The following is a 72,089-nucleotide window of genomic DNA, read 5'->3' as shown; positions in this document are numbered from 1 at the left end:
TTTCTTAGGTGATGTAGGACATTTTGTATATTTTTTTTATTCATCAGTTGCGCAATATATGTCTATTTAAAAAAATTTAAATTACATCATATGCAGAAAAAATCATAAATTTTATTAACTAAATATATTAGATAAAAAATTAAAATAATTTAAATATAAAATAAAATAAATGTGAAAGAAGAATCACATATTTTTGTTTTAATTAGGTTGAGAGATTTCCTTACTTTTAAATATTACCTATAATTGATTTATATGTTACTATAATTAACTAAATACATACTATCCTTACTTACCAAAAATCAGACTAACCCATATATTATGAGACACCTATATCACAAGTTTATAACCAAAAAATCATAAATATATCTATTATATAATCTAAAAAAATGTCGTGTACTTCTATTTTATTATATAGAGAATTTTTAAGATATATTATTCTATTTTCAAATATTATAATTAACAGTCTCATTGACAAGCGCGACCATGCATAAATAATAAAGCACTATAATGGGTAATTTTATTTTATTTATGGAAAATAAAAACATGCATGCGGGTATTATCTCAACCCATTATTTCTTGCCATGGACGAGTCTCAGGCTTTTTTTTTACATGATTTTGACCAGTTGACTAGTAGCTAGAACGGGAACATTCTTAGACCTAACTTCTCAACCAGAGAAGTAGAAGTAGTAATAGTCGCTTCATCAACCTTTTTGAATTTGACGAGTAAGGTTTTAGCCTTATCATTGGTGAGAACTAGTTGTGGTACCCCAAAAGCTCCTAGCTTAGTTCCAATAGGTCCAGAAACGCTGGTCAGCTTGTAGGTGTTTGCTCCGGCTTTCTCAATCTTGAACCAGCTATTCTGTTCCTGCTTTGTACCACCAACGAGAATGGAAGGCTCTTCGGTAGCTGATGAGGATTCATCGACTTTCCAAAACTTGGAAAGCTTATCGCAGAGCCAGAATTTGGACTTAAACTCAATATTTACATAATCATCTGTAGAAATGGTTGTTTTCGTGGTTGAGTTTGTAAATGAGAAGGTAACTGGTACGCCTGGTATGAACGTAATGGCTGTTTGGACAATGCCAAGTGGACATAAGGAACCTAGTGTAGGGGGGGCTGGGACAAGACCACCTCCGGGGAAGTTGGTATTGACTGGCTGGATGTAGTATTGTTGATCGATTTTAAGATCAGTTTCAACAGTTACCTTCACCGGTTCGCCTGCTTGGATGCAGACAGCTGCAGCTAACAGGAGAGTGATGAGAAAAGAGACCACTGAAGGTTTATTCATTTTGATGGTTTTGTGTTTTTAAAGATTTAATGTTTACTTTTCTGAGGGGTTTGAGTTGTGGAACACAAGAACATTTTGTATCGGTATTTATAGGAATTCTCATGCAGTTAAATCGAGCATGGCAGTAAAAAAGAGATAACAAACTACCATGTGGTTGAGTAAAACCTAAAATTGTCAGCTATAAATGCTTGGCTTTTTTCGGCACTGTCACATTCTGATCATTTTTGTGATGGGTCCTTCTACTATAGTGAGGGTTGAAAAGAAGGGATTAGACTATGGTAATCGATTCAAAATTAGAATTTCAACACGAGGAACATGCACAATGTCCATGCTAACAAATTTATATAGCAAAACAAGGATGATCAAATAATTCACGGGAAGAAGACAATATTTCAGAGGATGAGTGATTCAACGTATAGAATGATTACCAACATCTCTAGACACAAGTTGGCCTGCTAATTTTCTTTTTATTTTCTTTTGTTATTTATTACATCATCATCGAATCTAAGTACCAACGTCACATTTGAATATGACAAACGGCTCCACGGATAACCAAAGAATGTGTATTTTTGGTAATTTGAACAAGCTGCTAAATCATGAATCAAAATTATCTCCACTTTTTCCTGACAAAATAATAAATATGTGATGATAGTTCACTACTAAAGAAATTCGCTATAATGAAAATTCAGTTTTTGTATAATCAGAAAGCGATATGAATCAAGAGATGGAAGAAAAGGGCAGATCGTAAAACTTGCCAATATATGCATAATCTTCCAGTAGTAGACTTCTTGATCCAACGCTGCGGACAACACGTACGTAATCACTTGTGCGTTTTATTCCTAAATTGAATATTATCCCATCGTGACGTTTAATTTGTAAGTCATAACATGTTTTTAATTCGTAAGTCATAACATGTTTTTTATTTCGTAAGTCTCTTAAGTCATAACATGGTTTTTTCTTTGTCTAAAAAAAAAAATTGACTCTGTATTTTTGTTTTCTTTTTGTTTCCAAGAGTTTTTTTACATATATAAAAGATGCCTGCAATTAAACAAAACAACAACTCCTTTTGTAGTCGAATTTGAGAATTAAAAAGATATAACCTTCCAACAAAAAAGTTATTAAGGACCACCATATTTAAGCCTAATATTAGAGAGCACTAATTAAATATGGTTAGTAAGTTTATCAGAATTAAGTTCACTGTAATTAAACACGACTACTCCGGTTATCTTAGACTCTTTGGTTATCGATTCGAACTTCGATTTAAGCACGAGGAAAATGCACAATGGTCCATGGTAAAAAAAAAACAATATGAAGAAAGAGAGTTTATAGGCTTTATCAAAATAGATCAAATAATTTAAGGGAAAAAGACAAGATTTCAAAGAGTGAGAGATAGGAATGATTCTCAACTATCTTTGTATCCGTTCATATTTTTCTTTCTTATTCATTTAAACAATGTACTGAAAACAAGGACAATGCCTGATTTCACAACCAGTCTAAAATTAGGAAAAAAAAAACTCAAAACTTAGTAATCTAATTTAATTACCAGAAAGCGATAAGAATCAAGAAGTGGAAAAAAAAAAAAAAAAAAGAGTAAATCATGCCATGCATTCAGAAGAATTGAGAGGAAAATGCATGTAGAACACTCTACCTTATGTATGGTCTACAAGTGTATCCTAATTTATTAACACTTAGACATCCCCTAACCACATAGACGTGTGATATAGCTCCAGTGACATATTCACAAAGGGACACCTAACGACTTAAGCGATTTAATTATTCCTGAAATGGATGTTTATTCCTATTTCTAAAAAATATAGGATGTGCTTTACTTGGATATAACGATCGATGTAATTATACAACACAACAACTCCGTTTGTAATCGAATTGGAGGATTCAAATACAATAACCCTTCCAACAAAAAAGTCTCAATTGTGAAGTTGAATCTTTCTCTCAACTGAAAAAAATAAATAGAAATTTGGGAGTTCGTAGAGAGAACATACACTACTGTATATGGGTAATTGCACTGAATAATCAACTTAACTAGGATTTAATCACTGGTATACACATAATTACTTTGTATATATTTTTATGATTTTATATTGTTATTAATTAAGTTTCATTGATTTTTAATATAGATGATACAATGTTATATATATTTTTAAAAAAGTTGTGTTATTAAATTTCATTTTGTATAGGTATTTTCAATACAAAAATTGTAATTAAGTTAATATTGTGGTTAACATTCTAGATTCAGCTCATGATTTTTTTTACAAATGTTATATCCAAGTTTTAAAATTTATTCAAATGGTGAATGATTAATTTTGCAAATCTTATAAAATGTTAGAACTTAAAATGTACTTTCAAAAATGTTAACATAAAATTTTCTGTAAATTAAGCGTCATATATATATATATATATATTGGACAAAGGGGTGATATTTCTATTTTATGCATTTATGACAGCTTTGCTTCTCTCCTCTTCCTCTTCTTTCTCATCCTCACGATTCTTTCTTCCATGGCCACCATCAAACGACACTACCGGTACCCTCATCAATACCATCCGCCGTCACCACGGGACTTCAGCCGCTATTCTATCTCTTGGGCCTCCAAACGCCAACTCGCTGCGGCAACATAGATCCAAATCTCTGCCCGTTCATCTACGTACCTTTCGAGCCTCCAATCGCCAAGCCATTGAAAAAGAAGAAACCATTCAAGGAAATATCATTTTTACAATGAGTGGAGGTATTACTTTAACCCTCTTTATAATTGTATTATGTGATTAATATAGATGTTTAAGATCTTGGAGTTCATGTTAAAAGAATGTTTAACATTCTCAACTATATTTGTATCCGTTCATATTTTCTTTCTTATTCATTTAAACAATGTACTGAAAACAAGGACCATGCATGATTTCACAACCAGTCTAAAATTAGGAAAAAAAAACTCAAAATTTAGTAATCCAATTTAATTACCAGAAAGCGATAAGAATCAAGAAGTGGAAAAAAAAAAAAAAAAAAGTAAATCATGCCATGCATTCAGAAGAATTGAGAGGAAAATGCATGTAGAATACTCTACCTTATATATGTATGGTCTACAAGTGTATCCTAATTTATTAACACTTAGACATCCCCTAACCACATAGACGTGTGATATAGCTCCAGTGACATATTCACAAAGGGACACCTAACGACTTGAGCGATTTAATTATTCCTGAAATGGATGTTTATTCATATTTCTAAAAAATATAGGATGTGCTTTACTTGGATATAACTATCGGTGTAATTTTTTTTTGTCAACCATTAAATTACAATTGGCCAAATCCCTATATTCGTAAGGAGCGGGACTCAATCCCGGATATGATGGTGTATTTTGCATTAAGGACTTACCATTTGCTACTACACTAAAGTCACTTCACCGATTGATGTAATTATACAACACAACAACTTTGTTTGTAATCGAATTGGAGGATTCAAATACAATAACCCTTCCAACAAAAAAAAGTCTCAATTGTGAAGTTGATTCTTTCTCTCAACAGAAAAAAATTAAATAAAAGAAATTTGGGAATTCGTAGAGAGAACATACAGTACTGTATATGGGTAATTGCACTGAATAATCAACTTAACTAGAATTTAATCACTGGTATACCACGGAATAACTTTTTATTTTTTATATATATATATTTATGATTTTATATTGTTATTTATAAGTTTCATTGATTTTTAATATAGATGATACAATGTTATATATATTTTTTAAAATAGTTGTGTTATTAAATTTCATTTTGTATAGGTATTTTCAATAAAAAATTATAATTAAGTTAATATTGTGGTTAACATTCTTGATTAGGCTCATGATTTTTTTACAAATGTTATATCCAAGTTTTAATATTTATTTAAATGGTGAATGATTAATTTTGCAAATCTTATAAAAGGTTAGAACTCAAAATTTTCTGTAAATTAAGCGTTATATATATATATATAGGACAAAGGGGTGATATTTCTATTTTATGCATTTATGAAAGCTTTGCTTCTCTCCTCTTCCTCTTCTTTCTCATCCTCACGATTCTTTCTTCCATGGCCACCATCAAACGACACTACCGGTACCCTCATCAATACCATCCGCCGTCACCACGGGACTTCAGCCGCTATTCTATCTCTTGAGCCTCCAAACGCCAACTCGCTGCGGCAACATAGATCCAAATCTCTGCCCGTTCATCTACCTTTCGAGCCTCCAATCGTCAATCTCTCTCCTGGCTCTTTTTACAAGAACATTTTGTATCGGTGTTAATAGGAGTCCTCATGCAGTTAAATGGAGCATGCACAATAAAAAGATATAATGAACTACTACCATTTGCGTTGAGTAAAATTGTCAGCTATATAAATGTTTGGCTTTTTTTCGGCACAGCCAGTCACTTTCTAATCTTTCTTGTGATGGGTCCTTAATGTCTATCTTTTTACTATAGTGGAGGGGTTTAGACTATGGTAATCGATTCAAACTTAGATTTTCAGCAAGAGGAACATGCACAATGTCAATATTAACAAATTTATATAGAGCAAAACAAGGATGATCAAATAATTTTAGTTAGGGTTGAAAAGAGGGGATTAGACTATGGTAATCGATTCAAACTTAGAATTTTAACACGAGGAACATACACAATGTCCATGTTAACACGAGGAACATTCACAATGTCCATGTTAACAAATTTATATACCAAAACAAGAATAATCAAATAATTCAAGGGAATAAGACAAGATTTCAGACAAATAGAAAAGGATGAGTAAATCAACGTATAAAATGATTTACCAGCATCTCAGTTACTTTTATTTCTAGGCACAAATTGTCCTGTTAATTTTTTGTTTTTGTTGTTTGTTACATCATCATTATAAAATACTAGGACTCAGATCCCCATGGGGGAAGTATTTCAAAAATTTTTAAATTAAATTGTAACTTAAAAATTATATAAATAATAAAATTATATAGACAGTTCCTGTTTGATAAGCGTTGGCTGGGTCGAGAGGGTATTACCGATGCGGTCGAGTCAGGGTAGAATCGATCAAGAAATTTTCGGACTCCAGGTTTTGTGGATAAGATCAGGAAATGTCGGAATTCGATTTCCTAGTGGCGCAAAAATAATGTCACCTACAGTCCCTCGGCTATTTCTAACTTGAAGGTAGCTTTGCAAGCGGCGAAAATGGATGATTCGATTTCTCAGGACGAAATTCGGGGGATTGAGAGGAAATTAAAAAAGGCATACCGTGATGAGGAAATTTATTGGCAACAAAAAAGTAGGAAATTCTGGCTAAGGGCTGGGGACAAGAACACTCAATATTTTCATGCATCTACTAAACAGAGGCGGGTGCGAAATAGGATCATTGGATTATTTGATACGGATAATATCTGGAATGAAACTCCATCGGGTATGGAGCATATTGCTACTAAATATTTTGAGGATCTTTTCACGAAGTCGGATGGTCGGGGTATCTCTGAGATGCTTCAAGAAATTCAGCCACTTATTACGGACAGAATAAATAGAAATCTTACTAGGGATATTACGGAAGTAGAAGTCCGCAAGGCCTTATTTGCTATGCATCCAGAGAAGGCTCCGGGCCCTGATGGCATGACGGCTTTGTTTTTTCAGTGATTTTGGTCTTCCCTAAAAGGGGATTTGGTGGCTCTGATAAGAGAGTTTTTTCGAACGGGCAGTTTTGATCCTCGTTTGAACGAGACTAATATTTGTCTCATTCCTAAAGTGGATGGACCACAGCAAATGACGGAATTTAGGCCGATTAGTCTTTGTAATGTAAGTTACAAAATTATTTCTAAAGTTATGTGCTTCTGGCTTCGTCGGGTTCTGCCTCTCTTGGTTTTAGAGACTCAGTCGACATTTGTTTTTGGGCGTCTCATTACGAATAATATTCTTGTCGCCCAGGAAATTTTTCATGGGCTGAATACTAATCGAAGGTGTAATTCGGAGTTCCTAGCCTTTAAAACAGATATGAGTAAGGCTTATGATCGGGTTGAATGAGATTTCTTAGAGGCAGTTTTGGTAAAATTAGGATTTGATTGGAGATGGATTTTGTGGATTATGTGGTGTGTTTCTTCTGTGTCATATCAAGTGCTTATGAATGGCCAACCTAGGGGTTCTAGTATTCCACAGAGGGGGTTACGTCAAGGGGATCCTTTGTCGCCGTATTTGTTCATACTTTGCACAGAGGTGCTGATGGCAAATATTAAAAAGGCTGAACGAGAGGAGAAGTTGACGGGTATCACAATTGCTCGTGATAGCCCCACTATTTCCCATTTGTTATTCGCTGATGATAGTCTCTTTTTCTGTAAGGCTGAAGTGTCTGAATGTCGGACAGTGATGAATATCATAGGTGATTATGGTAAATCTTCAGGGCAGGAGTTTAACCTAGAGAAATCTTCAATTATGTTCGGTAAGAAGGTTCTACCTGAGACAAGATCTCAGATAAAATCAGTTATTGGCATTTCCAAGGAGGGCGGTATGGGCTCTTACCTGGGTATTCCTGAAAGTCTTTAGGCTTCGAATAACCTTTTTAGCTACGTGAAGGATCGGTTGGATGATCGAGTTAATGGTTGGTCTTCGAAGCTGTTATCGAAAGGGGGCAAGGAAGTTATGATTAAATCGGTGGCATTGGCACTTCCTACCCATGTTATGTCATGTTACAAACTGCCGCAGGAGCTGACGTCTAAACTAACGAGTGCTATTTCTACCTTCTGGTGGAAATCTAACGATAAGGCTCGTGGTATGCACTGGGTTGCTTGGGATAAATTATGTAAAGACAAGGGCGAAGGGGGTCTAGGATTCCGAGCCCTAGACCAATTTAATGATGCTATGTTGACGAAACATTTTTGGCGTCTAATTCAACATCCCACTTACTTGATGGCTCGGGTGATGAGAGGCCGTTATTTTAGGAATAAACATCCTCTTTTGGCAAAAAAACCAAATAATCCTTCCTTTGCATGGAGGAGCATTTACTCCACTAAGGATCTGGTGGGACAAGGAGCGAGGTGGGCGGTGGGTTCTGGCTGCTCTATCTCTTTTTGGCGGGATCCGTGGTTACCGTATTTCCGACCTAGACCAGCTAATGGCTGGGGGCGTTTTTTGCTCCCGAGTTTGATGGTTAATCACTTAATTAATCCACTTACGACAGACTGGCATTTACCCATTTTACATGAATTTTTTGATCCAGTGGATATTCCGATTATTCGGAGCATGTCGGTGAGCAAATACTATAAACCGGATCGTTTAATATGGCACTTTACCAAATCGGGGAAGTACTCGGTGAAATCGGGTTGTCGGTTAGCCCGTGATTTAATTACGGCAGTTGAATATGGGCCTACGTGTATGGCTCTTCGGGCTCAATCGTGGAAACTTGAGGTTCCCCCGAAGGTGCAACATTTCTTTTGGCAGGTTGCTTCCGGTACCCTTCCTATGATGGAACGGCTTGCGTATCGGGGGGTACGATGTGATATCATATGCAAACGATGTGATTCCACGGCAGAGTCTATAAATCACACACTTTTTGCGTGCCCTCACTCGCGAAGTATATGGGAATTATCGCAAATCTCTTTCGATCCTGAAGGATTTCCATATGACTCTATTTATGCGAGTTTAGATTTTATTTTTGGCGGGCATTGACCCAATCCGGAGTTCCGGATATATCTTTCCGTCTTCCTTGGATTCTTTGGTCAGTTTGGAAAGATATGAATAGGAAAGTTTTTCAGGGCATACAGGGTGACCCAAGTGATATTATAAACCAGGCGAATAATGAAAGGCTATTGTGGGAGGAGGCCAAATCTTTCCCGGGGAGTTATGTACATCCTCCGCCGTCTCAGGAGGTGAGGGAGCCCATTCCACGATGTCAAGTTGATGGTTCATGGAAAGGTTCAGACCCTTTCCAGGGTATGGGTTGGTGGTACTGTAATGGTGAAGATTTGACGCTTCTTTTGGAAGCACGAAGTCATAGACGTGGTCGAAACCCATTACACGCGGAGTTACAAGCTCTAATATGGGCTATGGAACCTTTGACTGCGGCGGGGGTTGACTGTCAAGCCTTCGAGATGGATTGTGCATAATTGATTGCGATGGTGGAGCTGCCCGAAGATTGGCCGGCTTTCTCGAACCTGCTGGAAGATTTCTCCTTGCTACGATCTTTTTTCCCTTTCTTTACCTTGACCAGGATCCCTCGTGAGTCCAACGTCAGGGCAGATTGTCTTGCTCGAGCTTGGGCAACCAATCTGTGAGTAATCTTTTAATTTATTTAATTGTTGGTTTAAAAAACAAAATATATATTCAAAAGTAATAAATAGTTTGAAAATATATGCTAAGAATAAAATTAAATATTACCCCAAAATAAGAAAAATAATAACTACGGCTAATAATAATAATAACTTATGGCAAAAAAACTCAACTCTAAGTTAAAATTTATTAAATATAAAGTCATAATAAAAATTATAAGTATAAGATATATTATGAAAAATATAGTAAAGAGTAACAAGCATCATCATATTTATTGATATTTATATTAATAAACAACTATAATGATGAAGTGATCCTAAGTAGGAATATCAAACGAAAGATTATAATAAGTAAATACAATTTTCTGATGATATAATTAAAAAAAAAAAAAAATTTCATGTAGAATGAAAATTATCAACCATTAATTATAATAAAAATACGAAAGTTCCTAAAAATAAAAGATTAAATAATTAAATCTTAAAAACACATATTATACGATGAGTTACGATTAATAAATGCAACCGTAAGTTGCATAGTTAAAGTTGATTAGATTATAAAATGATGTTGGATATTAAATAATAAAATTTATATTATTTAAATTCATTATGAAACAGAAAATTTGTGTTAGCGAACAATGATTTGTTAGTTATCTAAGAAGAGATAATGAACATACGCAACCACATGATTTTTTTTATGGCAAAAGATACAACTTTACAATGAACAGCCGTAACAATAATTTTTAAATAATAATAAAAAATTATTTCACCAAAAGATACGATGAAAAATCGCAACTGTTATCTCCATCTATTTTAATTGTTATTATTATATAGATTTGATCTAATCCGACAAATGATGCTCAATCCATTGAATCTAACTACCAACATCACATTTGAATATAAAGAACGGCTCCACGAATGTGTATTTTTGTTAATTTAAACAAGCTGCTAGAAGAGAAATATCTATCTTCGTTTAATTCCAGCACGAGGAACATGCACAGTAGTAGTCAGTAGTGGTCCATGTTTACTAACATACAAGCATATACTAATGACAGATCAGTAAATTGGAGGAATGCAAGGTTTCAAAAGCTGAGAGATAAGGCTGAGTGCAACAACGTAAGAACTAATCCTCCACATCTCTATTAAATTCTGGCCATAATTTGTTTTTTTCGTATTATTTTAAATGAACTTGCTAAAAATAATAACTAAAAATGAAACCAGATAATTTCCTCCTTGGATGCAGATAGCTGCAGCTAACATGAGAGTGATGAGAAGACCACTTGAAGGTTTATTCATTTTTAAAGAACTTTCTAAAAATAATAACCAAAAATGAAACCAGATCTTTTCCACCCCCATTTGAAATCTCTCTTAATACAAGAATCAAGAAGAGGAGTAAAACTTGCCTCAGTGAATATAAGAGATGGATGCATTACGATGCAGAAGTTAACACTTTACTTAGGTTTATATAGAATTAATGGATTAGCTAGATCATATGTCTATATTTTTCTGGAAATTAAACTCCATATACTAATACATACATCAAGATTTCTATTGACAAAACGTGTGTCGCCTACTATATATTGTATAATCTTTCATTGCTCCAGTGACATTCACAAAGAACCACGTAACTCTTCACTTTTGCCTATAAATCTCCATCTATCGGGATATAAGAGATGTATATGCTCAAAAGCTGAAAAGTAGAGCAACACAACTTATTTTTTGGTTCTGACTATTTGAAATTAAATACTTATTATATATAAGAGACGTGGAACGTTGTACGTAGTTTTTTTTATAGATTTAAATTTTATTTTTTTCTAAAAAATCTTAATAATATAGAAAACTAACATATTTTAATAAAATGTTAATTAGCTAGATATCGAATTTCTATTAGTTGTTTTAAATTCTAGATGGATAATAATTCTTAATTTTATTTAGTATAGATTTAAAATTTATGATTAATTTATTATGTTTGCTCATCAATGGTTCATGTCAACTAACATATTACTACTATAAAGGAGGATCGATCAAATAATTCACGGGAAGAAAATGCCAAATGGTCCCTATATATCTCTATCTGATTTGAACCCACGCGAGAATTATTATCAACATCTCTGCTTCTACGCACATCCTTTTTTAGTACTGTGTTTTATTGATACAAGAACAAAAATTATTGTTAGAAAACGAATGAGCAACGACAATTCAACTTTTATTTTAAAAATATCTTCAAGTCATGTTATATAAGAAAAATTAAATAAACTTCCAGATCCAGAAATAGTATAACGTACCATATACCTTAATTACTTCCCCATATTTACAAGTCATGTTTTTAACGAGGTAGCATATTCAACTTGATTTATGTATGTCATATGAATATTTAAGTATCTTACAAAAGTATGACCGGCCGAAGAAAATGTCAATCTTGTGACCGGAACAGTGATTGAAATCCTCGATATAACGTCTATTCTCAAACACTGTGAAGCAAGTATTACGCATCCTAAAAACCTGAGTTGTGGAGAGCAAAGACATTGTGAAATTTTGACCTTCTAGTTTCTACTACAAAGGGTTTAGAGTATTGTATGGATATCAATTCTCACTTCGGTTTTAAACACGAGGAAAATGCCCAATGGTTCATGTCGACTAAGATATACTACAAAGGATGATCACATAATTCACGGGAAGAAAATGCCCAATAGTCCCTATCTACGTACGATATCTTCTACATATCTGTTTCTGCCCACATCCTTTCTTTCTACTAAAGTTTATTGAAACAACAAAAATGATTTCCAAATAAAGAAATAATTCCCACCACGTTCTTACAAGAAAACAAATGAGCGAGAACGACGACAATTCAATTTTTTTTTTTTTAAATCCCTTCAAATCATGTTATATAATATAAGCACAATTAGACAGCTAGACTTTCAGATCCAGAATTAGTATAACATACCATAACAGTGCCCCACTGATTCCCCATATTTCACTACAGTAGCTAGCATGTTACTTGAATTACGTAGACTTCCATCGAATGTATTATGTATAGCAGATGAATACTTATGTATAGTTCAATGTAAAATTAATTATGAATATGTCATTTGTTTAGTTGCATTTAAATTTTTTGTCATTCCATCTTATGAATATGTCATTTGTTTAGTTGCATTTAAATTTTTTGTCATTCCATCTAAAATCTTATAAATTTATTATTTTCATGATACAAAAATATATTAGATGCGTGTTATTTGTTATATTTACGTTTAGTCGATTCTATTCGTTCTTAGAATTTAATATTTGTTATAAAGTATGTATTTCAACAAAAAAAATATTAATATAGACATTTTTAAATGTTTGAAAATGAAATATTCATAAGATTTTTGCGAAACAGGCATATACGTAAAATTTGCCTAAAAATAACATTTTCTATAAGAATTCCTGCAATTTATCTGAATTTGATTTTTGGAATTCAGGAAGGACCATACGCTTAGTATTAGAGCGCATACAACATATATGGTTAGTTTTACTAATTAAAGTGATCATTATCAATTTATCAACTAATTGTAAACTACTGCTCGGATTGATTACAATATTCTCTAAAAATTTATGTGTGATTTGCCTTGTTTTAAATCCTCTTCATATCTAATCAAAGAAAACATTGTATTGAATCGAAAAGATAATATATCTATGTAAATTTTCGTTATTGAATTTATATATCTTGATTTTATAAGGCGTATTATTCTATTTCCCAAATATTATAATTAGCAGTCTCATTGATGACAAGCCCGACAGTTTCATGATAAAGCACTAGAAAACATAAATTTTAGTTAATTTATGGATATATAATAAAATGCGTGACGGTATTACCTCAACCCATTATTTTTGGCCATGGACGAGGCTTATGATTTACAGTAGTTTGACTGGCTTTTTGTTATTGTGATTGTTTTGTGTTTTTAGGGTTTGAGTGAGCGGAGTCGAGAGAGACCAACACATTTTGTATCGGTGATAAAAATACTCAACGGTTAAAACAGGGGCATGAATTTACCGTAGTTAATTTACTTATAGTACTTTTTTTTTGGTTAATATAAAGTTGTATTATTTTTTTTCTTGACAATTAAGAAAGTATGAGTATTCATCTAAATCACCCAACATATATTAATTAATTAACTCTTACCTGATATGTTGAATATTCACTATTAAATTTATATGGTATTTAATTTTCTTAAAATTTATTTTTTGTTAATATTTTCTTGAAGTTGTATAATTCTTTAATTATTTTTCTTGTTAGAATGCTCATTGACAATCACGGCCATGCATAATTTTATTTATTTATGGAAAATAAAAACTTGCATGCGGGTATTATCTCAACCCATTATTTCTTGCCATGGACGAGTCTCAGGCTTTTTACATAATTTTGACCAGTTGACTAGTAGCTAGAACGAGAACATCTTAGACCTAACTTCTCAACCAGATAAGTACGTAGAAGTAGTAATAGTCGCTTCATCAAACTTTTTTAATATGACGAGTAAGGTTTTAGCATTATCATTGGTAAGAACTAGTCGTGGTATCCCTAAAGCTCCTGGCTTAGTTAGAATAAGTCCGGCAAAGCTGGTCAGCTTCCAATCCAAAAACTCACCAAGAACACTCAAGAACACCAAGAACTCTTTTTCCTCTAAACACGCCCAATGAGACAAAACTCGAGTTTAAGGGTTTTTCCTAACCCAAAACGCAGCGTTTAACTTAAGTGAAACCGCAGAAAGCTGAACCTGCATCGACCGATGCACCTACTGCATCGACCGATGCAATCTCTAAACCGGGATTTCGGTTCGCGGATGTTACAATTCTTCCCCACCAACATAGATTCGTCCTCGAATCTCGAACAACCATTAGCCAAGGACTCCCGTGCGTCCGTCTCCACGGCCCGCACTCCTCCGACCGATCTCCGGAAAGTCACCTCTAGGCGATAGACTCACGATCCAGGTATTATTTGCTCTCGACTTTTGGTCTTTCCTTTACTCTTAGGCCTAAACCTTGAGTTGTTATTGGCTCCTCATCAGGTCTAAGCCTGCATGCCATAATGTTGGCTCCTCATCGGGCCTAAACCCGCATGCCATAATATATAAGAAAAATCCAATACTCGTCTCTCGGGTTGCCACCCTATAGCGCCCCCCCCGGATCGTCATCCGAAGTCGATATACCAACCATACTCCCAAGCCACAAAGTCTCTGAATATGGCAGTACTAGGAGAACCTAAGTCCCCCAAGAGTCGCGAGCAAACAATTCTGAATACGTCTGAGTCCTATCCCTATCCAGGCTTCCTTCCCGTGGCTCGCGTAAGACATCGCAATGTCCTACCAACCACATATCCCCCTCACTAGGAGACCTCCTGACCACACATGGATCATCTCACTGCCACTAGGGCCGCAAAGACCAAACAAATGTCCTAAACAGGACCGCCACCAAGGCCAAACAAATGTCCTAAACAGGACCGCCACCAAGGCCAAACAAATGTCCTAAACAGGACTGTCACAAAGACCATCTGTCCCGAAGGACCGTCACAAAGACCATCTGTCCCCGAAGGACCGTCATAAAGACCGTCTGTCCTGAAGGACCGTCACAAAGACTATCTATCCCGAAGGACCGTCACAAAGACCATCTGTCCCGAAGGACCGCCTAAACAGGTACTCTGGCTAAACAGCCTGCCAAAAAGGCCAAACATCTGGCTAAACAACCCGCCACAAATGCCACACAATTGGCTAAACAGCCCGCCACAAAGACAACACAATGTCACAAAAGACCGCCACACATAGGCACAATGACTCAAAAGTCCGCCACTAAGGCCACACAAGCTCCTCCAAGGCTCTCAACCACTAAAATGGACAAATTCTAACTCACATAAAACTTTCCATTTTCCACGGAAATTTTGTACCCCGAGCACCACCTCATCTTCTTACTTAGTCGCACAACCAACCACCCCAAGCGACCAAGTAAACAAGAGAGATGGGCTGGAATACTCCATTCCCGCTTCAGCCACAGATTACAGATGGGACCATGCTAGACAAGCTCAAGTCACGACTTGCTTCTCGAACCACTTCTTAAACCTTGCCTTCGTCCTCTCGCCTCTGGCTCCCAAGTCAGCTCCTTAACACCATCACAGTCCCAAAAGACTCTCATCAAAGGAATCTTCTTCTTCCGAAGTTCCTTGATCCTCCTCTCGAGAACCCTCACTAGTCTCGCCTCCAAAGTCAAGTTAGGCTGAAGATCCTCAGGGATCTTAGCTAACAACTGATCATCCTCACGGAGACACTTTCGCAACATAGACACATGGAAAACCTTATGGAAAACACGCATAACCTCAGGTAACTCCAGTCTATATGCCACTGGTCCAACCCGCTCAATCACTCTGAACGGACCCATATACCTCGGACTCAACTTAGTCTCAGTCAATGACCTGTTCGGACCCGCAACATGGCCATCTTGAGGTACACTCTGTCTCCTACCTGAAACTCAAGATCTCTCCTCCTCCTTTCGGCATAACTCCTCTTTCGATCCTGAGCTTCCTTCATGTTCAGCTTGAGAACCCGAATCTTCTCTGAGGTCTCCTGAACAAAATCTGCCCCGTAAATGCTCCTCTCCCCCACCTGAGTCCAGCATAACGGTGTACGACACGACCTCCCATACAAAGCCTCATAAGGAGCCATCTTAATACTTGCCTGATAGTTGTTGTTGTAAGCAAACTCTACCAAGCTCAAGTGATCTGCCCAATGGCCTCCCCAATCCAACACACACATCCTCAACAAATCCTCCAGCGTCTGGATCGTCCTCTCCGACTGTACATCTGTCTGGGGATGATAAGTTGTACTCATATGCACCTTAGTGCCTATCTCTGCCTGAAACGCTCTCTAGAACACCGAAGTGAACTTGGAATCCCTATCAGACACAATGCTCGCAGGCACCCCATGCAACTTGACTATCTCCCTCATATAATTTTTACCCAAGACCGTTGCTCCATCAGTCTTCTTAATGGCCAGAAAATGTGCTGACTTAGTTAACTGGTCCACAATGACCGAAATAGCATCCAAAGTCCGAGACACTGGTACTCCCACCACGAAATCCATCGTGATCATATCCCACTTCCACTTAGGAATGGGTAGACTCTTCAGTAACCCGCCTGGAACCTGATGCTCAGTCTTTACTAGCTGACACACATCGCACCTCGCGACCAAACTAGTTACATCCTTCTTCATCCCGACCCAGTGATAGTACCTCTTGAGATCACGGTACCTCTTAGTCACTTCTGGATGAATAGAAAACTTGCTCGCATGAGCCTCTCCCAGGATCTCCTGTCTCAACTCCTCATCCTTGGGAACACAAATCCGACCGTGCACCAGGATAGTACCATTATCTAAGACCTGATACTCTGAGTCAACATCCTTTGAGGCATTCACCAGCCCCAAATCCTTCTCCAGTGCCAACAGCACCCTGCTCAGAAGATCTGCTCTACCAACTGCTTCCAAACACAACGGTTCCTGAAACACCGCACATAACCTCAAACCACTGATCTCTCCTATTAGAGACTCCATCTCCTGCTCCTGAGCCGAAGCTACTCTCTTCCGACTCAGAGCATCTGCAACCGAGTTAGCCTTACCAGGGTGATAAGCTATCTCTAAATCATAATTTGCCACAAGCTCCATCCACCACCTCTGCCTCAAGTTCAGCTCGGGCTGAGTGAATATATACTTCAGGCTCTTATGATCTGTAAACGCCTGCACCTTTTCACCATAAAGATAAGATCTCCAAATATTCAGGGTAAAACCTACAACAACCATCTCCAAATCATGAGTAGGATAGTTGCCCTCATGCTTCCACAACTGCCGCGAAGCATAGGCAATCACCTTCCCATGCTGCATCAACACACACCCTAAACCAACTCTGGATGCATCAATGTAAACCACATAGGGTTCCCCCTGCTCAGGCAAAGCCAACACTAGCGTAGTAGTCAACATCTCCTTCAGGCTTGCAAAGCCTTCCTCACACTCCTTTGACTAAATGAACATCCTTCCCTGTCAACTTAGTCATAGGACGTGCCCTGCTCGCAAAACCCTGCAAAAATCTCCTGTAGGAACTTGCCAGACCAAGGAAACTCCTGATCTTTGTGGCATTCTGCGGTCTAGCCCAATCCCTGATAGCCTGAATCTTCTCCGGATCCACAGAAATCCCATCTGCCTACACAATGTGACCCAGAAAACCCATCTCACGCTGCCAAAAAATACACTTGCTCAACTTAGCAAACAACTTCTGCTCCCGCAGCTTCTCCAGAACTGCCCTCAAATGCCCTGCATGTTCCTCAGGACTCTTGGAATAAACCTGGATATCGTCGATGAAAATGATGACAGACACGTCCAGAAACTCCTGAAACACGCTGTTCATCAATCTCATAAACGTTGCTGGTGCGTTAGTCAACCAAAACAGCATCACCATAAACTCATAATGCCCATACCTCGTCCTGAATGCAGTCTTCCTCACATATGCCTCATCTATCGGTATTTTGATGATAACCCGACGCTAGATCTACCTTGGAGAACCAAATAGCACCTCTTAACTGATCCAACAACTCATCGATCCTAGGAAGAGGGTACTTGTTCTTCACAGTGACCCAGTTCAAACCTCTGTAGTCAATACACAGCTGGAAACTCCCATCCTTCTTCTTGACAAATAACACCGGCGCTCCCCACGGTGATACACTAGGATGGATGAATCCCTTACTCAACAAATCCTCTAGCTGCTTCTTCAGCTCTGCCATCTCTGCTGGAGCCATTCTGTAAGGAGCCTGGATAATGGCATCGTCCCCGGCTCCAGTTCAACTGTGAAAGGATCAGACCGAGATGGTGGTAATCCCTGCAATGACTGAAACACATTCTCAAATTCCTCAACAACGGGAATACCGCTAACTGTAGACTTCCCCACTGACTCTGGCATTGATATAGTAACCAAATAAGCCTCACGGCCCTTCTCGATCATCTTCCCAGCCTGAATGGCTGAGATCACGAGACTCCCCGAAGTCGGTCTGATACCCTGAAAAACCAACTTCCCTCCTGGAAGCTCAAACTCCACTTTACCCTGATAGCAATCCAAAAGCACCATATGCCGATGCAACCAATCCATCCCGAGAATAACATCATACAACTCCACTGGACTAATAAGCAAATCCGCTGGCCACGACTCTCCCGCGATCTGAATATCAATTCCTCTAGCTCGTCCAATAACCCTCAGGAACTTGCCTACCGCAACTATGACAGCTCCTGTACGCTTCCCGGTGATGAGGACATCCCAACTGAACCGGATGGTCTAACAAAACCGGACAAAGAATCTAAACCGGAAGCACCACAAGTCTTTGATGGAGCCATAACAAGACAACGAGCTAAAGTGCTTCAACACAAGTTCAACAAGTACGTGGAAAAACTCATGGAACAAGTCAGCTCATCACCACCTCCACATGAGCCATCGGGTCGAGCTATTTTCTCTACAATTCAAGACCAACATGAAGAAGACGTTGCACCTCCTTCCACCGTGAGTCGTGACCTGGATTCAGTTCGGAGTGACTTTTGGCCACTGGTGGGCTCGCAGGCCCAAGCCCACAACTTCCTTGTGATCAACATAGAGGATGCATGAAGACTAGGAGAACGTCTAGAACCAAGGCTTGGTGAACAAGCTCAAGACTTTCCTTCATTACCGATCTGTGAAGGTAAGTTTTTGAATTATTTCCATTTTTTTACTTTAATGAGTTTATTGCTTTGATTTTGCAGGATTAAATTAGCCATATTTAGTTATTTCAATTAAGACTGTTGCACAATAAACTCTAGAATCTAGAGTATTTTTTTATTTTTTTTTATTTTTTTATTTTCTTCTTTTTTGTAATTGCCTATAAAAGCCACAGCGGGTATCATTATTTTTCACGATGAAATAAAAATAAGAACTTTCTTTTAAGCTTGCCCTAGTTTGTGCAACCGCTTCGTTCTCAGCTTTGTCGAGACCCGATACTCCATAGCTAGAGAACCTTTGTGTTTTATCACGAGAATCTCGTAGCTCGTGTGGTGCACCTCGTCTTCCCCAGGTTACATGTTTGTTCGTGGTTTGGAGGCTTGAGCAGCTTGTCCCTTAACCACTCCTTCCTTGGTTCGAGAAGTTTGGCGATGAAACCGGATCGTACCAGCCGAGTTAGCTCGAGCTTGTATCATTTTTGGTATCAGAGCTGAAGTTCCTCACAACACAGGTTGTATCTCTTCATCTCTTCAATTCTTAATTTTTTAAAAAGTAAATTCAGTTGTGTTCTGCCTTGTTAGCTTGGAAGAACCGTAGAATCTAGTTTCATCTTTTACAGTTAGTTTAAAAAAAAATTAAATCAGTCTTGTTTCAATTATTTTCATTCTCGTTTTGGGTTGCCTTCGTTTCAAAGCCCTTAAAAAAAAGTTATATTTGTGTTTCGTTAGTCATAGTTTGTTTTTTTTTTTTTTTTAAAAATTATATTTGAGTTCACTTGTCTCTGAAACTTTTGTAGACGATCATGGGTGAAGCAGACGAACAACCAAACTTGACCGCAATGATGAACATCCTCACCAACTTGCAGAATCAGTTCAACACATTTGGAGACTGACTGGAACGAGTGGAACGAGTGGAGCAAGAACCGAGGGGCATGAGAGCAAACAACGCCGGTGGTCGATCACCACGAAACCCTGTACCCGACGACACCATGCTCAACGATGACCCCAACATACAACAAGACGAACGAAATCAGAGGCAAAGGAGAGCTCAACAATGGGGTTACGAGGAGGATGACGAGGCTCCACCAGTTCGACACCGTCAAGACGCACGTCCGCAACAACCTTACAACGATGTTAAGCTAACTGCTCCTACCTTTGCTGGGAGGATTGATCTCGAGGCGTACCTTGAGTGGGAGAAACGGATGGACCACATCTTCGAGTATTACAACCACCCCGGACCCAAGCGAGTAGCTCTAGCTATAGCCCAATTCACTGACACGGCTCTTACGTGGTGGGACAGGACTACGTCCGAACGAAGGAGATATAGACTCCGTGCTATTGACTCATGGGTCGACATGAAGGATGTCATGAGGCAAAGGTTTGTACCCCCTACTTTTCATAGGAAACTACAACGACGTTTTCGAGGTCTTAGACAGGGAAACTAATCGGTGGAGGAGTATTTCGAAGATTTCGAGCGCTTAAGGAACCGCTTGGAGCTACACGAGGATGAGGAGTCACACATGGCGCAGTTTCTCGAAGGATTACAAGATCGCATAGGCCGCAAGGTGGAGATGCAAGTGTACCAAGATCTGCAAGGACTCTTCCATTTAGCTCTTCAAGCGGAAGGTCAAGTCAAACGAAAATCTACTACTACACGTAACAAACCCCAACTTCCTTGGGCCGCAAGTAACAACAAACCTACAGACAAAGGCAAAGCGGTGGAAGTAGACTCTCGTTCTAAACGCAAATCGTACGAGACTAGCAAGGAACCACTGAAAGTTGAATCAAGTAAGTCAGTTAACCCAACACGTTCTAGAGACATTACGTGTTTTAAGTGCAGGGGGAGAGGTCACATGGCTAGCGAGTGCCCAAACCAAAGGGTGATGCTCATCACCGACACCGGAGACTATAAGTCCCAAGATAAGGAGGACACGGAACCCTACGGTGAATATGGAGACATTGAATACCCGGACGTCGGAGAGCTCCTAGTGACACGACGAGTCTTAAGTGCAATGGTGGACCCTACTGAAACCATGCAACGTGAAAATATTTTTCACACCTGTTGTACTATCAAGGGAAAGGTATGTAATTTAATTATTGATAGTGGATCTTGTACCAACGTGGCAAGTGCCTATTTGGTAGAAAAGCTAAACCTTGAGAGAACTAAGCATCCTCGGCCCTATAGGCTAAGATGGCTCGATGATAAGGTGGAGCTTAAGATCGATGATCAAGTAACTTTCCCTTTTAGTGTGGGACGTTACCAAGATCAGGTCATATGCGATGTCGTCCCTATGCAAGCTGGACATCTACTTTTGGGTAGACCATGGCAGTTTGACCGGGAAACTAAGCATGATGGCCGCACCAATTTTTATACCTTTATGCATGATAAAAGGAAAGTTAGTTTAACGCCACTTACACCTAGTCAAGTTCATGAATTGCAATTGCAAATGGTTAAGGAGAAGCGTGTTAGCACACAATCTAATTTCCTGGTTCAACCTAGTTATGTCCGAAAAACTTTAGCTTCTAAACACACAATGCTACTAATGGTCTTTAAGGAAGTTTTAAGTGCAGATTTCGGCGAACTAAGCTTACCACCTGAGGTGAATGAGCTATTGAATAACTTCAAGGATGTTTTTCCCGAGGAAATTCCGGACAGCCTACCTCCACTCCGAGAAATCGAACACCAAATTGAACCGGATGGTCCAACAAAACCGGATAAAGAATCTAAACCAGAAGCACCACAAGTCTTTGATGGAGCCATAACAAGACAACGAGCTAAAGTGCTTCAACACAAGTTCAACAAGTACGTGGAAAAACTCATGGAACAAGTCAGCTCATCATCACCTCCACATGAGCCATTGGGTCGAGCTATTTTCTCTACAATGCAAGACCAACATGAAGAAGACGTTGCACCTCCTTCCACCGTGAGTCGTGACCTGGATTGAGTTCGGAGTGACTTTTGGCCACTGGTGGGCTCGCAGGCCCAAGCCCACAACTTCCTTGTGATCAACATAGAGGATGCATGAAGACTAGGAGAACGTCTAGAACCAAGGCTTGGTGAACAAGCTCAAGACTTTTCTTCATTACCGATCTGTGAAGGTAAGTTTTTGAATTATTTCCATTTTTTTACTTTAATGAGTTTATTGCTTTGATTTTGCAGGATTAAATTAGCCATATTTAGTTATTTCAATTAAGACTGTTGCACAATAAACTCTAGAGTCTAGAGTATTTTTTTATTTTTTTTTTATTTTTTTATTTTCTTCTTTTTTGTAATTGCCTATAAAGGCCACAGCGGCTATCATTATTTTTCACGATGAAATAAAAATAAGAACTTTCTTTTAAGCTTTCCCTAGTTTGTGCAGCCGCTTCGTTCTCAGCTTTGTCGAGACCCGATACTCCATAGCTAGAGAACCTTTGTGTTTTATCACGAGAATCTTGTTGCTCGTGTGGTGCACCTCGTCTTCCCCAGGTTACATGTTTGTTCGTGGTTTGGAGGCTTGAGCAGCTTGTCCCTTAACCACTCCTTCCTTGGTTCGAGAAGTTTGGCGATGAAACTGGATCGTACTAGCCGAGTTAGCTCGAGCTTGTATCACCCGGGATCTCCTTTGATTCATGCGCTCTCAGCACACTTCGGAGTAATGAAGTTATGAGAAGCTCCAGAATCAAACATAACGTGGGACTTAAACCCGTCCACCAACAAGGTCCCTACACAAACCTCATTTGTTGAGAACCTAACAGTTTATCACAGGCAAACATAAAATCTCAACCTACTAAAAATTCACAAAGACATAGTACAAGAAATTATACCTGTGATCGCCCCAGCACTGGTTCCACCAGTCTCTGTAGTCGTATAAACTCGTGGCGCCTTCTCAACCTATGCAGCCTGCTGCCCTCCCGGCTGCATCTGCTGCAACGCTGCCACTGCCACCGGCTGTAACTTGGGACACAAGGGCCTGATGTGCCCTGGCTCCCTGCAATGATAGCAAAAACGAACCGCTGCCGTCGGAGCACTCCTCTTGGGACAGCTAGAAATCCGGTGATCCTTGTTCCCACAACCGAAGCAACTCGCACCACTCGGCCTCTACATAGCCTCCCACCTCCTCTTGGTTCCCTGCGCATGCTTGCCGCCCTTGCTAGAACCCCCATGATGTTGAGCCTTACCAGGCTGAACTGCTGGACTAACCGCCATTGACTGTGCCCGGATATCCTCCTCGATCTCTGCTGCAGTCTCAACCAGCTCTGCACGCGTTGCGTAACTCCGTCCTCTACAATGGACCCTCATCACGAAGAGCCCTCATAACATAGAAGCCGACTAAACTCCAAATCCAACTCATGCACTGACCGCGTCCCCTGAGATAACTGAAGGAACTGCACCTCCATCCGGTCCAATGCTTCCCTCGGAAAATACTTGCGGTTGAACTCCCCTGCAAAATCAGCCCAAGTCATCTCCCGTTGCACTCTCCTAGCAGCCACTGATCTCTACCACACCTGAGCATCACCAATCAAATGGTGGACTCCAATGTCCACCCAAAACTCCTCAGGACATCTTAGAGTATGGAAGTTACATTCCACACTCGTCCTTCACGCATCTGCAGCAGTAGGATCTGTACCACCCGAAAACCGTGCAGTATCGATGCTACGCATCTCCTTGAGCATAGACAAATAACGACTATGCCCGCCCACATCCGCAGCCACTGGCTGCCGCTCCTTCGCCACCACTGGTGGCACTACCTAAGTCTGAGCCGGTGCCACCGCCGGCAACCGCTCTATCAACTGTGCTAACAAACCCGCAAGATCAACACCAGGGACTCTAACCGCTGGGATTCCCAAACCCGGAACCCTAGCATCACCAGCCACTAGAGTATCAACACCGCCTCCTCCGGCCACACTCAAAGAATCCCCCTGGACACCCTGCGACTCGCCAACACCCGCAGCTGTTACACTCTGGTCCGCAGTCTCACTAACCGCTGGGACTCTGCCCCTACCACGACCACATCCGCGTCCACGACCACGACCAGCAACAGCACCCTCTCTAACCATCTGCACTACCATGAACAGAAGGCTAAGCACGCAATTATACAAACATAAAAATATATATACTCACCGTGGAATCACACAGTAGGCTCGAAGAGGATGTTCTAGGACTCCATGCCACACACAATTGACTAACTCACATAATCAATCAAGACATGCAATCCCAAACATCTATAGCACAAAGCCTAGTGAACCCAAACCTAGAACCATAAGGGCTCTGATACCAAACTGAAACGACCCGACCCGTTTTTTTTTTTTTTAAATCATCAATAGTAAATAATAATAATAATAATAATAATAATAATAATAATAGATAAACTACAACTAGTGGTCCTATACCCACTAGCCACCTAACCACAATCACAACCAACAACGGAATAACAAACACCAATATCCAATAAAAATCTAATAATCATAACATAGGTAATATCCAAATACCAAACATCAGGAAACATAAAACCGACAACCTAGCAATGTTTCTAATGACCCAACTCTATCAACCTAGCAATACCAGACAACAACCAATCGAGTCCCTAGAACATCCTCCTCTTCATAACCTTGATTCCACGATCACACTTTGCCTTTACCTGCACCACAAACACAAATTTCAATGCATGAGTATTTTATAAACACTCAGTAAGGCAATCCTCCCATCTACTGGGCTATACACACAAGCAATAGAGATATCTCTAACCATCAACCAACAACCAACAATCAACAATAACAAACCAGGGCCAAGCAACGACGGACACCAACATGCATCGACCGACACCAGTACGGGGTTACGTCGACCGACACATGGTATGCATCGACCGATGCAAGGTACACTTGCATCGACCAACGCATGCTCGACACAGCACGAAAACCCTAGGTTTATCACGTGTCCTCGCAATTGCATCGACCGACGCACAAAGTGTATCGACCGACGCACATGCCGAGCATCGTTTCTCCCTGAAACTTCTCGCCGGATCTTCGTTCCTACAACCACAAAACTCGATCCCAAGCCACAAGAAAGCTTCTCAACGTCCCAAACAACATTCTAACAAGCCTAACAACACATAAAAGCATATCAGAGAAATCTCCAGCTTGGATAAGCCATGGTCATGCACTTACCTTTGCCAAGAAGATTCTGAACCTGAAACAAGAAAAACAACCCTCCCAGCATGCTCCTACAACGATCCCAGCTACAGATCTCTACAGGAATAGCCTCAAATCACCTAAAATCCTCAAGAACACTCAAGAACCTTTTCTCTCTTTTCTTTTCTCTCAAAAACGGCCAAACTCGCCGAATGACACAAAACTCGAGTTTAAGGGTTTTCCCGAAACCCAAAACGCAGCGTTTAACTTAAACTCGTCCGCACTTAACTGGCCTTACATCGACCGATGCAATCCCTAAACCGGGATTTCGGTTCGCGGATATTACAATTCTCCCCCACCAACCTAGATTCGTCCTCAAATCTAGAACAACCATCAGCCAAGGACTCCCGTGCAACCGTCTCCACGGCCCGCACTCCTCCGACCGATCTACGAAAGGTCACCTCTAGGCGATAGACTCACGCTCCAGGCATTATTTGCTCTCGACTTTTGGACTTTCCTTTACTCATAGGCCTAAACCTTGAGTTTTTATTGGCTCCTCATCAGGCCTAAGCCTGCATGCCATAATGTTGGCTCCTCATCGGGCCTAAGCCCGCATGCCATAATATATAAGAAAAATCCAATACTCATCTCTTGGGTTGCCACCCTACAGCGCGCCCCCGGATCGTCATTCGAAGTAGATATACCAACCATACTCCCAAGTCACAAAGTCTCTGAATATGGCAGTACTAGGAGAACCTAAGTCCCCCAAGAGTCGCGAGCAAACAATTCTGAACACGTCTGAGTCCCATCCCTATCCAGGCTTCCTTCCTGTGACTTGCGTAAGATATCACAATGTCCTACCAACCACATATCTCCTCACTAGGATACCTCATGACCATATGGATCATCTCAGTGCCACTAGGGCCGCCACAAAGGCCAAACAAATGTCCTAAACAGGACCGCCACCAAGGCCAAACAAATGTCCTAAACAGGACCGCCACCAAGGCCAAACAAATGTCCTAAACAGGACCGTCACAAAGACCATCTGTCCCGCAGGACTGTCACAAAGATCATCTGTCCCGAAAGACCATCACAAAGACCATCTGTCCCGAAGGACCGTCACAAAGACCATCTGTCCCGAAGGACCGTCACAAAGACCATATGTCCCGAAGGACCGCCTAAACAGGCACTCTGGCTAAACAGCCCACCACAAAGGCCACACAATTGGTTAAATAACTCGCCAAAAAGGCTACACAATGTCTCAAAAGACCGCCACACACGGGCACAATGACTCAAAAGTCCGCCACTAAGGCCACACAAGCCCCTCCAAGGCTCACGACCACAAAAATGGACAAATTCTAACTCACATAGAACTTTCCATTTTTAGCACTTTTCCCTTTTGGAAACTTTCCACTTTTGGAAACTTATATTTAAGGAAACTTTCCTCCAAAAACCCCGCCACACGGAAACTTTGTACCCCGAGCACCACCTCATCTTGTTACATAGTCGCACAACCAACCATCCCAAGCGACCAAGTAAACAAGAGAGATGGGCTGGAATACTCCATTCATGCTCCAGCCACGGATTACAGATGGGACCAGGCTAGACAAGCTCAAGTCGCAGCTTGCTTCTCGAACCACTTCTTAAACCTTGCCTTCATCCTCGCCTCTGGCTCCCAAGTCTTCTCTTCAACACCATCACAGTCCCAAAGGACTCTCATCAAAGGAATCTTCTTCTTCCGAAGTTCCTTGATCCTCCTCTTGAGAACCCTCACTGGTCTCGCCTCCAAAGTCATGTTAGGCTGAAGATCCTCCAGAATCTTAGCTAACAACTGATCATCCTCACGGAGACACTTCCGCAGCATAGACACATGGAAAACCTTATGGAAATCAAGCATAACCTCAGGTAATTCCAGTCTATATGCCATTGGTCCAACCCGCTCTATCACTCTGAACGGACCCATATACCTCAGACTCAACTTAATCTCAGTCAATGACCTGTTCGGACCCTGTAACATGGCCATCTTGAGGTACACTCTGTCTCCTACCTGAAACTCAAGATCTCTCCTCCCATACAAAGCCTCATAATGAGCAATCTTAATACTCGCCTGATAAATGTTGTTGTAAGCAAACTCTACCAAGCTCAAGTGATCTGCCCAATGGCCTCTCCAATCCAACACACACATCCTCAGCAAATCCTCCAGCGTCTGGATCGTCCTCTCTGACTGTCCATCTGTCTGGGGATGATAAGCTGTACTCATATGCACCTTAGAGCCCATCTCTGCCTCAAACGGTCTCCAAAATACCGAAGTGAATTTGGAATCCCTATCAGACACAATACTCGCTGGCACCCCATACAACCTGACTATCTCCCTCACATACTTCTTAGCCAAGACCGATGCTCCATCTGTTTTCTTAATGGCCAGAAAATGTGCTAGTCAACCGATCCATAATGACCCAAATAACATCAATAGTCCTGGACACTGGCAAACCCACCACGAAGTCCATAGTAATCATATCCCACTTCTAATCTGGAATGGGAAGACTCTTCAGTAACCCTCTTAGGACCTGATGTTCAGCCTTCACTAGCTGACACACATCGCCCCTCACGACCCATCTAGCCACATCCTTCTTCATCCCGACCCAGTGATAATACCTCCTGAGATCACGGTACATCTTAGTCGTTCCTCGATGAATAGAGAATATGCTCGCATGAGCCTCACTCAGGATCTCCTGTCTGAACTCCTCTGAAGCAACATCCTTAGAGGCATTCGCCAGCCCCAAATCCTTCTCCTAAGCTAAACACACTTTGCTCAACAGATCAACTCTATCAGTTGCAACCAAACCCAACGGCTCCTGAGAAACCGCACACAAGCTCAAAGCACTAATCTCTCCTACCAGAGACTCCATATCCTGCTCCTGAGCCGAAGCCGCCCGCTTCTGACTCAAGGCATCTGCAACCAAGCTAGCCTTACCAGGGTGATAGGCTATCTCCAAATCATAATCCGCCACTAGCTCCATCCATCGCCTCTGCCTCAAATTCAGCTCGGGCTGAGTGAATATGTACTTCAGGCTATTATGATCTATAAACACCTGTACCTTTGAACCATAAAGATAAGATCTCCCAATCTTCAGGGCAAAAACTACAGCAGCCATCTCCAAGTCATGAGTAAGATAGTTGCCCTCATGCTTCCACCACTGCCGCGAAACATAGGCAATCACCTTCCCATGTTGCATCAACACACACCCCAAACCAACTATGGATGCATCAGTATAAACCACATAGGGTTCTCTCTGCTCAGGCAAAGCCAACACTGGCGCAGTAGTCAACATCTCCTTCAGGCTTGCAAAGCCTTCCTCACATTCCTGTGACCAAACAAAAGGAACATCCTTCCCTGTCAACTTAGTCATAGGACGTGTTCTGCTCGCAAACCCTTGCACAAACCTCCTGTAGTAACCTGCCAAACCAAGGAAAACTCCTGATCTCTATGTCATTTTGCGGTCTAGACCAACCTCGGATAGCCTGAATCCTCTCCGGATCTATAGAAACCCCTCTGCTGACAAAATGTGACCCAGAAAACTCATCTCACGCTACCAGAAACTACACTTGCTCAACTTAGCAAACAACTTCTGCTCCCGCAGCTTCTCCATAACTGCCCTGAAATACACTGCATACTCCTCAGGACTCTTGGAATAAACCAGGATATCATCGATGAAAATGATGACAGATACGTCCAGAAGCTCCTGAAACACATTGTTCATCAATCTCATAAACGCTGCTGGCGTGTTAGTCAACCCAAAAGGCTTCACCACGAACTCATAAACCCCCTACCTCATCCTTCAACTTGACGAACAACACCAACGCTTCCCACGGTGAAAAGATAAGACGAATGAATCCCCTGCTCAACAAATCCTCTGGTCACTTCCTCAGCTCTACTAGATTAATAATCAAGTATGTCGACATCAACTCATCACCACCCGAATATCAACCCCTCTTGCCAATCCAAGAGCCTCTAGTAACTTGTCTCTTAAGGAAACTTGCAGAAGATAGCTTATTCCAAAAATAGCTTTTCCGCTTGGCAATTCTCCACATCAAATCATCAATACGAGCGTAATAAAACAAACAAGTACCATACGTTCGCATATTCTAATTCACCGCATCAAATGCTTTGCAGGCCGCTAACTCAAACCATTTGACTTATTTCCTCCAACAAGCTTACCAAAACCTTGAATCTAGCAACCCTGTCCATCTCCAATGAACTTCATCCAACATCCTCGCAATGATTAGTTATCCTGCCATGAAGGATTCTCTTGAACTTATGTATCTGGCAAACATGCCTTTCGCGGCTCATACCTGCTGCAACTCCCCTTCCCGGGACTCCAGCACCACCGGCCGCACAATCCTGGCGCAACAGCCACACATTCATGACCGCTATTGATGGAACCCGGGTCATGACCGTACCGCGGTGAGAACCGGTACATTGGTACCATCGTCTAGCAGCTCGCGTAGGAGCATAAAGGTCGGTCCAGAACATCAACGCGGCATCAACCAGTCCCCAAGGATCATCGAGGAGGAGCAAGACAACGTCATCTAATGAGCAATACAAGGCCAAGCTCCAACCTTACACCAATGGCTCATGGCTAGCATCACCAATGAAGAGCCTTGGGTGCGACCAGCTTTGGGAAGCTTGATTTGTGTGTCTTCACCATCACGCTAGCGTGAAGACACCCCTAAGTCAATAGAAGGAGCTGTACTCTTTTTCCTACTTCGGATTTGTCCCAATGGGTTTACCGAAGGGGTTTTAACGAGGCAGCGAGCTCTAGTGCATCTCCACTTCGTTCCCGCTTGGCTCATGACTTGGAAACTTTCATTAACAAGATAATGGGCCAAGGAAGTGAAGATCCAGCAGCCACGTCCCACCAATGACGTGGCAACCCTATCTCCTTCCTTCCTTTCCTTTATTTTCTTTGAACTCTCTTATGACCGTTGGATGGTCTTTGTTCCCTTTTTGCTTTTGCTTTTATTTTATGGCCAAGTGTATGGTTCAGATCATGGCCGCGCGTCTAGGGTTTTAGTGTCCCCCTTATGTAAGCTTGCCTATATAAAGACCCAAACCCTCATTGTAAAAGAAAAGACTGGAATATAGAAATTATTGGCCCAAAGATTGGATCTTTGTTCACTCCTCTCTCCCGCTCAAGTCCGGGACTTGGCTCTAGAGAAACCCTAGAAGGTTCAAGAACCGGGTTCATGACCTTCTAGTCCGACCGTATCACGGGCCGAGCCATCTCCCGTGTGTCGTCGACTCAATCCACCATCCGTTCATCCCTATCTATCCGAGAGACAAACGAGTCGAGCATCTCCTTGCGAATCTCTCTCCGTCCGTTCTCGTTGTTTCTTGTGCCGTTTCCTTCTGTACATCGCTCCATCCGCGGCGTCCATCCGTACGCAGCGTCTTTTCCCTTCCGCTTCCTAACTAGAGCCGAACGAGTCGAGTATCTCCTCGTGACGCTCTAGTCCATCCGCGTTCAACCCGCTCACTCGTCCATCTGACGCGTCCGTGGAGAATCATCGCGGAACCAACACTCGGCCCTTGTGTCTCCACCAACGCTGGATCCGCGACCAAGTTCTAATCCGGACCGTGATGAGACACATCGGAGACGACATGTTCCGACCGTCCAATGCCGTGAGCTGCCGACATGGTACGAGGAACCAGCCCAAGGAGAAGTCCGTCCCCAGATCATACCAAGGCCGGAAATGACAAGGACGCAACCGGATCATGAACCGGACAATAAAGAAGATGTCAACGGCCCAGGAGGAATCATAGAGAAGCCAGCCGAGCCGCCGGATCACCAAGCGCATATACTCGGTGGTACAAGCCCAGGCAATCAAGCGAACAGCGGTCGACTCCTTACCGCTCCTGATCGAGACCAAGCCGACCTTCGACTGCCATGCTCGGAGCAGGCCATGGTGCGTGAATCTTCATCCAGGACGTGTATCGAACCACTAGGCGACGCCAAAGAAGATTCTGACCGTGTGATCAGTTCCCTATCCGGTGCTCACTCGGCATTGGGGAGTTTCAAGCTCAAGGAGTCACCGGAGATGGCCATTGATGGATTTTTGCACTCGGTATTGTTCATGACTACTTCAGGTAGTAAGCTCCAGCTGGGAGTCACCTATACCGTGCCATCCTTCTCTACTCGTAGCGCCAAGGCCGTTTCCGCACAAGGTCCTATGGCGATGAATTTTTGCAAATACGGTGCGGACCAAACCTTTGTGTGGCATCCAGGAGAGTCCCCACAAGCAACCAAGGTTCATGATGGGATAGGAGCGACCAATGCTGCTGGCCTTACCGGGGAAGTCTTATCCTTTTCTCTTAAGGCCTTACTTTTTCCTTTTGATCCCGGTAAAATTAGACCTTGGTTGAACTTTTGATGCTGCTGATTTGGTTTCCTTTTTGATCCAGGTTTTGGACAGAGTTTTGAGGTCAAAACCTTTTCAAGAGGGAGGGAATGATGGAACCCGGGTCATGACCGTACCGCGGTGAGAACCGGTACATTGGTACCATCGTCTAGCAGCTCGCGTAGGAGCATAAAAGTCGGTCCAGAACATCAACGCGGCATCAACCAGTCCCCAAGGATCATCGAGGAGGAGCAAGACAACGTCATCTAATGAGCAATACAAGGCCAAGCTCCAACCTTACACCAATGGCTCATGGCTAGCATCACCAATGAAGAGCCTTGGGTGCGACCAGCTTTGGGAAGCTTGATTTGTGTGTCTTCACCATCACGCTAGCGTGAAGACACCCCTAAGTCAATAGAAGGAGCTGTACTCTTTTTCCTACTTCGGGTTTGTCCCAATTGGTTTAACGAAGGGGTTTTAACGAGGCAGCGAGCTCTAGTGCATCTCCACTTCGTTCCCGCTTGGCTCATGACTTGGAAACTTTCATTAACAAGATAATGGGCCAAGGAAGTGAAGATCCTATCAGCCACGTCCCACCAATGACGTGGCAACCCTATCTCCTTCCTTCCTTTCCTTTATTTTCTTTGAACTCTCTTATGACCGTTGGATGGTCTTTGTTCCCTTTTTGCTTTTGCTTTTACTTTATGGCCAAGTGTATGGTTCAGATCATGGCCGCGCGTCTAGGGTTTTAGTGTCCCCCTTATGTAAGCTTGCCTATATAAAGGCCTAAACCCTCATTGTAAAAGAAAAGACTGGAATATAGAAATTATTGGCCCAAAGATTGGATCTTTGTTCACTCCTCTCTCCCGCTCAAGTCCGGGACTTGGCTCTAGAGAAACGCTAGAATGTTCAAGAACCGGGTTCATGACCTTCTAGTCCGACCGTATCACGGGCCGAGCCATCTCCCGTGTGTCGTCGACTCAATCCACCGTCCGTTCATCCCCATCTATCCGAGAGACAAACGAGTCGAGCATCTCCTCGCGAATCTCTCTCCGTCCGTTCTTGTCGTTCCTTGTGCCGTTTCCTTCCGTACATCGCTCCATCTGCGGCGTCCGTCCATACGCAGCGTCTTTTCCCTTCCGCTTCCTAACTAGAGCCGAACGAGTCGAGTATCTCCTCGTGACTCCCTAGTCCATCCGCGTTCCATCCACTCACTCGTCCATCCGACGCGTCCATACGTCCGTTTATCGGCCGCGTCCGCCGCGTCCGACCATCCGTCCGTACGTCCGCTGTTCCGCGTCCATTCGCGTCCATTCCCATCCCTAACCGAACCGCTTCTCCGATCCGTTCTGCTGTATCCTCCGTCCGTACGTCCGTGAACCACGTCCGTAGTCCGGGGTCACATCAGCTATGGTCATAAAACCTTGACCCACTGGACAACACATTCAGTCGTTATGTTTATACTCACGTCCTAGGCATTGCTTACTCCCAACTCTTCCACAATTAGGTCGCAACCTTCGAGCCATACCGATCTCACTCTCAGACCTCCGTCTTTGAGTTATACAGTCTCACTCTTGGACCATAATCCTCAAGATCTCGGTATCAGAGGAATTAATCATCCCCTCAGGAGAACATCATCCCCTCTACCACTCTCGGAGCCCACAGCCCCTCGAGCTATCGGTATTCTGGGAAAACCACCATCCCCTCAGGTTCAACAATCCTTAAAGACTATAAACATCTTTCGACCAAAGGTTTTTCCCGTGGTACGAGTATAACATTACAATGTTACACCTACCCACTCAACTTCTAATATCCAACTGGATTACCCACCAAACAGAGAAATATCTGCTCCAACTACATATGTCCATCTATCCGCCTCTCTAGGTTTGATACCTCTCGCGAAGAATCTTGCACCGGCCATCTACCACTGCTCCATCCTCCAAACATAAGATGAAAAGTCCTCAACATCCGCAGCCCTCGGCTGCACCCCGCCACATGCGGTACAACTGGAGCCTACACTGGTACCCCTCTCGGTAACTGCTCCAATAGTACGCGAACAGATCCGCCAAACGATCATCTCGATCCTGGGCTCCACCTGCTGCAACCCCACACCTGGGTTCCCAGCACCCCCGGCACGCTCACCGGCTAACCCCCTCTGGTCCCTCCTGATACGCTTGCGACCCTCTGACGTACCTCCCCGTGGAACTCTGGACCACACACTCGCTGGCCTTGGGACCTGCCCGACCATGACCACGAACACGTCCCCGTCCACGACCAACAACTCAAACACCTTTAGCCACTGCACTTCCAAGAACAGAGGCTAACAAGCAATCTTAACATAATACAAAAACACAAAAATATAAACTCACCGTGGAATCACACAGTAGGCTTGAAGAGGATGTTCTAGGACTCCATGCCACACACAATTAACTAACTCACATAATCAATCAAGACATGCAATCCCAAACATCTACAGCACAAAGCCTAGTGAACCAAAACCTATAACTGTAAGGGCTCTGATACCAAACTGAAACGACCAGACCCGGTTTTTTTAAAAATAATAAATAATAATAATAATAATAATAATAATAATAATAATGATAATAATAATAAAAATGATAATAATAATAATAATAATAATAATAATAATAATAATAATAATAATAATAATAATAATAATAATAATAATAATAATAATAATAATAATAATAAATAAACTACAACTAGTGGTCCCATATCCACTAGCCACCTAACCACAATCACAACCAACAGCGGAATAACAAATACCAATATCCAATAAATATCCAATAATAAACCAATAATCATAACATAGGTAATATCCAAATACCAAACATCAGGAAACATAAAACCAGAAACCTAGCAATGTTTCCATTGCATCATCCGACGCATGCTCGACATAGCACGGATACCCGAGGTTTATCGCGCCGTCCTCGCAGTTGCATCGAGCGACGCACATGTCGAGCATCGTTTCTCCCCGAAGCTTCTCGCCGGATCTTCGTTCCTACAACCACAAAACTCGATCCCAAGCCACAAGAAAGCTTCCCAACGTCCCAAACAACATTCTAACAAGCCTAACAACACATAACAAGCAGATCAGAGAAATCTTCAGCTTAGATAAGCCATGGTCATGCACTTACCTTTGCCAAGAAGATTCTGAACCTCAAACAAGCAAAACAACGCTCCCAGGATGATACTAGGTTTTTTGTGTCTCCTAGCAGGTCTCAATTAACCTTATGCAGTTGTAGTACAGAAGGTGTCAATCCAAATGGGAAACTTTACTCACAATCGAGATGCAATCAAGCAGTCACAAGTTAAGCCAGATTCAAAATGAGTTTTTGTCTAACAACCTAGAGTGAACGAGATGCAAGGACAAAACGAGTTTGCAGAACAAGAGCTAAAATGAAATAACTTAAGAGAGCAAAAACAAGCTAGACGAGCAGAGACAAATGAGCAAGCTATTGGAACAGAAATAAAGAACACGCTTAAAAGATGCAGAAACAATCAGATAAGATAGAAGTCCTAAGGATGGGAGTAATTGATGTCGGTGGAGTCTCTTAATCTACATAGTGTTTAACATGCCACAAGCAAGCTATCCCTAAACAATGAACATCACGACTTAGCTAATCCAATCTCTTGACAGAAGCTACTCAAACTCAAACACTTCCAAACCTAGCTCTCGCTAGAGAAACATGATCAAGCAGGCATGACAAACAAGTTCATTCACGTCAACAAACACCCTAGACAACTAATCTCTTAGGCTAGGAATGTAAGTCTCTGGCACTAGTTGGTCAGACATTTCATCGAACACCTTTTGGGTGTCGAAATGTCTAAGACATAGTTCCAATTGATCAGAGAGAAACTATGATTTCTAACTCTAGTCCAGAAGGGAATCACACGAATCTAAACTTAAACACCCTACATACTAAGATCTTCCACCTAATCTATCTTATCCTCAAGAACTATCACACTACTCGGATCTAGAAATCATCATCGAGGATACAATCTCAAAAAATGTTGAATCAAGCATCATCAGATAGACAAAAATGAAATGAACAACTTTGTAGAAGAAATAAAATGCAAAATCTCAATAAAATCAAAGCTATCAGGATTACAAAGTCTCAAGGGTTTTAGGTGGCTCGGTAAATCTTAGGGAAAAGAAAACAAAAAAAACGAGATAAAAGAATGTCTCCCTCAAAACTTAAAAAAACGTATTTATAGTAAAACATGGAAATCCCTAAAACGTAAAACGACAATATAGAACGTCGGTTCGGGAACCCTTCTCGGACGCGTCTTCAGAACAAAACCAGGACGTCAGTTTAAGAGCGTCGATCGAGTCACATCGTGGGAGTGTCGATCGAGTCGGAGTCCAGGAAGCTTGATCGAATGGTGGCTTGAGATCGTTGATCGAGAGGCAGCTTGAAAACATCGATCGAGAGGTAGCTTGAAAACATCGATCGAGAGGTAGCTTGAAAACATCGATCGAGAGGCAGCTTGAAATGTGTTGTTTGGGAGCTGCTGATCGAGTCGCGTCTAGAGGGTGCTCAGGAGCCCTCCTGGGACGTCTTGGTCGAGTCGCTGCTGACATGTCCGATCGAGTGGGAGCTCTTCTTTGTGTGCGGGTCGAGTCGGAGTTCAGAATGTACGTGCATCCACTAAAATGATGATAACTTTTGAACCACGCCTCCGATTGGCTTGAAATCAACGGCAGTGGACAAATGACTTAATTCTCTACAACTTTTATGAATATGTCGAAGGCTGAATCCCAAAGTAAATTCTTCACTCGAGTCGATCAAAGACTTGGAAGGTTGGATCGCGCTGGGTAGTGTAGATCGAGTCGCTGGACTGCTCTCCTGCTCTCTGTTTGCTCTTGATGGTTTGGACATCTCCTAAAACACCTGAAATAACACCAACATGTAAGATGCATGCAAAACTAATGCGAAGACTACCTAAATATGCATATTATGCAAAAGAGACGAAAAACAATGCAAAACAATGAGTTAAGAAAACAAAATGAATGAGAAATGCATGATGAAAGTGTGTAAAATATATACATATCACAGGATGCTCCTACAACGATCCCAGCTACAAATCTCTACGGGAACAGCCTCAATCACCCAAAATCCTCAAGAACACTCAAGAACCTTTTCTCTCTTTTCTTTTCTCTCAAAAACGGCCAAACTCGCCGAATGAGACAAAACTCGAGTTTAAGGGTTTTCCCTAAACCCAAAACGCAGCGTTTAACTTAAACTCGTCCGCACTTAACTGGCCTTGCATCGACCGATGCAATCCCTAAACCGAGATTTCGGTTTGCGAATGTTACATCTGGATACGGTCGTTTTACAAAACCATGTATAATCAACGCAAGAGAGTTCAATAGTATAAGTTTTTTAATTTTTGAATGACTAAAAAGTTCTACGCCTAGATCCGTACACACCAGAGATCAGAGTATTGTGTACGATCCTTTCCCAAGCGTCAATAGCATAAAGTTTTATGCTTTATCAAATTATTTACTGATTTTTTTTTAGAAAACAAATAAAAGTTGGAATGCAAACCAAACCAAAACAACCAGCTAGTACAAGACAAAAAAAAATAGTTTCGAAAAATTTTGCTTTTCCTTTTGAGATTATTAGGGTTCACGAGAGAGAGAGATCTTCTCCTCCACAATTCTTCCTCGTCTATATTGCTCGATTGTGTCTAAACTCTTCTCCAATTTCTCTGCTTTCCCTGTATATATGATGGCGCTTACCCCTCAGACGTGAGTTTTTGGATTTTTGACTTCAGTATTTTTTTAGCATATATGTATGCTTTTATTATATAACGCAATTTCTTGTGTCTGTGATGCGTGGGGTTTATAATCGAAACTGTAATTGTAAACTGCGGTGTCATACCTCATTGATAATACATCCTGAGACTGTAATTGTATTGGATTTTGGTTATTGTTTTTGTTGCTGCCTGCTAAGACTGAGAGATGTTTTCTATTTGTGGCCGATTGCGATTTCACGTGATAGTCTCTTGCTGTTTGATTTCATACTTTTCCAAAAATGTATGTTAGATTTCAGGTTATTGCAACAGTACTATTATATACACTTAAAAAGGTTTTGAATAAACTCTTAGGGTTGGAGTCGGAGGAGCTGTTGTTGCTGCTAAACCCAACTTGACAAAAGAGGATGCCAAGAGATTTCTGAAACAAGTCAAGAGAGAGTTTGCTGACAGTGTAGGAAAGTATGCGACATTCCGTCAGCTCATGATAGATTTCAAGGATGGCAGGTTGGGATATATTTAGATATCTCTCACAGTAAAAATTTGTTACAATAAGATTTGATAATAAAAATCGAATGTCGAATTCTGTTTTCTTGCAGGATCGACATAGATGCTATGCTTTTGAAGGCTAATGAGTATAACATACCATAACAGTGCCCCACTGATTCCCCATATTTTACTACAGTAGCTAGCATGTTACTTGAATTACGTAGACTTCCATCGAATGTATTATGTATAGCAGATGAATACTTATGTATAGTTCAATGTAAAATTAATTATGAATATGTCATTTGTTTAGTTGCATTTAAAATTTTTGTCATTCCATCTAAAATCTTATAAATTTATTATTTTCATGATACAAAAATATATTAGATGCGTGTTATTTGTTATATTTACGTTTAGTCGATTCTATTTGTTCTTAAGATTTAATATTTGTTATAAAGTATGTATTTCAACAAAAAAAATCATTAATATAGACATTTTTAAATGTTTGAAAATGAAATATGAAAAATTCATAAGATTTTAGCGAAACAGGCATATACGTAAAATTTGCCTAAAAATAATATTTTCTATAAGAATTTCTGCAATCTATCTGAATTTGATTTTTGGAATTCAGGAAGGACCATACGCTTTGTATTAGAACGCATACAACACATATGGTTAGTTTTACTAATTAAAGTGATCATTATCAATTTATCAACTAATTGTAAACTACTGCTCGGATTGATTACAATATTCTCTAAAAATTTATGTGTAATTTGCCTTGTTTTAAATCCTTTTCATATCTAATCAAAGAAAACATTGTATTGAATGGAACTAGCAGATAATATATCTATGTAAATTTTTGTTATTGAATTTTTATATCTTGATTTTTTAAGGCGTATTATTCTATTTCAATTAGCAGTCTATGACAAGCCCGACCAGTTTCATGATAAAGCACTAGAAGACATAAATTTTAGTTAATTTATAGACATATACTAAAATGCGTGACGGTATTACCTCAACCCATTATTTTTGGCCATGGACGAGGCTAATGATTTACATTAGTTTGACTGGCTTTCTGTTATTGTGATTTTTTTGTGTTTTTAGGGTTTGAGTGAGGGAGTCGAGAGAGACCAACACATTTTGTATCGGTGATAAAAATACTCAACGGTTAAAACAGGGCATGAATTTACCGTAGTTAATTTTCTTATAGTACTTTTTTTTTTGGTTAATATGAAGTTGTATTATTTTTTTTCTTGACAATTAAGAAAATATGAGTATTCATCTAAATCACCCAACATATATTAATTCATTAACTCATACCTGATATGTTGAATATTCACTATTAAATTTATATGGTAATTAATTTTCTTAAAATTTAATTTTTTTTAATATTTTCTTGAAGTTGTATAATTCTTTAATTATTTTTCTTTGACAATCACGGCCATGCATAGTCAGTCAGTCATAGATAATAAAGCGCTATAAAGGATAATTTTATTTTATTTATGGAAAATAAAAACTTGCATGCGGGTATTATCTCAACCCATTATTTCTTGCCATGGACGAGTCTCAGGCTTTTTTTTTTACATGATTTTGACCAGTTGACTAGTAGCTAGAACGGGAACATTCTTAGACCTAACTTCTCAACCAGAGAAGTACGTAGAAGTAGTAATAGTCGCTTCATCAAACTTTTTGAATATGACGAGTAAGGTTTTAGCCTTATCATTGGTAAGAACTAGTCGTGGTATCCCTAAAGCTCCTGGCTTAGTTCCAATAAGTCCGGCAAAGCTGGTCAGCTTATAGGTGTTTGCTCCGGCTCGTTCTCCGGCTTTCTCAATCTTGAACCAGCTATTCTGTTCCTGTTTTGTACCACCAACGAGAATGGAAGGCTCTTCGGTAGCTGATGAGGATTCATCGACTTCCCAAAACTTGGAAAGCTTATCGCAGAGCCAGAATTTGGACTTAAACTCAATATTTACATAATCATCTGTAGAAATGGTTGTTTTCGTGGTTGAGTTTGGAAATGAGAAGGTAACTGGTACGCCTGGTATGAACGTAATGGCTGTTTGGACGATGCCAAGTGGACATAAGGAACCTAGTGTAGGGGGGACTGGGACAAGACCACCTCCGGGGAAGTTGGTATTGACTGGCTGGATGTAGTATTGTTGATCGATTTTAAGATCAGTTTCAATAGTTACCTTCACCGGTTCGCCTGCTTGGATGCAGACAGCTGCAGCTAACAGGAGAGTGATAAGAAAAGAGATCACTGAAGGTTTATTCATTTTGATGGTTTTGTGTTTTTAAAGATTTAATGTTTACTTTTCTGAGGGGTTTGAGTTGTGGAACACAAGAACATTTTGTATCGGTATTTATAGGAGTTCTCATGCAGTTAAGCCGAGCATGGCAGTAACTACCATTTGGTTGAGTAAAACCTAAAAGTGTCAGCTATAAACGCTTGGCTTTTTCCGGCACTGTCACATTCTGATCATTTTTGTCATGGGTCCTTAATGTCTATCTTTCTACTATAGTGAGGGTTGAAAAGAGGGGTTTAGAATATGGTAATCGATTCAAAATTAGAATTTCAACACGAGGAACATGCACAATGTCCATGCTAACAAATTTATATAGCAAAACAAGGATGATCAAATAATTCACGGGAAGAAGACAATATTTCAGAGGATGAGTGATTCAACGTATAGAATGATTACCAACATCTCTAGACACAAGTTGGCCTGCTAATTTTTTATTTTTTTCTTTTGTTATTTATTACATCATCATTATAAAATATTTTATCCATTTTCCTTATCTAATCCTACAAATGATGCTTAATACATCGAATCTAAGTACCAACGTCACATTTGAATATGACGAACGGCTCCACGGATAACCAAAGAATGTGTATTTTTGGTAATTTAAACAAGCTGCTAAATCATGAATCAAAATTATCTCCACTTTTTTCTGACAAAATAATAAATATGTGATGATAGTTCACTACTAAAGAAATTCGCTATAATGAAAAATTCAGTTTTTGTATAATCAGAAAACGATATGAATCAAGAGATGGAAGAAAAGGGCAGATCGTAAAACTTGCCAATATATATGCATAATCTTCCAGTAGCTAGTAGACTTCTTGATCCAACGCTGCGGACAACACGTACGTAATCCCTTGTGCGTTTTATTCCTAAATTGAATATTATCCCATTGTGTCGTTTAATTCGTAAGTCTCTTAAGTCAAATAGTCATAACATGTTTTTAATTCGTAAGTCATAACATGTTTTTTATTTCGTAAGTCTCTTAAGTCATAACATGTTTTTTCTTTGTCTAAAAAAAAAATTGACTCTATATTTGTTTTTTCTTTTTTTTTCAAAGAGTTTTTTTACATATATAAAAGATGCCTGCAATTAAACAAAACAACAACTCCTTTTGTAGTCGAATTTGAGAATTAAAAAGATATAACCTTCCAACAAAAAAGTTATTAAGGACCACCATATATAAGCCTAATATTAGAGAGCACTAATTAAATATGGTTAGTAAGTTTATCAGAATTAAGTTCACTGTAATTAAACACGACTACTCCGGTTATCTTAGACTCTTTGGTTATCGATTCGAACTTCGATTTAAGCACGAGGAAAATGCACAATGGTCCATGGTAAAAAAAAACAATATGAAGAAAGAGAGTTTATAGGCCTTATCAACATAGATCGAATAATTCAAAGGAAAAAGACAAGATTTCAAAGACTGAGAGATAGGGATGATTCTCTGTAAAAAAATAATTATTTTTTACCCATGTATATGGTCTTATAGTTAACAGGTTATTTAATTGGGTTTGTTATATTTTGTTTTTAATCATTTGGGAACTAAAATGACAAGTATTAAACTACATGTCATGCTAAAGCTTATAAGAGAACAAGTGTGAAGTTGTATGTTGTGTTTGAAGCAATATTAGACACTTGTTCTCACACTTGTCACCACTGTCTTCATCTCTACTATGATGGATGGTTGAGATTAAATTAGAAGACAAAACCCTTATGAGGAGTAAGGTCCTCTTCCCTCCTATAAATAGATGGTTTGCTCCATCACAAATCATCACAAGAACAAAAACAACACATAAAGAAAATAGTTTATAGGAAAGGGGAGAGAAACCTTATCTTCCACCTAAAGATCATCTAAGAGTTTCTTTTCAAGTCTTCAAGCCAAACCATTGAAGAAGAAGAAACCATTCAAGGAAGCATCATTTCTACAATGAGTGGAGGTATTACTTTAATCCTCTTTATGATTGTATTATGTGATTAATATAGATTTTTAAGAATTTTGGAGTTCATGTTAAAAGAATGTTTAACATGTGGTATCAGAGCTTATGGTTATGCACATCTAATTAATCCATTAAAAATAATAGATTTATGGTTTAAAGAACTGAAAATTAAAGCTTTAAGTTATGATGTTTGTACAATTTAATTTTTGTTTGATTTAAGTTTCAAGTTACAATATGTGTTTAAATTAAAATATATATATATATATATATATAAGTGATAAAAGATTGGTTTATCTTAATGTGCATAATTAAGAAATTGATATCACCATAATGGTTTTATCTTATAATGATTTGCACATAGAAAACCAAAATATTTAAATTTTGATATGTTTATGTATTAATTAGCTACCCACAGGGCTATTGACATAAAACATGATAATAATTTATTAGAATGTTTGTATATGAGTTAATTAAGTATATCCACAGATAGCTTAATTAATCTGATACATCATTCAAGAAAATTTTTCTGAAAGCTATGACATTAGGATATATTATAATGACTACCCACAAGAGCATTATAATTTGAAGTCATATGCATTCAATAATTTTTGTTAATGTGTTGTTTAAATTTTGAGCCTCAACTAAAGCTTGTTATATCTCTAAATCGCAGTAACATTTCCTGCTAATTTGCCATCTATGGTCTCTACTGTTTCGATCCTCACTGGAACCAACTTCTCAGAATGGAAAGAGAAAGTTGAGTTCACATTAGGAGTACTAGATATGGATTTGGCACTTTGTGAAGAAGAGCCAGATCCCTTAACTATAAATAGTACTGAGGAAGAAAAGGCTCTCCATAAAGCTTGGGAGAAAGCGAACAGATTAAGCATGATGTTTTTAAAAATGACCATAGCTAGCAATATTAAAACTTCCCTTCCAGATGCAGATAAAGCTATAGATTATCTAGCAGCTATAGAAGAACGGTTTAAGACTGCAGACAAATCCCTTGAAGGGAAACTTATGGCAGATCTTTCAACCATTAAGTATGATGGGACAAGGTCTATGCATGAACATTGCATTGAAATGACCAACCTTGCGGCTAAACTAAAGAATTTAGGAATGAGTGTGGACGATTCATTTCTTGTCCAATTTCTCCTAAATTCACTACCTCCTCAGTATGAACCCTTTCAGATCAATTACAATGCAATTGATGAAAGGTGGACATCTAATGAATTGGCTAATAAACTAGTCCAAGAGGAGGCTAGACTTGGTCGTGAAGGAATTAAAGTTTTCCATTATGTTCAAGGAGCTGGACCTAAAGTTGGGTTTGGGCATAAAAAGAGCCATCAAAGAGCACAACCCACAATGAACGATTCTGATCAAGTTAATCCGAAGAAAAAGGCAAAGAAAGATTACAGGTGCAACTTTTGTAAAAAGGTTGGACACTTTCAGAAAGATTGCCCTAAAAGAAGAGAATGGTTCGAAAAGAAAGGTAATCATATGGGTTCCGTAAGCTTTTTCGAATCTAATTTTACTTATGTTTCTTCCAAAACTTCGTGGATTGATAGCGGTGCTAATGTACATGTAACGAATTCCATACAGGGATTCCTTACGATCCAGACCATAAATTCAAGTGAAAACTACTTACTGATGGGAAATCGAGACAAGGCACCAGTTGAAGTTGTTGGCACCTATCGTCTCATTTTAGATGGTGGATTTTGTCTAGATTTATATCAGACTCTTTATGTTCCATCTATTTCCCGTAATTTAGTTTCTGTAAGCAAACTTGATTTGGCTGGTTTTAAATCTACTCAAGGAAATGGTTGTTTTAATATATTTCTGAACTCTAAACGAATTGGTTCTAGAATATTAGTTGATGGTCTTTATATGTTAAAACTGGCTGATCAACCTTGTGAGACACATCTCTCCTTGTATTCTGAAAGTAGACTTAAAAATAAAATATGTACTGATGACTCATATTTCTTGTGGCATAAAAGATTAGGACATATTTTTTATGAAAGAATTAAAAGATTGGTAAAAGATGGAGTCATTCCGAATCTTAATTTTACCAATAAGAAAATGTGTATAGATTGCATTAAAGTTAAGCAAACAAAACACACTAAGAAAGGAGCCACAAGAAGTACACAGCTTCTTGAAATCATACATACAGATATTTGTGGACCATTTGACGTTCCAACTTTTGGAGGTGAAAAGTACTTCATCACTTTTATTGATGATTATTCACGTTATTGTTATCTCTATTTATTGCATGAAAAATCTCAATCTGTGGATGTTGTACAAGCATTCATTAATGAAGTTGAGAGGCAATTAGATAGAAAGGTGAAATCATAAGGTCTGATAGAGGTGGTGAATTTTATGGCAGATATAATGAAACAGGACAACATCCTGGACCATTTGCCATACTCCTTCAAAAATTAGGAATTGTTGCGCAGTACACAACGCCTGGTTCTCCGTGGTAGAATGGTGTAGCTGAAAGGCGTAATCGTACTTATATGGAAATGGTTAGATCTATGATGAGTCATGCTAACCTACTGATGTTCATATATTTTACCTTGTTTTCCCTTAGTTTATTCACAACTTTTGCATCTTTTGCTATCCATTTAGGCCATTATTGTGTAGCTTTAGGACTAATCATGCATTAGAGTGTAGTTGCATTGCATTTGCATATTTTCATGTATAAACAGGTGATTTTGGAGCCTAAGGAGCATGGAAGCAATGCTGAGGAGAAGTGAAGCTGTCCTGAGGAGAAAACAAGAGAGTTAAGGCTGTAGAATCAAGATCCGGAGTCCAACTCGACCGCACCACTCGACCACCACTCGACCGTGTGCTGAGGAGGACTCGACCGAGTGGAGAATGCACGAGAGAAGCCAGCTCGACCAGCCACTCGACCGAGCACTGGTCGAGTTGACCGAGCCGTTGACCACTTTGACTTTTTGTATTTTTAGGGCTTCCACCTCACCTCCTATATAAGGCCCTTGTACTTGCAGCCACAAAAGAGTCCAGCTTTTTAGAGAGTCTAAAACCTAGTTTTTACCTTTTTTAGATATTATTTCTTTTGCACTTTTCTTTTATTTTAGATCTTGTACTTGTTTGAGAGAGAAAGACTAGATTCTTATATTTTGTTTGTTTCATAACTTTCAAAGTATTAAGATTTCGAGTTTTATTCCTTCATCAATATTGTAGATCTCTGTTTCATCTTTCTAATGATGCAAGTTTCATTATTTTCTGGGTTTTTGACATATTTCACCATGTGTTCTTGTGAGTAGTTTGTTTAGGACCTTGAGGATGGGTTAGGCTGGGTTGATCTTGTGGTTTGTTTGATTTGGTCAAGCTTGATTGTTGTAGATCTCTTCTAGGCTAGATGATCTTAATGCTGATCCTATATCTGAGAGGGTAGGGTTTGATTTCAAGCATCTTAGCATCACACCAATGTCTAAAGAGCATAGATAAGGCTAGATCTAGAGCTTACCATTAGGCTTGCTAAGAGATTAGGAGTCTTGTTTGGTTTGAGATGTATTGCTTAATGCCTTCTTGTGTAGATTCTTTTATTTGTGAGAACAAGTCTAGAATTGCATAGGTTTGATTGTTTCTTGCCATGAGAGTGGATTAAACATGTATTAGAATAGTATGTCTAGAGATCAGCTCAATGTTTGCTTGAGATTTGTTGACCAAGTTAGATAACCACAATGATTAGCTCAGTCCATGAATCCCTCCTCAAGGCCTTCTTTGTTTATTGAAATCCTAGTCTAAATATCATTGCTTGTTTGTTGTTTGATTGGTTTTAGCTTTGCTCTGTTTTTCTTGTGTTGCTCTGTTTTCACGTTTAAGTCTAGCTCGACCACCCACTCGACCTACACTCGGTCGAGTGCTGCTCGAGTTCATCCCCAGAACTTGTGTTTTTTTTATTTGTGATTGTCTTGTTTCATTCCTGTTTCATTTCCATTGCATTCACGTAGTTTCCTATTCATTACTTGTCTTGCATTAGTTCATTAGCATAGTTTCTATCTTTGTTCTAGTTTCATTATAGCTTCAAGTTGTTTGTTCTGTTTGCATTTAGTATCCTGTTCTAGTTGTTTTTACTTTCTGCATTTCATATCTCATTTTAGGATTGTTAGTGACAAACAATCTTTACAATTGGCTTGACTTAGACTCATATGCACATCTTAATTGTTCACAATCACTCAGATAAGATTGACACCTCTTATACTGCAACTGCATAAGGGGAATTGAAACACCCTGACTTCTATTCATTCCATAGAATAAGACATTTAGGATCATTATTAGTCTAAGATTAAGTTCGTTTTAAACACTTGTGAAGTTACTGAACTCGAATCTTCCTTTGCTTGGCTGTTTTGTGTTTCAGGTACCCACTCGACCACCTACTCGACCACCACTCGACCGAGCTGTGATCGAGCACTTGATCGAGCCAGAAGCCGGATCAAATTAGCCATTACTTCCCAGTCGACTCGACCACCCACTCGAGCCTGCGCTCGACCGTGTACCTGTTCGAGTCCGTAGTAGAGTTTGTTGATGCACACAAGGTCAAAAGGCAAAGATAGTCTTCAACAGCCTATTGACAACATCCACAGGCTACAAAAAGGTTTGAGACATAAGCAAGGAAGAGTAGTTCAACAACAACAAGGTCAAGACATCATGGAGCAACAAGCTATCCATGAGCAAAGACCAAGGCACATTGGTGCAGGAGATGCACCCAATACCCACAACCAAAGGGCTGGAATTGTGCCACCTTCAGTAGCCAACAATAACTTTGAGATCAAGAGTGGATTGATCTGAATGATACATGCAAACAAGTTTCATGGGTTGCCAATGGAGGATCCACTAGATCACCTTGATGAGTTTGACAGAATATGTGGACTCACTAAGATCAATGGAGTGAGTGAAGATGGATTCAAATTAAGACTCTTCCCATTTTCTCTTGGAGACAAAGCTCACCTTTGGGAGAAGACTCTTCCTACTGGAGCTATCACCACATGGGATGCATGCAAGAAAGCTTTTTTGGCCAAGTTCTTCTCCAATGCAAGGACTGCTAGGCTGAGGAATGAGATTTCTGGGTTTGCTCAAAGGAATAATGAGAGCTTTTGTGAAGCTTGGGAGAGGTTTAAAGGATTCCAAACTCAGTGTCCTCACCATGGCTTCAGCAATGAGTCACTTCTAAGTACCTTGTATAGAGGAGTGCTTCCTAAGATAAGAATGCTTCTTGACACAGCCTCTGATGGCAATTTCCTCAACAAGAATGTGGAAGAAGGATGGGAATTAGTTGAGAATCTTGCTCAATCTGATGGCAATTATAATGAGGACTATGATAGGCCCATAAGGAGCTCCTCAACTGATCAAGAGGACAAGTATAAGAAGGATTTGAAGATGGTCAATGAGAAGCTTGACAAGATCCTCCTCAGCCAATCCAAGTCCATTCACTTCATTGGTGAAGAGGAAGCTCCAGTTCAAGAGGGGGAGCCTGAATTTGCTGAGTTATGCTACATGCAGAACCAGGGAGGATTCAAAGGCTACAACCAAGGAGGTTTCAAGAACAACAATCTCTCTTATAGGAGCACCAATGTGGTCAACCCTCAAGACCAGGTCTATCCACCTCTTCAACCTCAATAGCAACAAAACTACATCCCCAAGCAACAACACCAAGTGTTCCAGCCCCAATTGTGTCCCCCACCAGGGTTTCAGACTAACCAAGGCCAGGAACAAGACTTAAGAGCAATGATGCAACAGTTGTTGATTGGGCAAACACAAGGCAAGATTGAGACAACAAACAGGATTGCTGAGCTGAACAAGAGGATAGATGATATTTACAATGAACTTCATGACAAGTATGACACACTGACATCCAGGATGGTGACTATGGAGATCAACCAAGCTTCTGCATCAAAGAATGACCATAACAAGAGCACAGCCATTGTACAAAGTACTGAATTTGCCAATGCTATCAATCTTCGCAGTGGGAGAGTCTTACCAACACGGCTAGGAGCACATCCCAACACTGAGGACAGTGGAATTCAAGAAGGGGAGGGTTTCCAATAGGAAGAAACTCAGGATGAACACACCATTGAATTCGACGTACCACTCGACCACTCACTCGACCGAGTAGGTGGTCGAGCACCCGATCGAGCTGATTCTCAAGGGAAAATCAATCCAGTTACCTCCAAAGAAAAGGAAGTCCGGTTCATTCCTCCTCCTTACAAGCCTCCACTACCTTTCCCAGGAAGATTTAAGAAACAGATGGTTGAAAAATACAAGGCATTGTTTAACAAACAAGTTAGAGAGATTGAGCTAAGGATGCCTCTAATAGATGCCTTTGTGATGATTCCTCCTTACCAAAAATTCTTGAAAGATGCTGTGATGGAAAGGATCAAGGAAGTTCAAGGGATGGTGATTCTCAGCCATGAGTGTAGTGCCATAATCCAAAAGCAAGTGAACCCTCAAAAGCTAAGAGATCCCGGTTCCTTTACTCTACCTTGCTCTATAGGGCCCTTAACCTTCAATAGATGCCTTTGTGATTTGGGAGCCTCAGTGAGTCTAATGCCTCTATCAGTTGCTAAGCGCCTAGGGTTTACAAGGTATAAGCCATGCAACATCTCCCTAATCCTAGCTGATAGATCAATAAGATTACCACATGGTGTTTTGGAAGATCTACCAGTTAGAGTTGGAGCAGTGGAAGTCCCAACAGACTTTGTAGTCTTGGAAATGGATGAAGAACCAAAAGATCCTTTGATCTTGGGGAGACCTTTCCTAGCTACAGCAGGAGCAATAATTGATGTGAGACAAGGGAAGATTGATCTCAACTTGGGAGAAGACCTCAAAATGACATTTGACATTGTAGAGGCTATGAAGAAACCAACAATTGGAGGACAAATCTTTTGGGTTGAAGAGTTGGACAACTTGTCAGGAGAATTGATGGAAGAGCTAGCAGAACAAGATCACCTTAGAACTGTTTTAACCAAAAATGGAGAGGAAGGGTTTATCCATGAAGAGGCTAAGGCCTATGAAGATATATTGGACTCCTGTGAAGAATCACACCATCCAGAGGTCTTTGAGGGGTTACCAGCATTAAGAGAGGAAGTTTGGGCAGTTCAAACAGCAGATACGGATAGCTCGACCACCCACTCGAGCACACACTCGGCCGAGCACCAACACTACTCGACCGAGTGCACTTCCGAATCCCACACAGACGACTGGTCTGAACTGAACGCACCAAAAGTAGAGCTAAAACCTCTCCCTTCTGGGCTAAGGTACGTCTTTTTAGGTGAGAACTCTACTTATCCTGTGATAGTAAATGCTAACTTGAGTAGGAAAGAGCTTGATTTGCTAGTTGTTGAGCTAAGGAAGTTTAGAAAAGCTATTGGTTATACTTTGGATGACATTAAAGGAATTTCACCTAGTCTTTGCATGCATAGAATCCACCTTGAAAATGAATCCTACTCTAGTATTGAACCTCAAAGAAGGCTTAATCCCAACCTAAAGGAAGTAGTCAAAAAGGAGATTCTAAAATTGCTTGGAGCTGGTGTGATCTATCCTATCTCTGATAGTACTTGGGTCTCACCAGTCCACTGTGTCCCTAAAAAAGGAGGAATCATTGTAGTAAAGAATGATCATGATGAGTTAATTCCCACTAGAACCATAACAGGACATAGAATGTGCATTGACTATAGGAAGCTTAATTCTGCTACTAGGAAAGATCATTTTCCTCTTCCATTTATTGATCAAATGTTGGAAAGATTAGCCAATCATACTCATTACTGTTTCTTGGATGGATATTCTGGATTTTTCCAAATTCCTATTCATCCCAATGATCAAGAGAAGACAACATTCACATGTCCATATGGTACCTTTGCATATAGGAGGATGCCATTTGGATTATGTAATGCTCCAGCTACCTTTCAAAGGTGCATGATGTCAATCTTCTCTGATCTTATTGAGGATATGGTTGAAGTTTTTATGGATGACTTCTCTGTCTATGGAGATTCCTTTTCTTCTTGTCTTACTAATCTATGCAGAGTTTTAAAGAGATGTGAGGAGACAAATCTAGTCCTAAATTAGGAAAAATGTCACTTCATGGTTGAAGAAGGGATAGTTCTTGGTCATAAGATTTCAGAGAAAGGTATTGAGGTTGACAAAGCAAAAATTGAAGTCATGGTTCAACTTCAACCACCAAAAACAGTTAAGGATATAAGAAGCTTTCTTGGTCATGCTGGATTTTATAGAAGGTTCATCAAGGATTTCTCAAAGATAGCTAGGCCATTGACAAGGTTGCTTTGCAAGGAGACTGAGTTCAACTTTGATGAAGATTGTTTGAAGGCTTTCAAGGAGATCAAGGCTGCTCTAATATCAGCCCCAATAGTCCAAGCTCCAAACTGGGATCTTCCATTTGAGATTATGTGTGATGCTTCAGACTTTGCAGTGGGGGCAGTTCTGGGACAGAAAAAAGATAAGAAGCTGCATGTTATTCACTATGCAAGTAGGACCTTGGATGAAACTCAAGGAAGATATTCAACAACAGAGAAAGAGCTTCTAGCAGTGGTCTTTGCCTTTGAAAAATTCAGAAGCTACTTAGTAGGGTCCAAAGTAATTGTGTACACTGATCATGCTGCTTTGAGGCACATCTACTCAAAGAAGGACACAAAACCAAGGTTGCTAAGATGGATTCTGCTTCTCCAAGAGTTTGACATGGAAATAGTTGATAAAAAAGGGATTGAGAATGGAGTAGCTGATCATTTGTCCAGAATGAGGATAGAGGAGGAGATTCCAATTGATGATTCAATGCCTGAGGAGAAGCTGATGCTGATAGGGACAACTCGGCCTCCAACTCGACCGCCCACTCGAGCATGCACTCGATCGAGTATGTTTGGGCACACGATCGAGCAGGATGAGATGGAGGAGTGGATGGCACTTGAAAGTGAAGATTTACCTTGGTATGCTGACATAGTCAATTACAAGGTGTGTGAAGAAGTCCCAGCAGATATGGACCCTTATAAGAAGAAAAAGATCCTCAAGGACATCAATGGGTACTATTGGGATGAACCTTACTTATACAAAAAGGGATCAGATGGGTTGTTTAGAAGGTGCATAGCAGAAAATGAAGTTGAAGGAGTGCTAGGGCATTGTCATGGTTCCACTTATGGAGGCCATTTTGCAACTTTCAAAACTGCCCAGAAAGTCTTACAAGCTGGTCTATGGTGGCCTACACTATTCAAAGACACTCACAAGTTCATCACAAAGTGTGATGCTTGCCAAAGAATGGGAAATATCACAAGAAGGAATGAAATGCCCCAAAACCCAATTCTGGAAGTTGAGATATTTGATGTGTGGGGAATTGATTTCATGGGACCTTTTAATCCTCCTTCAAATGGGAATGTCTACATATTAGTGGCAGTGGACTATGTCTCCAAGTGGGTAGAGGCTATTGCCAGCCCTACTAATGATCACAAAGTGGTGCTTAAACTTTTTAAGACCATAATCTTCCCAAGGTATGGAATTCCAAGAGCTGTGATTAGTGATGGAGGAACACACTTCATTAACAAGATCTTTGAAGGAATGCTAAGGAAGTATGGAGTCAAACACAAGGTGTCTACAGCCTACCATCCCCAAACAAGTGGACAAGTTGAAGTGTCAAACAAACAAATCAAGGCCATTCTATCAAGAATAGTAGGAGCAACAAGAAAGGATTGGTCTAGTAAACTTGATGAAACACTTTGGGCCTATAGAACAGCTTTCAAGACACCTATAGGAAGAACCCCATTCCAACTGGTCTACGGCAAGTCTTGCCATCTCCCAGTTGAAGTTGAGTACAAAGCCCTATGGGCAATCAAACTTTTGAACTTGGATCTTGAGACAGCACAAGCTAAGAGAAACCTTGATCTGCATGAGCTTGAGGAAATCAGATTGGAAGCTTATGAAAACTCCAAAATCTACAAGGAAAGAACTAAAGCCTTCCATGATAAGAAGATTCTCATCAAGGACTTACAGGCTGGAGACCAAGCTTTGCTTTACAATTCAAGACTCAAGTTATTCCCTGGGAAGTTGAAAAGTAGATGGGGAGGCCCTTTTAAGATAAAGGAGATCCTACCATATGGGGCTGTCACACTTCTCAACAAGGATGGTAGTGAGTTCACAGTCAATGGTCAGAGAGTTAAGAAGTATTTAGGAGAAAAGGAAACACCTGAGAAGTTCACAATGCTTCTCCAAGATGCTCCACAAGCCTAAAAAGGATACCAAAGTCAAGCTTAGTGACTTTAAACAAGCTCACTAGGGAGGAAGTCCCTAAGGTATCCATGTACATATTGTTTAAGGTTTTTGGTATTTTGATTTTTGTTTTGGTATTTTCATGATCAGGGAAGCAAGGGAGACCAGATAGAAGAGGAAAAGAAGACTCGTGGTCCAGCTCGACCCCCCCACTCGAGCACGTACTCGACCGAGTCCCGGTCGATCCCCATCGTCGAGCTGCCCCAATCTCCACCTCCAAGTCACCAACAAGACCCCAACTACTCCTATGACAGCATGCAGATGGATGTGAACAACTACTTCCACAATCCCTAAGGTACCACTATCACCTTCCCTTGTAGATATCATTGCATTTGACATTGTGTTTTGTTTTTTTTGTTTTTCATCTTGAATCCTCAATCAAATTTCTTTCACACAGGGACTGTGTGATTTAAGTTTGGGGGAGGGTTTGAGATAGCATTTGACATTGTGTTTTGTGATTCTTATTTCAAATTTTTAGCATAATCATGTTAATACTTGCATAGCATCTAAGGCATAGAAAAACCCTAAAAATTTGAAAATTTTTGCAAAAATCTTTATAAAAAAAAAAGAGTGTTCATGTAGTTTGCACTGCACATTAGGATCTTGTTTAGCATGTTTCATGTAGGATTGTATAGTACTTGCATTAGGGATCTATGATGAGTATTCCCTTGTTAGCTTGTTTATTCACTAGACTAGGATCAATGCCCAAGTTAATAGTACTTTGATGCTAGTTGAGTGGTTAGAATAAGATTGAACCAGGCCTTGAATTCCTACATTGCATTTGGTCTAAATTGAAGCATATTGAGATTTGAAACGATTTCCTATTTATAAGAACCTAATATTGACTTTCAATTATCAATGTGTGCAATGCTTTAAACTCATGGATACCACATACATATTTGGATCATCTTCTTCCTTTTTACCACTCTTGTTGATCCAAGAAGCTGATTTCCTCATTAAGAATCAGTTCCCCTACCCCTAAACCAAACCTTCTTTCAAGCCATGTTTATTCTTGTGTGTGTGAGGCCTATTTTTGGGATTGAACTTGGTAGAAAGTGTTAGGTTTGAACTGACAAGAGTAAAGCCTTGTGTAGTTCTAGTTTGCATTTTTCAAACTAGATAGGACTAGGTGGTTCACTTGTTGGGTTTGGGACTTGGCTATTATGAAAAGAAAAGAGGAAAAAGAGAAAGAAAAGGTTAGAGTCTTTAGGAGGGGAATGTGTTTAAGAAAATTTAAAGTCTAGTGAAAGAATGGGAAGAATAAGGTTGTTTAAAAATGGTTCTAGTTAAAGAAAAGAAAGAAAGGAAAGAGAAGTCTAGCAAAATGCTTATATGTCTTAAGAATAAGAAGAAAAGAGAACCATAGCAAATAAGTAAGAATCCCCCATTCCACTAGAAAGATCAAATAAGAAACCTCTCCTAAGACTTTAAAACCAAAAGAAAAAAGGGTGAAAAAGAAGAAAAGAAGTTAAAGGGTAGCACTAGGACCAATTGGGTTTAGATTGATAGGATAAACACTTTGGATACCTTTGGGTAGACAAGGTTTTGTTCTTGTATGTGTCTAAGTGTTCTTACCTTTAGCATTCTTCTAAAGCTCAATTCATTTTTTATGAGAGAACCTTGATATTGATAAGCCCTACTCTAAAAAGAGACCATCATTGTCTCTAAACCTTTTACTGCCAAGCCAAATGAGTTTAAGCATTGCATAGAATTGATTCATGTTCTTGATTAATGAATGTTAAAGGAAATGGTTGATTTGAATGCATGTGGATGTCTAAGGCTCAAATCAGTGAAGGTTGTGATATGCTTGTCTAAAGTCTTTAAGTATAGCTCATTCAACTTGCATCATAGTACTAGTAACTTGGACATTGATTCTAGATAGTCTATTTGCAAGCTTTAGGAGCTGAGATCCCACTTTCAAACCTCACCTACCTTCTTTTGTCTTTGATTATTTGCTTGAGGGCAAGCAAAGACTAAGTTTGGGGGTGTTGATGTTCATATATTTTACCTTGTTTTCCCTTAGTTTATTCAACACTTTTGCATCTTTTGCTATCCATTTAGGCCATTATTGTGTAGCTTTAGGACTAATCATGCATTAGAGTGTAGTTGCATTGCATTTGCATCTTTTCATGCATAAACAGGTGATTTTGGAGCCTAAGGAGCATGGAAGCAATGTTGAGGAGAAGTGAAGCTATCCTGAGGAGAAAACAAGAGAGTTAAGGCTGTAGAATCAAGGTCCGGAGTCCAACTCGACCGCACCACTCGACCACCACTCGACCGTGTGCTGAGGAGGACTCGACCGAGTGGAGAATGCACGAGAGAAGCCAGCTCGACCAGCCACTCGACCGAGCACTGGTCGAGTTGACCGAAACGTTGACCACTTTGACTTTTTGTATTTTTAGGGCTTCCACCTCACCTCCTATATAAGGCCCTTGTACTTGCAGCCACAAAAGAGTCCAGCTTTTTAGAGAGTTTAAAACCTAGTTTTTACCTTTTTTAGATATTATTCCTTTTGCACTTTTCTTTTATTTTAGATCTTGTACTTGTTTGAGAGAGAAAGACTAGATTCTTATATTTTGTTTGTTTCATAACTTTCAAAGTATTAAGATTTCGAGTTTTATTCCTTCATCAATATTGTAGATCTCTATTTCATCTTTCTAATGATGCAAGTTTCATTATTTTCTGGGTTTTTGACATATTTCACCATGTGTTCTTGTGAGTAGTTTGTTTAGGACCTTGAGGATGGGTTAGGCTGGGTTGATCTTGTGGTTTGTTTGATTTGGTCAAGCTTGATTGTTGTAGATCTCTTCTAGGCTAGATGATCTTAATGCTGATCCTATATCTGAGAGGGTAGGGTTTGATTTCAAGCATCTTAGCATCACACCAATGTCTAAGGAGCATAGATAAGGCTAGATCTAGAGCTTACCATTAGGCTTGCTAAGAGATTAGGAGTCTTGTTTGGTTTGAGATGTATTGCTTAATGCCTGCTTGTGTAGATTCTTTTCTTTGTGAGAACAAGTCTAGAATTGCATAGGTTTGATTGTTTCTTGCCATGAGAGTGGATTAAACATGTATTAGAATAGTATGTCTAGAGATCAGCTCAATGTTTGCTTGAGATTTGTTGACCAAGTTAGATAACCACAATGATTAGCTCAGTCCATGAATCCCTCCTCAAGGCCTTCTTTGTTTATTGAAATCCTAGTCTAAATATCATTGCTTGTTTGTTGTTTGATTGGTTTTAGCTTTGCTCTGTTTTTCTTGTGTTGCTCTGTTTTCACGTTTAAGTCTAGCTCGACCACCCACTCGACCTACACTCGGTCGAGTGCTGCTCGAGTTCATCCCCAGAACTTGTGTTTTTTTATTTGTGATTGTCTTGTTTCATTCCTGTTTCATTTCCATTGCATTCACGTAGTTTCCTGTTCATTACTTGTCTTGCATTAGTTCATTAGCATAGTTTCTATCTTTGTTCTAGTTTCATTATAGCTTCAAGTTGTTTGTTCTGTTTGCATTTAGTATCCTGTTCTAGTTGTTTTTACTTTCTGCATTTCATATCTCATTTTAGGATTGTTAGTGAAAAACAATCTTTACAATTGGCTTGACTTAGACTCATATGCACATCTTAATTGTTCACAATCACTCAGATAGGATTGACACCTCTTATACTGCAACTGCATAAGGGGAATTGAAACACCCTGACTTCTATTCATTCCATACATCATCATTCCATACATCATTCATTCATACACCACAAAGAAAGTCAGTTTCACCTACCTATATTCTTGTGGATGGACGCATTACGTACTGCGGTCTATATTTTGAATAGGGTACTTAGCAAAGCAGTTTCAAAGACCCCTTTTGAACTGTGGAAAGGCTAGAAACCTAGTCTGTCACACCTCCAAGTTTGGGGGTGTCCAGCTGAAGTAAGAATATACAATCCACATGAAAAGAAATTAGACTTCAGAATGATCAGTGGTTTCTTTATAGGTTACCCTGAGAAGTCTAAAGGATATAGATTTTATTGTCTATCCCATAGTACGAGAATAGTAGAAACCAATAATGCCAGATTTTTTGAGAATGGTAAAATTAGTGGGAGTGATAAAGTTCGTGATATAACTATTCAGGAAACTAGGGTTGATATTCCATTACCCTTAGTTCCGAATGTTGGGATTCCTAGCATTGTTGAACCGTTAAACAATGAGGAAACCCTATTGAATGATCACACACTCAATGATGAAAATCTTGCCAATAATGATCATGAAGCACAAGAGGAACCAGTATTAAGAAGATCAAATCGTACGAGGAGATCTGCTATTTCAGATGACTTTGTGATTTATCAAATAGAATCTGGAGAAGAAAACATTAAAGATCCGGTTTCTTATTCACAAGCCATGAAGGATGTTAATTCTGATAAATGGATTGATGCCAGTAGAGATGAAATAGACTCGATGGTTAAGAATGAAGTTTGGGACATTGTTCCATTGCCTGATGGACACAAAGCAGTCGGGTGTAAGTGGATCTTTAAGACCAAAATCGACTGTAATGGCAATGTAGAACGATATAAAGCCAGACTGGTAGCCAAAGTTTTAGTCAAAAGGAAGGCATCAATTATAGTGAGACTTTTTCACCTATGTCTAGAAAAGACTCTCTCAGAATTATCGTGGCGTTAGTAGCTCAGTATGATCTCGAGTTACATCAAATGGATGTGAAAACTGCCTTTCTTAATGGAGACTTGCAAGAAGAAGTCTATATGCGCCAACCTGAAGGCTTCATAATCGAAGGTCAGGAAGATATGGTTTGCAAATTAAAGAAATCAATATATGGACTGAAACAAGCTTCGAGGCAATGGTATCTAAAGTTTGATGAAACCATCACGAAATTCGGTTTCAACGAAAACGTTGTGGATCCATGAATATACCTCAAGATCAGTGGGAGTAAATTCATATTTTTGGTATTGTATGTTGATGACATCTTATTAGCCAGTAATGATCTTGGTCTACTACATGAGACTAAGAGTTATCTCTCTAAGAACTTTGATATGAAAGATATGGGTGAGGCATCCTATGTGATAGGAATTGAAATATTACGTGATAGATCACTAGGAATTTTAGGATTGTCTCAGAAAGCATATATTGATAAAGTTCTTGAGAGATTTGGCATGATGATGTGTTCTTCTAATATTGTTCCTATGCAAAAGGGTGACAAGCTTAACCTTAAGCAATGTCCGCAGAATGAAATGGAACATAATGAAATGCAAAAGTACCCTTATGCATCTCTTGTGGGAAGTTTGATGTACGCACAGGTCTGCACTCGACCTGATATTAGTCATGCAGTCGGAATGTTGGGTAGATTTCAGAGTAACCCAGGACTTGCTCATTGGAAAGCTGCGAAGAAAGTTTTGAGATACCTAACGGGAACAAGAAACAACATGTTGACATATCGAAAATTAACACATCCACAGATGGTTGGATTTTCAGACTCAGATTTTGGTGGATGTGAAGATTCTAGGCACTATACTCTCGGCTATGTGTATCTCCTTGGTGGAGGTGCCATTTCATGGAAAAACCAGAAGTCAGAGTTGATTTATACATCCACCATGGAGGCTGAGTATGTAGCATGTTATGAGGCTTCTATTCAAGGAACATGGTTGCGGAATTTCGTGTCAGAGTTTGGGGTTTTGAGTTTTGTTTACAAACCTTTAACTCTTTACTATGACAATCAAGCCGCAATCTTCTTCTCTAAGCATGATAGGATATCTAAAGGAGCCAAGCATATGGAACTCAAATATCTATCATTAAAGCAAGATGTTAAAAGAGAAAAGTTTGTCATTGAACACATAGGCACTGAGCTAATGGTCGCAGATATATTTACGAAAGCATTACCTCCAAAGACATTTATGAAGCATGCATAAAGTATGGGTATGGAGGATAGCACTTAATTATGTTGTCTGATAATGTTTTAGCCTATGTTTGACATTTATAAGAGCTCTCTTATGACTTTTACATCTTCTATTCTGTTTCCAACATGCGCACACATTATTGTTTGTTAGAATTATTGATAACAGAATGTGTCTTAAAAGACATCAAAGAGACCATTAAAGATAACTCCTACTTACGGAAAAATGTTTATGGTCTTGCTATGAAAAGTAGTCAATGTAGTAGTACATGGAAGGAATCATGTTGCAAAATGATGTGTGACCGCCATGACTCTCATTGGTTATAAGATTAGCTAAGACACTTATGAAAGACCAAATGAAAAATATAACATATTATGCCGGCCTTATGATTCCCGAGTAAAACCATTATACTAACGACCAAGTGGGAGAATGTACAAAAATAATTATTTCTTACCCATGCATGTGGTCTTATAGTTAGTAGGTTATTTAATTGGGTTTGTTATATTTTGTTTTTAATCATTTGGGAACTAAAAGGACAAGTATTAAACTACATGTCATGCTAAAGCTTATAAGAGAACAAGTGTGAAGTTGCATGTTGTGTTTGAAGCAATGCTAGACACTTGTTCTCACACTTGTCACCACTGTCTTCATCTCTACTATGATGGATGTTTGAGATTAAATTAGAAGACAAAACCCTTATGAGGAGTAAGGTCCTCTTCCCTCCTATAAATAGATGGTTTGTTCCATCACAAATCATTACAAGAACAAAAACAACACATAAAGAAAAGAGTTTATAGGAAAGGGGAGAGAAACCTTATCTTCCACCTAAAGATCATTTAAAAGTTTATTTTCAAGTCTTCAAGCCAAGCCATTGAAAAAGAAGAAACCATTCAAGGAAATATCATTTTTACAATGAGTGGAGGTATTACTTTAACCCTCTTTATAATTGTATTATGTGATTAATGTAGATGTTTAAGATCTTGGAGTTCATGTTAAAAGAATGTTTAACATTCTCAACTATCTTTGTATCCGTTCATATTTTCTTTCTTATTCATTTAAACAATGTACTGAAAACAAGGACCATGCATGATTTCACAACCAGTCTAAAATTAGGAAAAAAAAACTCAAAATTTAGTAATCCAATTTAATTACCAGAAAGCGATAAGAATCAAGAAGTGGAAAAAAAAAAAAAAAAAGTAAATCATGCCATGCATTCAGAAGAATTGAGAGGAAAATGCATGTAGAATACTCTACCTTATATATGTATGGTCTACAAGTGTATCCTAATTTATTAACACTTAGACATCCCCTAACCACATAGACGTGTGATATAGCTCCAGTGACATATTCACAAAGGGACACCTAACGACTTGAGCGATTTAATTATTCCTGAAATGGATGTTTATTCATATTTCTAAAAAATATAGGATGTGCTTTACTTGGATATAACTATCGGTGTAATTTTTTTTGTCAACCATTAAATTACAATTGGCCAAATCCCTATATTCGTAAGGAGCGGGACTCAATCCCAGATATGATGGTGCATTTTGCATTAAGGACTTACCATTTGCTACTACACTAAAGTCACTTCACCGATTGATGTAATTATACAACACAACAACTTTGTTTGTAATCGAATTGGAGGATTCAAATACAATAACCCTTCCAACAAAAAAAAGTCTCAATTGTGAAGTTGATTCTTTCTCTCAACAGAAAAAAATTAAATAAAAGAAATTTGGGAATTCGTAGAGAGAACATACAGTACTGTATATGGGTAATTGCACTGAATAATCAACTTAACTAGAATTTAATCACTGGTATACCACGGAATAACTTTTTATTTTTTATATATATATATTTATGATTTTATATTGTTATTTATAAGTTTCATTGATTTTTAATATAGATGATACAATGTTATATATATTTTTTAAAATAGTTGTGTTATTAAATTTCATTTTGTATAGGTATTTTCAATAAAAAATTATAATTAAGTTAATATTGTGGTTAACATTCTTGATTAGGCTCATGATTTTTTTACAAATGTTATATCCAAGTTTTAATATTTATTTAAATGGTGAATGATTAATTTTGCAAATCTTATAAAAGGCTAGAAATCAAAATTTTCTGTAAATTAAGCGTTATATATATATATATATAGGACAAAGGGGTGATATTTCTATTTTATGCATTTATGAAAGCTTTGCTTCTCTCCTCTTCCTCTTCTTTCTCATCCTCACGATTCTTTCTTCCATGGCCACCATCAAACGACACTACCGGTACCCTCATCAATACCATCCGCCGTCACCACGGGACTTCAGCCGCTATTCTATCTCTTGAGCCTCCAAACGCCAACTCGCTGCGGCAACATAGATCCAAATCTCTGCCCGTTCATCTACCTTTCGAGCCTCCAATCGTCAATCTCTCTCCTGGCTCTTTTTACAAGAACATTTTGTATCGGTGTTAATAGGAGTCCTCATGCAGTTAAATGGAGCATGCACAATAAAAAGATATAATGAACTACTACCATTTGCGTTGAGTAAAATTGTCAGCTATATAAATGTTTGGCTTTTTTTCGGCACAGCCAGTCACTTTCTAATCTTTCTTGTGATGGGTCCTTAATGTCTATCTTTTTACTATAGTGGAGGGGTTTAGACTATGGTAATCGATTCAAACTTAGATTTTCAGCAAGAGGAACATGCACAATGTCAATATTAACAAATTTATATAGAGCAAAACAAGGATGATCAAATAATTTTAGTTAGGGTTGAAAAGAGGGGATTAGACTATGGTAATCGATTCAAACTTAGAATTTTAACACGAGGAACATACACAATGTCCATGTTAACACGAGGAACATTCACAATGTCCATGTTAACAAATTTATATACCAAAACAAGAATAATCAAATAATTCAAGGGAATAAGACAAGATTTCAGACAAATAGAAAAGGATGAGTAAATCAACGTTTAAAATGATTTACCAGCATCTCAGTTACTTTTCTTTCTAGGCACAAGTTGTCCTGTTAATTTTTTGTTTTTGTTGTTTGTTACATCATCATTATAAAATACTAGGACTCAGATCCCCACAGGGGAAGTATTTCAAAAAAATTTAAATTAAATTGTAAATTAAAAATTATATATATGAGAAAATTATTCAAAAGTAATAAATAGTTTGAAAATATATGCTAAGAATAAAATTAAATATTACCCCAAAATAAGAAAAATAATAAGTACGGCTAATAATAATAAAAACTTATGGCAAAAAACTCAACTTTAAGTTAAAATTTATTAAATATAAAGTCATAATAAAAATTATAAGTATAAGATATATTATGAAAAAAATATAGTAAAGAGTAACAAGCATCATAATATTTATTAATATTTATATTAATAAACAACTATAATGATGAAGTGATCCTAAGTAGGAATATCAAACGAAAGATTATAATAAGTAAATACAATTTTCTGATGATATAATTAAAAAAAATAAAATAAATTTCATGTAAAATGAAAATTTATCAACCATTAATTATAATCAAATACTAAAATTCCTAAAAATAAAAGATTAAATAATTAAATCTTAAAAACACATATTTCACGATGAGTTATGATTAATAAACGCAACCATAAGTTACATAGTTAAAGTTGATTAATTTTTTATATTACTATATTGATTTCTAAAATCTTTAGTTAGATTATAAAATGTTGTTGGATATTAAGTATTAAAATTTATATTATTTAGATTCATTATGAAACGGAAAATTTGTGTTAGCGAACAATGATTTGTTAGTTATCTAAGAAGAGACAAATATATATATTTATATAGTTCAAAAGACATAAATATATAGATAAACATAACTATTGTAACAAGAAGTTGTGAATAAGATATAGTGAAAAGACACAATTATATAATGAACAGACGCAACCACATGATTTTTTCTTATAGTAAAAGACACAACTTTACTATGAACAGACGTAACCATAATCTATATATATAAAGTTAACTTTGCTCACTAAAAAATACTATTTTTAGTATTCATTCATTGTATATTTATTACTTTTAATTAATAATAGTAATAAAAATAAATAAAAAACGAATTAACTAAAATTAATTAAATTTTAAAACAGTATAAACAATAATATAATTTTTAGTAAATAATAAAATAATAAATATCTAAAAATGAATTAAGTAAAATAAATGAAAATATTAAAATAGTAAAAATTATACTATAAATTTGTTTTAATAATAATGTTATTATTAAAATTATAACCAAAAAATGATTACACTCCAAAATTTAGAATGGGTTAATGAGTTTTAGAATGTAAGTAAGATTTTAATGCATGGTGGAGTAAAAAAACAAGTTATGTAATTGTATTTATAAATATATAAACATGAAAATAAAATTGAAGTGAAACATTAGTTTCTAAAAAACATATACCATAAAGATGTATTATTAAATTTTACTTATAAAAAACATATACCATAAAGATTAATTACTTAACTTAACTTAAAAGTTTTGATCTAAAACAAAGACATTGTAAAGGGCACACATATTTTTTAGGAAAACTATGAAAAAAATTTTGAAAAAATAATCTATCTAAAAAAACAAAATCAATGGTTAGAAAATATAGAAAAAATGATATGTAAGCCGTTACAAAAAGTGGCATGTGATTTGTGTAAAGTATATTATCAAATGGAGCTACAATTTTATAACATGATATAAAACATATATAACAAATATAACATATATATATATATATTATCAAATGCTTTTAAGCCAAAATATTGATAAAAATAACATATTTAAAGTACACTATGATATTTTTTTGAGAAGATGAAGCTCGGGTTGCATCACAAAATTAACATCTGTAAATAACATATGAAATTTTAGAAAAATATGTAACTTGGATTAGTGAATAGATATTCAGGTGGGGTTTAAACGTTTCATCATTTAAGCATTTTTGACTTAGTCGGAAATTCTATTATGGCAAATGATGTATTTGGACAACCTCATTGTAGCGACATAACACTAAAACTGTTCATAAAACTTTGTATATTCGCATTTAATGTAGGATATCGATGTATTTGAATGGTCTCTATAATTAGGTCGACGATCGACATTGACGTTAGAACTTTTAAAATTGTGAATATGGAATGAACTATTTTAAAGATAAAAGGTCAGAAGATTGTCGAAAATATCATTGCGACCTGAGACAATATATGTTATATATAGATTAGTAAAATAAGTACGGGATTTATATATATATATTTATCTTTTAATCTTCAAATTATATTCATATTCAATGATTTTTATTGATAAATATTTTAACTAAAATCCCACGTAAAATCGCAAATAGATATAACAAATAAATATTATCTTTAAAAATATATATGTTGTATATCACTGAGTAAAGTAAGTTTAGTATTTCTATAGATTTATACTCAAAAATTGAAATGATTATATTTGAGCTCAACAATTTCTATTGATAACCCCAGAGAGATTAGTCTCGGACCCCTTCATAGGTCTGTGGATTTACTCTCTGAGTTAATAAAAAAAAACAATTTCTATTGATAAGAAATATTTTAAATTAAAATTCCGCACATGCGCGGGTACAAATTTTAGTTTTTAAATAATAAAAAAAAATTATTTCACCAAAAGATACGATGAAAAATCGCAACTGTTATCTCCATTTATTTAAATTGTTATTATTATATAGATTTGATCTAATCCTACAAATGATGCTCAATCCATTGAATCTAACTACCAGCATCACATTTGAATATAAAGAACGGCTCCACGAATGTGTATTTTTGTTAATTTAAACAAGCTGCTAAAAGAGAAATATCTATCTTCGTTTAATTCCAGCACGAGGAACATGCACAGTAGTAGTCAGTAGTGGTCCATGTTTACTAACATACAAAGCATATACTAACGACAGATCAGTAAATTGGAGGAATGCAAAGTTTCAAAAGCTGAGAGATAAGGCTGAGTGCAACAGCGTACGAACTAATCCTCCACATCTCTATTAAATTCTGGCCATAATTTTTTTTCATATTATTTTAAATGAACTTGCTAAAAATAATAATCAAAAATGAAACCAGATAATTTCCTCCTTGGATGCAGATAGCTGCAGCTAACATGAGAGTGATGAGAAGACCACTGAAGGTTTATTCATTTTTAAAGAACTTACTAAAAATAATAACCAAAAATGAAACCAGATCTTTTCCACCCCCATTTGAAATCTCTCTTAATACAAGAATCAAGAAGAGGAGTAAAACTTGCCTCCCTCAGTGAATATAAGAGATGGATGAATTACGATGCAGAAGTTAACACGTTACTTAGGTATATATAGAATTAATGGATTAGCTAGATCATATGTCTATATTTTTCTGGAAATTAAACTCCATATACTAATACATACATCAAGATTTCTATTGACAAAACGTGTGTCGCCTACTATATATTGTATGATCTTTCATTGCTACAGTGACATTCACAAAGAACCACGTAACTCTTCACTTTTGCAAATAGTTTTTATTCTGACTATTTGAAATTAAATAGTTTTTTCATTGATTTAAATAGTATATACGCTTCCAACATGCACCCGCTTCCTAATTTTTTTTTTAAATTCGATTTCACGCTTACAAACGCTTCCGGTTCCGGTTCCGCTTCCGCGTACCCGCTCCCGATTCAATGAAGCTCACGATGTGCCTGTTTTAAAATTGTTATAGAAAATAAATCCTAAATCTTCAACATTTTAAAAAAAAAATAAAAAGAAATTTTATTTCCTGAAGTAAATATTAAAATAATTTTAGTTAGAGAAAAAATCATATTTGTATTTAACTTCATACATTTATTTATATTTTTAATATATTATAACAATTATTACAATAATTTAAAGCTAAATTATATCCCACCAAAACTTTTATCAAATACTCATCATTACAAATATTATTATTGTCAAATTTCAAAAACGTTTCACAACTTATTACAAAATATTTTACATACAAAGAATTCATCAAAGCAACATATAATTAGTAGCCACATACAATTACGTATGTTTTAATGTTCTTTATCGCCACCTATAAAATATATTTTAAACAAATTAAACAACTTTTATATTGCTTTACTTTCATTTTGGCATGATTATAGTTTTTATAATTATTAAAATTGTTTGTGACATAGTTTCTTTAACCATGAATTTTTTAACTCCAAAAATATTTTGGATGAACAACTGGTGAAAATTAGCTACTCGATTACAATGATTTTATGACCAACCCAATAAAAATTGAGAAATTGAAACAAAGTTAATATAACATAATAAAAAGAAAAAATTGAAAATTATAATCATGATAGTATATATAAGTCTTCGATAATTCAAATATATAAAATAGAAACTTTATAAACAATCCAAAACATGACATATGTCATAATCACGTTAAAGGATCTATGGCCTATTTACTCCTCAGAAGTATCACATTGTACCAAAACTATTTAGAACTATGATCTCGTCTCAAATATTCTTGAATCGTAAGTTCTCAACTTATTTCTACCCGAATCAAAAGTTCTTATATATTTCTCTATATATCTTGGTTTAAACGGTTTACTAACCAAATTCGATAGAAAACCACATAAATTCTGTTTGAAACCAATTTTAGAATGGTTTACTGTTCCAACTTCTGAAATTTCAAAAATCGCTTCTCAATTACTTGATCAAGCAGCTCTTGTTTCAGTACTGGAATCATTGACATTATCTAGAAGAGAAAACTCTAGATTTTGATCAGAAACGTCAACCACCGACTAATCTTCAAAACTTATAATGCTACTAACTATAGAATCACTTTTGGAACCTCCATCAGTGTTTCCATCCTCGATTAATGTAGCGGGCTTTATATATTTTAATTCCATTTTATTGCATCTGATAGCTTCCACTGAACCTATAAAATGTCTTTTAAACAAATTAAACAAATTAAACAACTTTTATATTGCTTTACTTTCATTTTGGCATGATTATAGTTCTTATAATTATTAAAATTGTTTTGTGACATAGTTTGAAACGACCTGACCCATTTTTTTTAAATAATATATAATAATAAAATAATAATAATAATAATAAATAAACTACAACTAGTGGTCTCATACCCACTAGCCACCTAACTTCAAACACAACCAACAGCGGAAATCACAGATACCAATATCCAATCAATAATCCAATAAATAATAACCAATATTCCAACATTAATTCCAAATCATAAACTAATAATCCAACCAGCATAAACTAGAGAACCAGCAATCCTAAACAACATCCTAGGACTCAACTCTAGCAACCTAACAGAAGCTAGACAACCAAGCGAACCACTAGAACATCCTCTTCTTCATTGTCTTGATTCCACGATCACACTTTGCCTTTACCTGCATCACAAACACAAATTGCAATGCATGAGTATTTTATAAACACTCAGTAAGGCAATCCTCCCATCTACTGGGCTATACACACAAGCAATAGAGTCGTCTCTAACCATCAAACAACAATCAACAAACAACAAACGACAAACCAGGACACTGCATCGACCGACACCATCATGCATCGATCGACACCACATGAGGATGCATCAACTGACATAGAAGCTGCATCGACCGATGAAAGTTACACTTGCATCGACCGACGCATGCTCGACATAACACGAAAACAGTAGAGTTTTACGCGCCGTCCTCGCACTTGCATCGACCGACGCAAGATATGCATCGACCGATGCAATGCCGAGCATCGTGTTTTCCCCGAAGTTCTCTCTGGATCTTCGTTCCTGCAACCACAAGACTCGATCCCAAGCCACAAGAAAGTTTCCTAATGTCCCAATTATCCCTCTAACAAGTCTAACAACACACAACAAGAAGATTAAAGAGTTCCCTAGCTTAGATAAGCCATGGTCCTGCTTACCTTTGCCAAGACGATTCTGAACCTTAAACACGCAAGAAAACACTTCTAGGAAGTTCCTACAACGATCCCAGCTACAGATCTCCACAAGAACAGCCTCAAATCTCCAGAAAACACCAAGAACACCAAGAACGCACTTTCTCTCTTTTGCTTCTCTCAAAAACGGCCAAACTCGCCTAATGAGACAAAAAGTCGAGTTAAGGGTTTCCTTCACCCAAAACGCAGCGTTTAACTTAACTCGTCCGCAGAAAACTGAACCTGCATCGACCGATGCAATCCCTAAACCGGGATTTCGGTTCGCAGATGTTACATAGTTTCTTTAACCATGAATTTTTTAACTCCAAAAATATTTTGGATGAACAACTGGTGAAAATTATCTACTCGATTATAATGATTTTATGACCAACCCAATAAAAATTGAGAAATTGGAACAAAGTTAATATAACATAATAAAAAGAAAAAATTGAAAATTATAATCATGATAGTATATATAAGTCTTAGATAATTCAAATATATATAATAGAAACTTTATAAACAATCCAAAACATGACATATGTCATAATCACGTTAAAGGATCAATGACCTATTTACTTCTCAGAAGTATCACATTGTACCAAAACTATTTAGAACTATGACCTTGTAACATCCGCGAACAAAAAATTAGTTTTTTTGGGATGGGTGTCGATCGACACGAAGGGGGTGTCGGTCGACACCACTAATTTCTGGTTTGACCAGATTGAGTTTTTAATCGACCGGTTTGTGTGGTTGGTTTAGGAAAACCCTAAAGTCGAGATTTAAAAGGAGAACTCGACATTTCTCTCCTGTTTTGGCCGTTTTTGACAAGAAATAGAGAGAAGAAGGAGATTTTCGATTTTGAGAGAGATTTGTGAGTGTTCTTAGCTGTTCTTGAGAGTTTTGGAGCTAGGAAGGATCTAGAGGCTTGCTAGGAGGGTTGGATTCGTGGCTTTTGGTCTGAACCTTCCTGAAAAGAGGTGAGTGCATGACCATGGCTAATCTAAGCCTTTGATTTCCTTGTTCTTGCTTGGTTGTTGCTTGTTTGTGTGTTTTCTTGCTGGGGAATGATTGCTACAGGTTTCTGAGGAGGTTTCCGGCTTGGGTTTCGAGTATTGGGCGAGTTGGAAGAGTTTTGGAAGCGAGATCCGACTCTCGACTTCGCGCGGATCGCAGTTCCAGAGGGAGTGTCGATCGACACCAACAAACTGGGCATCGATCGACACTGTGGGGTAGTGTCAGTCGACACCAAAGCCAGTGTCGGTCGACACTTGGCAGGTGTCGGTCGACACCTCCCTTCCAGCGAGACGTGTTTGGTTTCCTGGTTTGTTTGTTTTGCTTGTTGATTGTTTCTGAACATGGTTATCATTGTTGCTTGTGTGTATAGCCCGGTAGATGGGAGGATTGCCTCACTGAGTGTTTATCAAATACTCATGCATCTCAATATGTGTTTGTGGTGCAGGTAAAGGCAAAGTGTGATCGTGGAATCAAAGGCGATGAAGAGGAAGATGTTCTAGGGACTCGATTGGATGTTGTCTGGCATTGCTAGGTTGCTAGAGTTGAGTCATTAGAAACATGACTAGGTTGCTGGTTTCATGTTTTCCTGTTGATTGAATATTTGATTATCGGTCATTTATATTTATTTATATTTATTGGATATTGGTTTTCGTTATTCCGCTGTTGATTGTGAATGTGGTTAGGTGGCTAGTGGGTATGGGACCACTAGTTGTAGTTTATATATTTATTATTATTTCCTATTTATTTATTTTTTTTTTTTAAAAAAATGTTCGGTCCTTTCAGTTTGGTATCAGATCCCTTACGGTTCTAGGTTTGGGTTCACTAGGTTTCTGTGGTGATGTTTGGGATTGCATGTTTGATTGATTATGTGAGTTAGTCAATTGTGTGTGGCATGGAGTCCTAGAACACCCTCTTCTAGCCTACAGTGTGATTCCACGGTGAGTTTACTTTTCTGTGTTGTAGTAGAATTTGTTTGCTTAGTCTTCTGTTCATGGTAGTGCAGATGGCTAGAGGTGGTGCTGTTACTGGTCGTGGTCGTGGACTCGGACGTGGTCGTGGACGCGGACGTGGTAGGGGCTGAGTCCCAGAGGTTAGCGAGACCAAGGACTAGAGTGTGACAGCAGAGGGTGTCGGCGAGTCGCAGGGTGTCCAGAGGGATTCCGTGAGTGTGGTCGGAGGGGGCGGTATTGATGCTCTAGTGGCCGGTAATGTTCGGGCCCCAGTTGCGGGTGTCCTAGTGGGTGGAGTCCCGGGTGTCGATCTTGCGGGTTTGCTGGCACAATTGTTAGAGCGGTTGCCGCCAGTGGCACCGGCTCAGGCTCAGGTTGTGCCACCAGTGGTGGCGGAGGAGCGGCAGCCAGTGGCTGCGGATGTGGGAGCGCATGGACGTTATTTGTCTATGCTCAGGGAGATGAAGGGTCTTTCCACTGAGAGGTTTTCGGGTGGTACAGATCCTACTGTTGCGGATGCTTGGAGGGTGAGTGTGGAACGTAACTACCATACTCTGAGATGTCCTGAGGAGTTTTGGGTGGACATTGGGGTCCATCATTTGATTGGTGATGCTCAGATGTGGTGGAGTTCTGTGGCAGCCAGAAGAGTGCAGAGGGAGAGGTCTTGGGCTGACTTCATCTTGGAGTTCAACCGCAAGTATTTCCCTAGGGAGGCACTGGATAGGTTGGAGGTGCAGTTCTTTCAGCTAGCTCAGGGGACTCGGTCAATGCGGGAGCTTGACTTGGAGTTCAGTCGACTTCTGAGGTTCGGGGGTCGGGATATGGAGTCTGAGGAGGCTCAGATCCGGAGGTTCTTGAGGGCCCTACGTGATGATTTGAGGGTTCACTGTAGAGGGCGGAGTTATGCTTCGCGTGCAAAGTTGGTAGAGACTGCAGCGGGGATTGAGGGGGATATCCGGGCACAGTCAGTGTCGGTTCGACCAGCAGTTCAGCCTAGTAAGGCTCAGCAGCAGGGTGGTTCTAGCAGGGGCGGTATGCCTGCGCAGGGAACCAAGAGGAGGTGGGAGGCTACGCAGAGGCCGAGTGGTGCGAGTTGCTTCGGATGTGGAAGCAAGGATCACAAGGTTGCTAGCTGTCCCAAGAGGAGTGCTCCGATGGTTGTAGATCGTGTGTGTTACCATTGCAGAGAGTCAGGGCACATCAGGCCCCATTGTCCCAAGTTGCAGCCGGTAGCAGTGGCAGCGTTACAGCAGGTGTAGCCTGGAGGGCAGCAGGTGGCACGGATTTACACGACTACAGAGACTGGTGGAACCAGTGCCGGGGCGATCACAGGTATAATTTCTGGTACTGTAACTTTGTGAATTCTTAGTAGGTTCAGATTTTATATTTTTCCTGTGATAAAGTGTTAGGTTCTCAACACATGAGGTTTGTGTAGGGACCTTGTTGGTGGGTGGGTTTAAGTCCCACGTTATGTTTGATTCTGGAGCTTCTCATAGCTTCATTACTCTGTAGTGTGTAGAGGGTGCGGGGAGCGTACAGAAGTTGTCAGGGTTGCAGGAGGCAAGTTCCTGAGAGTTATCGGACGAGCTAGGGGAGTTGATATTCAGATCGCAGGAGAGTCATGGCCAGCGGATTTGCTTATCAGTCCAGTGGAGCTGTATGATGTTATTCTCGGGATGGATTGGATGCATCAGCATATGGTACATCTGGATTGCTATCGGGGTAGAGTGGAGTTTGAGCGTTTAGGAGGGAAGTTGGTTTTTCAGGGTATCAGACCAACTTCGGGGAGTCTCGTGATCTCGGCCATTCAGGCTGGGAAGATGATCGAGAAGGGCCGGGAGGCTTATTTGGTTACCATTTCTATGCCAGAGTCAGTGGGAAAGTCTACGGTTAGCGGTATTCCGGTAGTGGAGGAGTTTGAGGATGTGTTTCAGTCTTTGCAGGGATTACCACCATCTCGGTCGGATCCTTTTACCATTGAACTGGAACCGGGGACGATGCCGTTATCCAAGGCTCCTTACAGGATGGCTCCAGCAGAGATGGCAGAGCTGAAGAAGCAGCTAGAGGATTTGTTGAGTAAGGGATTCATCCGTCCTAGTGTATCACCGTGGGGAGTACCGATGTTGTTTGTCAAGAAGAAGGATGGAAGTTTCCGGTTGTGCATTGATTATCGGGGTTTGAACCGGGTCACTGTGAAGAACAAGTACCCTCTTCCCAGGATTGATGAGTTGTTGGATCAGTTGAGGGGTGCTACTTGGTTCTCTAAGGTAGATCTGGCGTCGGGTTATCATCAGATACCGATAGATGAGGCAGATGTGAGGAAGACTGCATTCAGGACAAGGTATGGGCATTATGAGTTTGTGGTGATGCCTTTCGGGTTGACTAACGCACCATCAGCGTTTATGAGATTGATGAACAGTGTATTTCAGGAGTTTCTGGATGTATCTGTCATCATTTTCATCGACGATATCCTGGTCTTTTCTAAGAGTCCTGAGGAGCATGCAGTGCATTTGAGGGCAGTTATGGAGAAGCTGCGGGAGCAGAAGTTATTTGCTAAGTTGAGCAAGTGCAGTTTTTGGCAGCGTGAGATGGGTTTTCTGGGTCACATTGTGTCTGCAGATGGGGTTTCTGTGGATCCGGAGAAGATTCAGGCTATTAGGGATTGGCCTAGAC

At 38.9% G+C, this 72,089-nt stretch overlaps 1 protein-coding gene, 1 long non-coding RNA gene, 1 other non-coding gene and 3 pseudogenes across 5 annotated transcripts; 3 read left to right on the top strand and 3 right to left on the bottom strand.

The window, feature by feature from the left end:
• Positions 1–508: 508 nt before the first annotated feature.
• On the bottom strand, positions 509–1,355 carry LOC104700951 (kunitz trypsin inhibitor 2 pseudogene; annotated as a pseudogene). The gene has a single exon (XR_015560699.1). The product of XR_015560699.1 is annotated as a kunitz trypsin inhibitor 2 pseudogene (transcript).
• A 2,253-nt stretch (positions 1,356–3,608) lies between these two features.
• Positions 3,609–11,110, top strand: LOC147941193 (uncharacterized). 2 transcript variants are annotated; one of them, XR_015561869.1, is made up of 3 exons: positions 3,642–4,029; positions 10,602–10,662; positions 10,790–11,110. It is a non-coding gene; the product is annotated as an uncharacterized LOC147941193 (long non-coding RNA). The 2 variants fall into 2 exon arrangements; XR_015561870.1 differs by lacking the exons at positions 10,602–10,662; positions 10,790–11,110 and adding an exon at positions 5,429–5,745 and having other exon boundaries at positions 3,609–4,029.
• A 9,114-nt stretch (positions 11,111–20,224) lies between these two features.
• Positions 20,225–21,281, top strand: LOC147941192 (uncharacterized; annotated as a pseudogene).
• An 18,269-nt stretch (positions 21,282–39,550) lies between these two features.
• LOC147941191 (kunitz trypsin inhibitor 2 pseudogene) lies at positions 39,551–40,418 on the bottom strand (annotated as a pseudogene).
• A 1,736-nt stretch (positions 40,419–42,154) lies between these two features.
• LOC147941190 (uncharacterized) lies at positions 42,155–44,151 on the top strand. The gene is made up of 3 exons (XM_087460339.1): positions 42,155–42,318; positions 42,989–43,807; positions 43,918–44,151. Exons 1-3 carry the CDS (start codon positions 42,309–42,311, stop codon positions 43,950–43,952), a joined length of 864 nt encoding a protein of 287 aa, XP_087316465.1. The 5' UTR covers positions 42,155–42,308; the 3' UTR covers positions 43,953–44,151.
• Positions 44,152–47,385: 3,234 nt separating this feature from the next.
• LOC147941189 (small nucleolar RNA R71) lies at positions 47,386–47,492 on the bottom strand. The gene has a single exon (XR_015563062.1). It is a non-coding gene; the product is annotated as a small nucleolar RNA R71 (small nucleolar RNA).
• Between the last annotated feature and the right edge of the window lie 24,597 nt (positions 47,493–72,089).

The sequence above is a fragment of the Camelina sativa genome, chromosome 7, assembly GCF_030686135.1.
Source record: "Camelina sativa cultivar CO46 ecotype springtype chromosome 7, ASM3068613v1".
NCBI lineage: Eukaryota > Viridiplantae > Streptophyta > Magnoliopsida > Brassicales > Brassicaceae > Camelina > Camelina sativa.
Note: the sequence above shows the minus strand (reverse complement) of the source record. Positions and strands in the feature narration are given on the sequence as shown.

Bases quoted from the DNA above. Each gene is read 5' to 3' on its own strand.
- LOC147941190 (XM_087460339.1), top strand. The intron at 43,808-43,917 runs GTAATCATATGG...AATTCCATACAG, and splicing joins AGAATGGTTCGAAAAGAAAG to GGATTCCTTACGATCCAGAC.